The sequence below is a fragment of the Pimephales promelas genome, chromosome 5, assembly GCF_988280905.1.
Source record: "Pimephales promelas chromosome 5, fPimPro1.hap1.1, whole genome shotgun sequence".
In the NCBI taxonomy this organism is placed as follows: domain Eukaryota; kingdom Metazoa; phylum Chordata; class Actinopteri; order Cypriniformes; family Leuciscidae; genus Pimephales; species Pimephales promelas.
The window spans coordinates 6,214,651-6,286,739 of NC_142773.1; the positions used below are offsets into that span (position 1 = coordinate 6,214,651).

At 40.7% G+C, this 72,089-nt stretch overlaps 2 protein-coding genes across 10 annotated transcripts; both read right to left on the minus strand.

The window, feature by feature from the left end:
- Positions 1-256: 256 nt before the first annotated feature.
- LOC120470811 (uncharacterized) lies at positions 257-4,816 on the minus strand. The gene is made up of 5 exons (XM_089130845.1): positions 4,699-4,816; positions 1,577-1,630; positions 1,220-1,498; positions 869-1,107; positions 257-757 (listed from the first exon to the last, which is right to left on the minus strand). The coding sequence occupies exons 2-5, from the start codon at positions 1,605-1,607 to the stop codon at positions 320-322; spliced, it is 987 nt and encodes a 328-aa protein (XP_088986971.1). The 5' UTR covers positions 1,608-1,630; positions 4,699-4,816; the 3' UTR covers positions 257-319.
- Positions 4,817-31,498: 26,682 nt separating this feature from the next.
- Positions 31,499-41,169, minus strand: LOC120470053 (serine/threonine-protein kinase pim-3). Of its 9 annotated transcripts, none has more exons than XM_089130849.1 (12): positions 40,973-41,169; positions 39,288-39,382; positions 39,091-39,141; positions 38,610-38,988; positions 38,015-38,191; positions 37,706-37,794; positions 36,563-36,632; positions 36,233-36,327; positions 33,942-34,231; positions 33,621-33,690; positions 33,437-33,531; positions 32,927-33,063 (listed from the first exon to the last, which is right to left on the minus strand). In XM_089130849.1, the coding sequence occupies exons 1-9, from the start codon at positions 41,049-41,051 to the stop codon at positions 34,079-34,081; spliced, it is 1,188 nt and encodes a 395-aa protein (XP_088986975.1). In that variant the 5' UTR covers positions 41,052-41,169; the 3' UTR covers positions 32,927-33,063; positions 33,437-33,531; positions 33,621-33,690; positions 33,942-34,078. The 9 variants fall into 9 exon arrangements, with proteins under 9 accessions (XP_088986977.1, XP_088986976.1, XP_039515401.2 ...); XM_089130848.1 differs by having other exon boundaries at positions 33,621-33,769; XM_089130855.1 differs by lacking the exons at positions 38,015-38,191; positions 38,610-38,988; positions 39,091-39,141; positions 39,288-39,382; positions 40,973-41,169 and adding exons at positions 34,350-34,409; positions 34,932-35,020; positions 35,242-35,418; positions 35,555-35,933; positions 36,036-36,086 and having other exon boundaries at positions 33,621-33,769; positions 37,706-37,769.
- Positions 41,170-72,089: the final 30,920 nt, after the last annotated feature.

The following is a 72,089-nucleotide window of genomic DNA, read 5'->3' on the forward strand; positions in this document are numbered from 1 at the left end:
TTAGAGCCCAGTGATCAAGTTGCTGTGGTAGATGATGGTGTTGATGATGAACCACACCACCAGCAACCCCACAACACTAATGCATGTCATCGTAGAGACCAGATTTGTGGCCAGATCTGATGTATGTATACTGAATATACAAAAAAAAATTTTAAATGTACAAAATTCAACAAATGTTAAAAGAAACAGATTTTGTGTTGAAATAAAGACATTTATTTTATTGAACATGATTAGTTTCTCATTTGAAATTGTGTTCTTTGGGGGGGAAAGAAACATTTTGGGGAAAGCTGCAAATCAAGAGAAAAAAAAAATCTTTAAATTATTGACGTTCATGTGAGTTCTGTAATAAATGCATGATTTGCTCTTGTCTTTCCCCCATTTTCTTTAGCTCCTCAACAATTGTTCCCAAGCTGGTCAACATCTTTTTTTCAAAGGACCTTCTGCGCCTCTCCTTAAGTCGCCGCCATCTCTCCAGATCTGGCCTTACCAGGGACTCAAGCACAGCAGTCCTTCTCTCGGCATGCTCTTCATAAGCCTCCAGAAATTGTAAGGGTTGTTGTGATCGTCTTTGCCTGTTTGTATTTGGTATGGTAGAGGTTCCTGGCTGTTCATCTATACTAGCACCTGCTGGCTGGTCTTGGGAAGATGATGTGGGCCTACTTTTGGAGGAGGTCTCTTCCAAACCCAGAGGTGTGGAGTGAATGGTGCCTGGTAATGCGGTACCGATTCCCGATGACCCAAACAACTCATCCATTAGCTGGTGGGGGTGAATTTCAAATGTAAAAAAAAAAAAAAAAAAAAATCAAATGTTTCATGCAAGACTAGAAAATGTTATTTCAGAAACAAAGTAAATCAGTCTTCAACTTACTGTATAGTACTCCCAGGTGATCTTCCCCTCCCCAGTTGCACGGCGCCTGTCTTTTACCCTTTTATAAGTGGTTAACATGTTTGCTAGTTTTTTCCTAATTTTCTCACTGGATAAGTTGTAGCCCTTTTGTGAGAAGGAGTTTTGCAATTTTTTATAGAAAGCCATTTTGTTCCTAAAATAAAGTTGCTGATGGGTTTTTGTAAGGTCCAGTAGAAATAGTGTCATTTGATGTGTTATTTCTGTAAAATGGAGGGGATAAGGAGATCAATAAATTAACACTACAAAACAAAGAAAAATGTAAATTAATCACAGCATTTACATGAATCTTCCTTATATTATTTGATGCAATACCTTGAGATTCATGCCTGTCTGACTGGAAGGAGGGGGATGAAGGTTGAATGGATTCCGAAGGGTTTCCACACATTGCACCAGGTTGCAGAGTGGCAGGCGGTGGGTACTTGACAGTGGAGGTAAGTAGTACAGGGGGCCTAGTGGGGCACTGGCTGGTTGATGGTGGTACAGGGGGCCTAGTGGGGCACTGGCTGGTTGATGGTTTCACAAAACTGAGGTTTAGGGGTACCGGTGACCTAGTGAGACATGGAAAACATGGAGCTGGGCCACTGAGGAGAGCTGTTTGGAGAGAAGATGTGGTCAGTGTCACTCAAGAAATAATTCCAGTATATTCTTGTTCATTTAGTAAATGTGTACCTTTTGTTTCAAAAGCTGATACTTGCTCCATGACTGAAGATAGGAACAATTGATCTGGGGGAATAAATGATAATTAAAACACTTGCACAAATCATTGGTGACTTGTAATTATTTCACAGTTATGCAGTTTACTTACCATTTTGCATCCTTTCAGCAATGTCCTTGGAAACTGTTAGCATGACAACATTACCTTTGCTGTCTAACACATTAATGGTTACATTGTCCATTTTGTAGTGTGTTACACAGGGTAATGCAGGTTATTTATATATCCCAAGGAACCATGGGACCATAGCCAACACCTGTTGCATTCATTATTACTAATAGTTAGCAACAAATGCAATGACCCTTTTAAGTCAACCAGTTTTGGCTCAACATTAATTAGTAGTGATTTCCATTGTTTTTGTGATTTAGTGATTTTGAGTAACTTTATGTATTTACCAAGGTATTAAAACACTTTTGAGATGTGTGTTTAAGTGGTGTTTTGGACAAGATAACATATTGGATATATATAAATTAGCAGTTTGACATGGGTGTTTCTGCTAATGCAAAATGATAAAAGTTACCTTTAGAAAATATATATATATTCCCTTTTTTAAAGAAGGTTTAGCAACATGATTTACAGTACCCTCCAGCTGAGCTCTTTTTAACATTTGAGACAAAACATCATTCATTTTCGTATACAAAAAACAAAAAAAACAAAAAAAAACACATTTCATAAGTTGAATATACAGCAAGTTGTTAGCAGTTTGTTAACCACATGCAGGTGAAGTATAAACACAGCAAAATAAACTAGAGAATATGAAGAAACCATATGAACAAATGGAGGAACATGATGTATTATGCATCATTTTTATATAAGCATACATTTAGAACCACATAAGATTGTATGTTTTACATACAAAAAATTATTAACTTAAAAAGATTAAAATTTGAGTTATTAAAAAAGCTCATTTGAATAGATTATGCAGCTGAAAAATAATGCCAAATAAACATACAAAACCCCTATTGGCTTTTAACAATAAAGTGAGTACAGTAAAACAATATTTCATAAATATGATTTATAAGATGAACTGTTTTAAAAGTCCATATGAGAATTTCTTGAGCTGAATTCGTGGCAATAAACTTGAAACACACGTCACCAGTGTTGTCAGTGAATCCGGCCAATCGTGGATCAGTTGTGTCGTCATCAGAACCTGTGCAGCCGCTCTTGAGAATCTGCGCTGGCTGAATCCTGCGGCTGCTCTTGGATCGCTCTCGCGGTACTTCGATAGCATACGTCACAGTCACGTGGAGTCAGCGCTGCATCAAGTCGGACAAAATTTCTAACCGGCATGCACTGTTTCAAGTCAGCCACCGATCGGTTTGCGCAGAGCTGCATGAAGTCGAACAAGCCTATTGCAAAGACGCATTATGCGTGTAAAAAATTCCTGCGGCGCGAATGAGGCGTAGAGCGTGAATTGAGCATTAAGCGCGAATGATTTAGTTAAGTGCCATTTGTGCATTCGCGCGTCTGCCGCCCGAGTTGAAAAATCTGAACTTTGGCGTCAATTCGCGCCACGTTAACCAATCAGGAGCCTGCTGCTTGCTCACATGGTGAAGTGTCTGGATGCTTCAATAAATTATTTTGTAATATGACTAAATGCATGGTGGGATTCTTATGCACAACAAAGCAAACATTTTATCACTTAAAACATTATTTCTATATACGAGACATGTTCATTTTGTATTGAATGTTATTCATTCCATATGTAGTGGGAGGCCGCTCTTGGGAAGCGAGCTCTACATATGCACAACTACGCCACCCTGATGAACAGGGAACTATTGATACTAATGAATTTAGTATTTCCACAAAAGGACACGGGAACGTTCTTATCGAGGAAGGGCCAGAGACATGGATACAAAAATACCAAAAATATTTTATTATAGTCAACAACAATCATAAGACAACATGAAAAGACCAGGGCCCGTATCCCTAAAGATTCTGAGAATCCTCTACTAAATATTCTAATAACTAAAACTAAAAATTAAAAAAAAAAAAAAACTAAAACTAAAAATTGCCAGGATATTTACAGTGATGTGAATAAGTTTGGACACCCATGCTAAAGTTGCCTAAAAAGAGGAATAAAAAATCTAAATAGGAATAAATAAATTCCCATAGTCAGGCAGATTTTTATTTTTAAAAGCCAGTTATTTCATGGATCCAGGATAATAAGCATCCTGATAAAGTTTCCTTGGCCTTTGGAATTAAAATATCCCCACATCATCACACACCATTCACCATGCCTTGAGATTGGCATGGTTTTAATCTCAAGGCATGGTGAACCCACTTCTTCCAAGCGGGCCAGGGCCGGCTAATCGAGCCGCGGCCGGGCACGGTTCGGAGCACTCACACTAGTCAAACGAGCCGCGCTTTGGTGGTCAAACGCACTCGGGCATGGTTCAAACTGGCTAGTGTGAGTACACCCTGAGACTACTATTTACAATCATATCATGCAAAACCGTGCAAATTATAGGCTACTTTGTTCTCAAATTGTTAATGTTCAACATCAGCATTGCATGACTACATTTAATGCCCTTCCGATATGTATCCTTGTTTTCGTATGGGTCAGGTTGCAGTCTCTTTTTTTCTTTTTTTCGAACAAAGTCTTTTGCATTTTACAGCGGGTGAATCTTCAGTTTTTACTGGTGATTGTCGTTTGAACGTTCCTTCCTGGATCTGCCATCAAATCGATATGTTTAATTATATCAAGTGCTGTCAAGAGAAAACGCTATAAATCTCTACCTCTAACATCCTCACACGCAATATAGCTTTTACTAGCTGAGATTCTTCTTTATGTGTTCAAAAATGACGCAAAGGCATACTCGAATTTCCAGCAGAAATCCACCAGTACGACTTAAAGGTTCTCTGAGCGATCCTGGGTGTTGTTGACGTTCGGAATATTTTCAAACAAATCGGAGGCTAGCTAGACCCTCCCTCCTCCGCATCTCATCTCCTCCCCCTCCCTTCCGTCCTTCCTGAAATAATTGTGAACGTGCATTTCTAGCTAATTATATCCTTGGGTGGGTTTGGCGAACATAAGCGTCAATTTAGAGGGGAAAATAAACAATTTAACGTTACCCACCTGTCCAGCAAAAACAGAGGAACCTGAATGTCGGACTGGAAGCCTTTCTGCCACCGGAGTTCTCGCCATCCTTCAAAAGCTTTGCTACCGATGTAAATTCGGAACTTCGCACGTTCTTTATCCGACTCCTTCTTCTTTTTAATTTGTTCCTCAAAACGACGTCTCTTTGGTCGTGTTTCGGCCATTTTTCAAACTTCCCTCTGATGCTTCGCTGCTCTCTTTCACACTCTTTCTCTTTCTTTCTCTTGCACGCGCACTAACCCCCCAGACCCACCCTCAAATACTTCTTGCCAGTGATTGGCTGGACACTGTTTGTTAGGTTTCGTGGTCCGGGTGAGACATGATTGTTTTTGTTGCCGTTTGTGGAGCCTGTGGTGTCTACAGAGATCGTGTTTTTTTACAGTGTGTTTAGAGGACAGGCAGCTAGCCGATAGTGAGGAAACGTTTGATGTACGTGGCAAAAAATGTTTTGGCCCCCACATCGCTTAGAGAACCTTTAATTCCACTGGAATTAAAAACATTATTACAACCTTACCGTTTTGAATCGAGCTAAGGCAAGGAGATAGATTTAAACACTGGCTTCTTATGTATTTGCTCAAAAAAGCTACAGACTGCAGCCTTAACTTTAAAGGGCACCTATTATGCCCCTTTTTATAAGATGTAATATTGGTCTCGGGTGTCCCCAGAATGTATTTGTCAAGTTTCAGCACAAAATACCCCACAGTTAATGTATTATAACCATTTGAAAATGTCATTTTTGGGGCCTGTTTTAAAAAGAGCTGTTTTGGTGAGTCAAAGTTATTTTGGGTTGAATTTTCTAATTTTATTAAACGCAATATGCTTCCGGGTTTTTCCTTGCTCTTCAAGGATGTACTGTTTGGCTTCTTTAATATACAAAAAGCTAAATTTGATGAGTATTTTATTATTAATTTATTGTTATTCCTTGCAAAATTTCACATTCACCGTAGTAAATTTAAGCAGCAGAATCCCTTATTCATTGTTTTTAGAAGAGAGGTTCAGCAATACATCCAAAGCATTCCATCATCCAAGAATCTTAAAGCTCTTAAGACCACAAACTTGTTTGAACTTTTTAATTTATTTTATTAGTGCAACTTTTTAATTTATTCAAATGCGTGAATTTATCTGTTCTGTTTTTGTTTTTTGTTTTGTTTGTTTTTTTATGTATACAGGCTATGAGCATATGTGCTGTTGCTTTCATTATTTTCCCTGTGTGCAGTTTGTACATTGTTGTAATCTACTTGTATTTTTGATACCTTGGCATTAATAATTAAAAAAAAAAGCTGTTTTGGTGTGTACCACCTTGTAACAAGGTTCAGGGAAGAAGAGGCAGGAACCGGATGACAATAAAAAAATAAAACTTTATTTAAACGAAATAAACAAATTACCTACTACCCAAAATAAAACAAACACCGGCCAGCAGCCCCTCGCTGACGACTGCTGGCTTACCAAAATAAAGTATAAAACACAAACAAAAGCAGCTGTTCCTCTCTCGATCATCCACTCCGTCGCTCCCACTTTATACCTCCGCTCCTTCGTGAGAGATACGAGACCGGTGTGCTTTGCAGGTGCTGCTCATTAGCAATCGCAACACCGGCCTCGCGACTTTATGTCACGTCCCTCGGCCGTCCTGCTCACTGCTTTGCAGACGACGTTCAAGTCTACCTCCCATTGAACATAAACGACCTTACTGCGATTAAAACTTTACAGAACTGTCTTGAGGAGGTGGTATCACGGTTGGACGGAAGTCTTAATAAAAACAAAACCGAAATTATAGTCTTTGGGAAACCAAACTGTCTGCAGGGCTGGGACAGTGCTGCGGCCCTCTGGATACATTCTCTCGCTCAAGCACAAAATATTTAGGAGTGATTCTTGATTGTAGTTTTAAATTTGACAAACAGGTCAGTGCAGTGGTAAAGAGTAGCTTTTATCATTTAAGACTATTTAGTAAAATCAAGCCCTATCTCCCCAAGAAAGACCTAGAGAGAGCAGTCCATGCCTTCGTGACATCGCAGCTGGACTATTGTAATTCCTTGTACTGCGGACTCGAACAGCGCTCTCTCCACCGCCTCCAAGGGGTACAGAATGCGGCTGCTCGGTTTCTGACAGGGAAAAGAAAGAGGGACCAAATTACCCCTGTACTGGCCTCATTACACTGGCTCCCTGTATCTTTTAGAGTGCAGTTTAAAATTTTATTAATAGTTTTTAAATGTTTAACTACTACTGCACCACCTTATCTTTCCGAAATGCTGTACTCTTACACCCCCGCCAGAGCATTAAGGTCAGCGGATCAGCTCCTTTTGACTGTCCCGAAAACTAGGCTCATCACCCGAGGGGATAGAGCGTTTTCAGTGGTAGGACTACGGCTCTGGAATAGCCTACCTATCTCCGTTAGATCCGCAGAATCTGTTGAGCAATTTAAAAGCAGCCTAAAAACACACCTGTTTTCCATAGCGTTCAACACTGATTAAGCAGGTTACTTTGGCCGTTCCACTACTGTATGTTTTATTTTCTATTACGTAATGATCCATTGTATTTTATTATTTTGTGATTGTTTTTTGATTAACTGATTTTATATGTACAGCACTTTGGTCAGCGGAAGCTGTTTTTAAATGTGCTTTATAAATAAACATGATTTGACTTGACTTGACATACCCCCATCATCCCTCACAGTCCGGGGGGGTACACGGAATGGTTATTTGATACATTTATGAAATTATAGAGTTGTAATCGTGTCCCCTACAAATGTGTTTGTAGTTTAAAAAACTGTGATAACGTTTTTTTAAACGGATAACGTGTGATAATAAAACTGTGATAACGTTTGCTACGTACAAATGAAATTACATTTATGCGAGGGACCCGTTGCGTCATGTTTACGTTACTTGTCGTACAGGTACTTATATGAGAAGATGGTTACAGAACATATAATATCTTAAAGGGATACTCCACCGGGTTTTCATATTAAACTATGTTATTCCCTTAATTGAGACGAGCTGATGCATACCTCTCGTCTCAGTGCATGCACTCTATCGCTCTGTATTGCCGCAAAACTATATTAGCACTTAGCTTAGCCCAGTGCATTAAATATGGGCCAAAAAGATAAGCGACTAAACACTTCCTCGTTTTCCCTATTTAAACACAGTTACTCGATTAGTGTAACTCGACCTAGGCTGGTGACACAAAATAAAACGTTGTGTTTTTCTAAGCGTTTAAAATTGATGACTATATTGTATGGCGGAATACCATAAAAAGTGAACAGTACTCTTACCGGCTCCCACTTTGTCGCATGTCACGTTGGCTGCATTGACGGAAATAAGAGGGAGGGGGAGAGCGAGGAAGCGGGAGCCGGTAAGAGGACTTTTCACGAGAGAAGGTATTATTGCGCCAAGTTGCAGTGCTCTAAAGCACTTTTTTATGGTATTGCGCCATACAACATAGTCATCAATTTTAAACGCTTAGAAAAACACAACGTTTTATTTTGTGTCACCAGCCTAGGTCGAGTTACACTAATCGAGTAACTGTGTTTAAATAGGGAAAACGAGGAAGTGTTTAGTCGCTTCTCTTTTTGGCCCATATTTAATGCACTGGGCTAAGCTAAGTGCTAACATAGTTTTGCGGCAATACAGAGCGATAGAGTGCACGCACTGAGACGAGAGGTATGCATCAGCTCGTCTCAATTAAGAGAATAACATAGTTTAATATGAAAACCCGGTGGAGTATCCCTTTAAAACAAATTTTATAAACAAGTTTTAAATTATATACAAAGACAACCTACGACAACGACAACAACTTTAGACGCATGTTGTTGAATTGGCTGACATCGACTGAAATGACTATTTGCTCAAAAATCAAAAAATACACTTACTTCTACTGGAGTTGATGTTGGATCGCGAACAGTAGGCAATGATCCACACTTGAGGATTAACTTTGAAGCAAGACCTGCTTTGAATTGACCCTCGTTCACAAAACAGTTTGAAAATGTTTCGCGCAAACATAAACCTATTTTGGAAGTTTAAGAGGTGCCTTTCCTTCGTAAATAAAATCCACCCACTGCGTTTTCAGTGGCTTTGATGTCGGAAGAAAGTGAAAACTACTATGTACATTATTACATCCCACAACAGAACACTTATGTTTCCAAGGAGACATTTTCGACAAGGCAGCACAAATCGTCAGAACACCGGCTGTCGTTGAAACAATTGAGGATGTTGTACAGATCCCCGAGGGCCGGGTCTATGCAAAAACCACTGTGTCAATCAAACCACGTTGGTGGGGCTTGCGCAATTATACGTCACATTGCACCAAATCTCAGAATAGCTCGTTCTGAGACAGCGCTTATGATTTATTGAAATTGTAAAAAAAAAAAAAACTGCGTGGATTTTTATCATTCTAGGGTGGTTTTGCTCACACACTGCCAACACATATTTATATTAAAAAAACATGTAAAAGTGAATTTTGCATAATAGGTGCCCTTTAAATGTACGGTAGAGTGGGGGAAAACATGACAAAAAGAAAATGTGACATTACAGTGAAACAAAACATAAATGTGACTAGACTTGCCACCCCACTTTTGTGTGACTATGGCAGGAGTTATTAACCAAATATTAAAATTGCTCAGCCGTCATAATTAATTAGTATTTTGAAATGAACTGAAAATATTTTTGTGCAAAGGGGGCGTTTTTCCCCAGCGGTGGGGTAAATTGCCTGTAACATATAATTAAGCTATGCAAACAAATATTTTGTCATAAATATATAAACAAACAAACATTAATTCATTACCCATTCACTGTTCATCCATGTAAATTTCACAGATGAATTCCCCTCGAGTCTCATTTGAACAATCTACATGTGCCCACTTTTGGGACTTTCGTGGCCTCTTGTATTTTATTCTTGGCTTAGGGGACAGCTCTTCTAGAATTGAAACAGTGTACTGTCCATCCACCCTGAGTCAGTCACTCCACCAATTGATCCAGCAGGGGCACTCATTCATTCATTTTCTTGGAAAAATGAACAGTGGTGGTACAAACTGCCCAGCGGTGTTCATGGAACAGGCAGCAGTGACAGTAAAGCCTCTTTCCATGCTTGTGACTCTTGCTACCTCCCTCTTCCCTTTTGAACCAACAATTTTGTTTGGCTTCTGTACATTCTGGACACCCACATCATCCATATTCCACAGACGGGTGGGGTTACCATTTTCGCCAATCCTATGGAGTTCGTTCTCATAAATACGGAAAAACAGGTCCACATTTGGTCTGTTGAACCCGACCATCCTTGATATGCTCGTCGCCTGTGGAGTCCTGACAGACAGGGTTCTGCTGCAGTCTTGTTAGAGAAGAAAGACATTGTTAAAATCAACAATTGTAAAACTTATTTATACATATGAGGCGAAAAATCTAAGGTATGAAAGGGTTACACAGACCTGTGGTGTCTCTTGAAAACACTCGGTCTCCTCTCTGGAGTCTTAGACAAGAAAGAAACATAGTAAAACTCAATTTTTATTCATCCAAGCAAGCCACTATAGATTCTTATTTACAGGGGGTAAAGTAAATAAATAAATAAAAATGCAAGGATTCACCGGTTGCACTTCTCCAAAAGTGGAGAGGTCAGAATCTAGTTCCTCCACAGGACTCCTTCCAGTCGAAGAAAAAATTGTTATTCTCTTCAATAAATTAAAGTGCAAATACATCAAATAATTAACATTATCAATCAGCCCAACATCACAAGTCTCTACAGCTCTGCTTGAGAAACAATTTTAAAAACCAATGAAAATCAGAGGAACTTACTTTTGAGCAATAGAAGCGAGATCACTCTTCATTTGAGAGGATTTCTAGAAAGAGGTTATATAAAGAAAAAAAAAAAAAACAGCAATTACAATCACTAAAACAAAATAGCACCCGGCAACTCAGTGCCCTAATTTTCGAAAGACATTTCCTGCAGCTCTGAACGCAAGCTACAACCCTCCAAAGCCCATTGATAAGGCTCTGCAGAAGAAATCTGGTTGTGAGCGCAATTTTCTGTCTCCAATTTCTCCCAAATTCCCCAGGGATTTTTCTGGAGCCGATTGCCTTCTTGAGCCGTTGAAGGCAGAGAAGCATAATTTATTCTCATGAACTGTATGATTTCTAGGCCATGACTTTTGTTATACTTTCTATGAATTCTTGCAGATAGATATAAATAAATATAACTCTAATTTGAATCTTATCAACAGCTATATGAGCACCCACACTAATGTTACCGCACCAGCTAACAACACAACATTTAGGCTACGTCCACATTAATCCGGATACATTTGAAAACGGGGTTTTCGTTTACAAACGCCCTCCGTCCACACTAGTGTTTTCAGGCCTTTTCTGACGTTTCAGTGTGGATGAGAAACTTCTAAATTCACTTTACTGCGCATGCGTGAAACTTCACAAAAGCTCACTGAGACGTTACAGAGGGGGAAATAAATATTAAAGTTATCGCGCAATTCTTCTAACAGGATCATTTTATTTAGCAAAATATCTCACCATCACTGATGCATCCAGGTCGCATTCAGTCACCATATTTGGTCTAAAACGCAACTCCTGTTTTGCCGCAGGACAGCAAATGTGAGTACATTATCTGTCATCTTTGCAGTACTGTGCTATGAAGAATAGCACATATTAAGTAACATAGAAAGTAACATATTTTATCAACAGTGTAAAAATGAATAACACATAACACGCACAATATCGATAAACATGAATATCTATTGGTACTACATGAATCACATGACTAAACTTACATCATCGTTTTGAAATACCTTCGGTTTCCACACTACAACGCGAAAATGGCGTTTTCAAATTTATGCACTTTGGAGAGCGTTTTCCAAACGATACGTTTTTGGTGACTTAAAACGGCGTCTCAGTGTGGACGGAAGGCCAAAACGGAGAGAAAAATATACGTTTTCAAACGAAAACGTATTAATGTGGACATGGCCTTATTTTGCCAAAAACATGTTTCAGCAACGCAGTCTCATCCCAAAAAGTCATATAACTGACGTTTTTGGACGTCTTTTGACCATACGTCAATATTCGCCTTTTTAGAGCCCCCTTAAACATCGGTAGATGAGGTTATGGGATCCTAACTCTACCCCAGACCTAAACCTAACCCGTCACCTAACTGACGTTAAAGGTAAAGCGTCAGTTCTATGACGGCCCGGGATCGCCATCTACCGACGTTTAAGGTCCCAAGACGTCCCAAGACGTCAGTTATATGACTTTTTGGGATGAGACTGCGTTGGTTTCAGCCCATAAAATTTCTAAGTTTATACTTCTCTGCCACTGCAATATCCATCTCCAGAAAAAAACCCTGCTAATAAATATTAAAATTAGGAATACTTACGATTGATGATAATGTCTTTCAGACGTGCGTTTTCATTTTTAAGAGAATGGACTTCATTTCTCAACTCCTGCAAATTTCTTTGCATTTGGTTTGAGTTTCCTGCTCTCCCACATCTGCTCGTCCAAGTGTTTTCTAAATTCAGCAGCTGTCTACGTGAAGACAGAGAGAGACAGAGAGACGATCAACAGCTAATTGTTATATAACTTCTTTTGTAAATGGTTGATTCTTATTAGCTGGGAGGATTTCACGAGAGGTGAAAGATGAAGGTGGCAAGAAGTAAAGGGCAAAAATACCCTCTACTTGGTTACATGTAACTGGTTGTCCAGCCTCCTGATGTATTCCTTACTTAAAACATGAAACTTCCACATCTTGTACTTCATGTAATGTATGTAACACGCCACACACTGGCTGTCATCATTTAGGCTACTTTTTTTAGAGGGTGGCGTGGCACTATGTCCTCTTCATCCCCAATACGCTCCTCCTCTTGGCTGGACCGCTGGGAGGGAGAGAGAAATCTTTACTGTATTGTAATGTAATAACACACTGGATGCAGACTGGTAGTGTACCTTGTTCTTTGAAGGTCTGTCATGACAGACCTCATCCTCCTCCTCCTCCGCCTTCTCCTCCTCATTGTATTTAGAAGAACATCTCTTTTTTACGTCAACCTATGGAGGGAGAGGGAGAAACAGAGGACACAGTTCACTATTGTGCTGGTTTCATACCTTGTAACAGCTGCTGTAAAAAACAATTTGTTGGTCCTTGGGCAAGACACTTCACCCAATCCCTATGTGTGAATTGTTGGTGGTGGTCAGAGGGAACGCTGGCGCAGATGCGAGCAGTCAGTCTACCCCAGGGGAAATTGTGGCTACAAATGTAGCTTACCACCATCAGCTTGGAGTGAATGAACCCCCTTCCTTTTCATGTGTGAAGCGCTTTGGGTGTGACTTGTGTCTTATGAAAAGCTATACAAATAAGATTCCCTTATCCCCCTCAAAAATATTACTAATCATGAATGTATTGTAATGTAACCAGTGTTGGGTGTAACTAATTACTAAGTAATTTGTTAATGTAATTTAATTACTTTTCCCCTGAAAATGTAAAGTAAGGGATTACTCTTAATTTATCTGTAATTTAATTACAGTTACTTCTGATGTAATTGAGGTAAATACTGTGTATAGATCAATCCGATCTCACAGTGATTCATATGGCTGAAGGTGGCAGACGGCCAGCTTCCTCAGTCTCCGGAGCTCGCTAGTAGGTGCCTTCTTTGACGATGGCGGCTTCTTCCCAGGACAGCGGATGCGTGTAGCTCGCTGAATGATGAAGAATCAACTTCCGAGCCTGGGAGAGCCAGTTTTATACACTGTAGCCACGCCTCTTTCGGCGGGCTCTGACGCAATGAGCGAGCGCCGTCCGCTCATTGGCCGCGGGCTCAGCGCTGCTCGCCCATAGGTTCGTGCATTCTCTCTGAGCGAACCAATGAGCTGCTAGCTAGCCCCGCTCACGGTCTGCCTCAGAGAGACTGCGTTGACAATGATTACAAAATTATGGAATAATTTTTTGGCTTCAACTTCTCAGCAAAGATGAATCTTTCCCGAAGCTAGCTTACGCAATACGAGAGAACCTCTCGTAAGAAAACTCCCGACTCTCCCGATTGCCACTCCGCTACTGCCACCTTGCACATATATTTTGTCAACAAAGCACATGAACTCATCATACACGACACAAGTACAAACCTATACACATTAAGAAAAAAGAGATAGAGGGGGGAGATAACTTTAAGTAAAGCAACAATTGGTGGAGTCAGTGACCATTTTCTTTGTTGCCTTCTCAGTCTGCCCCTGCTGCTCACAGTACTTTGAGTTCGGGATGCGAGGACGTTTTGTTTGCCCTTGCTGTGTGCAGTCTTTCTCCATCTCGATCTCACGCAGTTTAATTTGGAGAGTTTTTTCAAATTCTGGTGCAATAAAGTTTAAATGTTATCAGGAACTGCAAACATTTGTCTAATCATGTACGATATCAAATAAACCGGAGAAGACGTGAGTGGAGTGATGATTTTGCAGATTTTTTATTTTGCACTCCTGGCATAAACTAAGAAATTAATGTCACTGCAAACCAGTTTAAATCATAAACAGTGGTGAAATATCAAAGCTGGAGTCTTAAATGTTTCTAATTATTTTGAGTTTGTCTAAATAAGGTAAGTGTGTGATGTTTAAATGAGTTATTAAGGTAGAACGGCTATAATCTGGAATTGATGAGTAACGTTAAGGGGTTAATGAACTGTGTGTCAAGATCCTGTCGGCACTTGGGTTCATCTCTGTAATTTATAAAAGGTACCCAGTAAGATCCATTTTGTCAACAAAGCCTAACTTGAATATTTACAAAGAAAAAAAAAACCTAACCCATGTAGCACTTTAACAATTCCAAAAGCTAGTTTGTAACAGCCAAAACAGCCATGAAATATATAATATTTTCATGTTGGGACAGTACTCTGACACAGGCCATGTAGATGTATTCTGATACATATCCAAATAGGTATGTATATATATATATATATATATATATATATATATATTTACCTGAGAATGTTTGCTTCTTGATGATGACTCTCATGAGACTGGCACAAGTTGGACTGGTTATGCTGCCCTCTTTCATCAATATTGTTCACATCATTAACACTCTAAAAAAAGGTACATAAATGTTCAATCTGAATGATGCTTGCTGATGGAAGTCCAAAGTGATGCATGCAAACAAAGTCTAAATTAAAAAATAACAATAACGCTTTTATGAGGGGTGTTTGATTTTAAGTCTATATTATTATTTTATTATTTATATTATACTTATTATTTAAGTCTATATATATATATATATATATATATATTAAATAAACTGATGTTAACACAACATTTTATACCTACCCATTCAACTATTTCCTGCACTTGGTCTTCCATTTTTTGCCTCTTTGCTGGTCTCGGGCACGAAGAATAATGGACACTGAAATTTTCCTTTGTTGCCTCATTATTATTGCAATTAACTGGAAGCTAAGAGACACAAAGTTGTTGTTAATATCATCACCTTACAAGATTAAGTAAAAGACAATTCAAAATTGCGGCTTCATGATTATTATTAATTAATACTTTTTCCAGTACATATTACTTCTTTATAACCATCAAATATACTGAATAACAATTTTACCAGTGTTTTCCTTCTCCTGTAATCAGTTACTCTTGGTAATTCAGAACCATTTATGCACATATAGTTTTTGTAACAAGCTCGAGCTGAATTCTGCAAAGAAAGAGATAAATATTACAAAATAAAGCAGGTTGGAATTCTAAGCTGAAATCCCATGCACATTCAATAATACATAATTAATAGTATTTGTTGCAGATCTGGCTGCAGTCTTCAAACAATGCAGGACAAAACTTAAAACAATTCTTAAAACAGCAATTAAAAATATAATTCAGTATTACCTCTTTATTTTCTGTACGTAGCTTCCTAAAGCGGCGACATACTGTCGTTTTTGGAATCTCATTATCTTGTGAGTTGAGGTAAGATTTGTACTTCTTCATTTCTGTCACTTCAGTGTCCTAGGTTAGCCAATGTTCCGGTGACGGAAATAACAAGTTTACGTAATACTTCAATAAAAAAATAAATCACATATATTTCACAGTGCATACATTTCGACCAATCAGAGAACAGCTTTTCAAAACAAACTCACAGGTAATTGTCCAATCACACACTGCCATTTGAAAGTACAAGTTGGGCGGGCAAAGGATACTGTGCTATTCCAACTATTAGGCCTACGGATATTTCAAAAGACAGACATCATGTCGTTTCCAAAATTTGCATTATATTATTTTCCTGACTCTGATCTTGTGAAGGTGGACACCACCGATATAGTAAGAAGAGAACACAGACGACCAGAATATCAGGTCAGCTCCCGCGATCAACTTAGAAGTGAAGAGGGCTACGTAGAGGTGCGACTGCCAAGTCGCTGCCGACGTGGAGAAGGCAAGATACTGGCAGCCAAAATATTACTTTTTGGTGGTAAGTTTATCATTGTTCGTGATTATAAGTGGCTTTAATCTCACTTTTGGTTCAGAAAATATTTTCACACGTTGATGCCGATGCTCTATGTGGATTACTGACATTAAACGAGCGCAGAAGTCACTCGTCGTCATCTGCATCACACATCTACATCATTCACTGGTCAAGCTTTGGCGGGACAAAAATGCGCTTGACAGAAAACAGCGCGCAAGTTCTTCTTGCACTTGATGTTTAAACTGACAGGACTTGCAAATTGATAAACTCTCACACTATGATGGTTAAACTTTGCATTTAATCTGCGAATCACAAGCCTTACGGGCCAGGGAACTGCTGGCACGTAGCCTACTGATCACGAATCACGGATTAACTACGATCCCTATAAGTGACATCGCACATCCTTGCGATGTGACTATCGTGGATTCGCACATCGCGATATCGATGTTAAAGTGATACATCGTGCAGCCCTAAATGTAACTGCAATAAAGTGAAAAATATCATAAATGTTAATTTCTTAGATGATGGAGAACCCTGCCAGGAGACCCATGTTGATCCAGTTCAGAAAGGGAATCTATTCTGCAATATATGTGAGATTCATTTCAGCAACACATCCAGTTACAAAAGACATGAGAGACAACAGCATGGCAGGGAGGAACCAATGTTGTGCATCGATTCCGTCAATGGAATTTCTGTAACAACAAAAGAATCCCATGGGGTGAGATTTCCTATACATGTGCAAAAGTCTTCAGTAATTAAATATTTTGCCTGTGAAGGGTTTCATGGGCATAGCTGCAAATAGTGGAAACCCTGGGAAAGAGTGTTTTCACTTAGAAAGGACTAGGACAGCAACATCATATAGTCCCCCAGAAGCACTGTGCAATGAGTCCTTGCAGGAGATGATAGAAAAAGGACTTATTTCTAAAACCAGACAAGAAGAATGTACATTGTTAAACCAAAAAGCTTGCTCCGAGGATGTTGACTGTGTATTTCCCATTTTCTGGGGTGAGAAAGGCCTCTCTGAACGCTATATTTACTTTTCTGTGTATACTGGCCAAAAAGACAATTGGTGTAAGCTGGGAAGAACAATCTGCACCTTTGACAGTAAAACAGGTAAATGGCACTGCTGGTGCAAAGTAGGGCAGCCCCCGACTAAAGATATTATTAGTCGACTACATTTTAGCAATTAGTCGAATAATCGTTCATTTATGATATTAATATAAAAGCTTGCGTATATACATGGGAAGGTAGTCCAAGTTGAAGTTTAACACTTCCATATGACAGAAAATACTAAAGCATGATATTAGCGTGTTCAAACTGAAAATTAAGCGCTTAAAACAGAATAGTAAAGCGTTTAAAGTATACAGCGCTTACGACACGTTATAGACGCTTTCATCAGACGCGTTGCCATGGTGATGAGCTAGCCCAAAGTTAACTTCCGTTCTGTTCGTTTATTAGTGTTTACTGGATAATATGGCATTCACTACAAATGCAGTGAAAGTTAAGGTGATGAGCAGGTTGTTGAGCTGTGGGGTGCAACCTGACCTAGGGCACAAACGCAATTTTTAAAAACAAAAATGTCAAGGTTTCCTATGAGGGAGACGGCGGTATTAAAATAGCCTATGTTTATCTGAGTGATAACCGGTACAGTGTTTCCCATACATTTATTAGTGGCAGCCCACCACATTATCAGCGCTGACCGCCACATATTGATTTCCGTGTTAACAATTTACGATGGGAAAAGTTGTAATTGCACATAGTTATAGGCATCTAAAGATTTATATGCCATAAGTTTCTCTTTACGATCGGTTTCTCTATAAGGTAGGTGTAGAAGTCAGGCCACTCACCCGAGGTAACGTGACGTTATAATCCTGTCAGATCGTCCATGCATTGAGTGAGCGTGTAGGCGGCTACGTGTCGGCCAATCTGGTTCTGTCCGTTAAAAATAACTTTTGGAAATAACAATCGCGGTCCTGGACACTGAGTGACTTTACACATTAAGATAATATCGGATTTTCTCCAGTCATTGTTAAAAAAACAAGCTAACAATCCTTGCTAACTAGCGTTAGTGAAGCAGCCAGAGGGATCTTTCTGCCTCCACCTAAGCTCCGCCCACAAAAAAACGTCACCATGTTTACTAACTGTAAAAGGGTCTATAAGTTTGCAATAACAATAGTGGTCTTTGCAGATAAAAAGGAAAGGAATGTAGACGGTAGTGTTAATTTCGTTAATGAAAACTAAACGAAAATATTTTCGTCAACGCACATTTTTCACCGAACGAAAAATAGACGAGACGAGACTAAAATCCCCACTAATAAACAATAACTGGGACTAAATCAGAAATAATTTTCATAGACTAATAAAGACGAGACGAAATGCAGTTCGGTAAATAAAGACTGGGCTAAAATCTATGGACATTTTAGTTCACGAACAAAGACGAGACGAAAATTACATATTATTATATGATATGGTTTTGTCAAATCCTGTCTCCTCCTCCGCCTCCTCCTCGTCAGCTCTTCCGCCACACACACCCACGTTCAAACCTGGAGCGGGCGGGCACAGTCAGAGTAGCCGACACAACACATGGAGCAGACGGGAGCTGGATTCACGGTGAGGCGGCGGCGACAGGTTAAAAGTAAAACATGCTTTGCACGGGGCTCGGGAGAAAGAAGAGACGTGATATATGGACACATTTTGTTACAATGATAAACTAACTAATGATGGCTAACTTTCATAGCATTTAGTATCCAGGCTGGCTATGTTGCGTTAGCTTCTTAGCACGTAGCGACCGTAGCCACTTGTTGATAGAATTGTATGTGAAGTTAAATTTATGCTAACTTAGATATGTTATACTGGCCGGGCAACTATAGTTTCAGTTAAATTTGATTAAAGCAGACAGACGCTTTAAAAAGATTAGTTAAAAAGATTTCATACGTTCTAGCAATCTATGCCTTGTTTCACCTTAAATACTGTACCTTTATATACCATGTGAACTAGCTGGCAGGAAAGCACTTTTGTTGTATCAGTTGGAGGTTTTTTTTTTTTTCACAACATTGACCTCAAATCTATTTATTTTATTATTCTATGTGAACTAGCTTTAAACAGCCAGCACTTGTGTTAAGTTCATAATACACTTTATTTTATTTATTTGTTTCCTTTGTCAGGTGTATTTTATTTGTTTTAATGCAAGCATTTGTGTTTGTGTCTTTGAACCTTAACAATGTTCAAAATAAATATGCAAATATTGTCAGAACATCTTCCATGTCTGCATGTGTTCCTTAAAATTGTGTTTTTTTATCAAAAAGATGAGTGAAAATGTTGAAATGTGAAATAATTTTAGGAAATGTTAAATATTATCTGCTGACAAAAAAGTAAAAGGTTAAAATGATGTCCTGACTAAAACTAGACTAAAATGTTGACAGTTTTTTTTTTTGACTAAAACTAAACGAATACAATTATGTTTTCTTGGACTAAAATAAAGACTAAAATGCTCGACTTATAGTCGACTAAAACTAGACTAAATAAAAATGGGATGATGTCGACTAAATGTGATAAAAACTAACAAGCGATGCTGAAACTGGACTAAAACTGAAACTAAATTTAAAAATGACTGGTAAAATTAACACTAGTAGACGGGGGCTTTTTTAACTGTTGCCGTGTGCGTAACTAGGCAACCATGTTGTCTTTCGTTGCATGACTTCTTCGTAGTATGTCCCAGAACGTGCATACTCTTTTGCTACATACTCAAAAGAGTACATACTTTTAGGTCGTAGTATAAGTAGGCGAATTGGGACGCAGCATGACAGTCAGGCGGATCTGGCGGCTTGAGGGCGGGTCCGCCACGGACTCCTTTGCTGTATGGGTACCGGGAGCAGGAGCGTCGCGGGAGCAGAAGTGAAAGCGGGGGTTACCATCATATATTCCGGGAGACACGGATGATCGTGCATGTTGTATATCCAGCAGGCTCTAAGTCGAGCTCCATCAGTGTTCAGCGTTGTAAACAAATAATGGCGACGCCCATAGCCCGTCCGTGATAACCATGGTGATAACTTACCGATCAATTATTATCTTTTTTATTTTTAAGTATTAAAACCACATTAGGAGTTCCCTTACATATATTTAACAATGTAGTTAACAATTGTGTAAATATTTTGTATAAAAAAACTGTTATGCATAGATACAGTCGGTTGGTCTGGGAACGCCCCCGGGAACGCCCCGTCACGTGGTGTGAATTTAGCCCGTGGGGGAAATCATTGCCTTGGCGCTCATTGAAATACATGGGACAATCATGCCGAAGGGTTGCGGTGTCGTTTTCTGTACCACCAATAAACTAACAAATTACAAATTGAAGTTCTACAGCCTTTCTTACATACATGCAGAACCGGATAGGAGGACAAAATGGCAAAATTAATCATATCTTATTAGATTACTGTGTGAGTAGAGGTCCCTGTGTGATATAGTAGTAGATGTTTAACTCGTATTAGGCAGTGGGCCAGATTTGTCTGACGTTACGTCCCTTACGAAAAAGAACTATAGTAATCCTATGGCTATTAGTATTCTATAGTAGTGTATAATACTTCTGTGATGTTCATTAATACCTATACTTCTAGGCTATGTCCCAAAATACTATAGTATTCCTATAGGATTAACGTTACTATAATAGTTTGTCCTAAAATACTACAAGATTCCTTTAGTTGTTTTTCATAAGGGATGTTATTAGCGTTATCAGCTGAAGGTTATCAGACTGCAGTCTGTGAGAATTCGGATAACTGTCAGCAAAGTCCCTCTGCAACTTCGTAGCGACTACTTTGATCACCGTTTTACAAAAGGATTAATAGTTTGGAGTGAAGCATACGTACAATTGGTAAGTGACATGGTTTTATGGACTTATAGTAACTTATACGCAAGTTGATTGAGTTACAGGCTTGTGTTGCCGGTAGCTTCCGCGATGTCTTACCTGAAGATTCAACCAGATATAATAGTCTGGAAACGACACCTCCGGCCATTTGGTTGGGTCATTGGCCCAGTTTTTAATTAAATAAGGGCAATCATAACCTATTACAGTTAAATTTGCAATGTATCGTTGCCGGTCGGCAGGCATAAATGACTCGCAATATGACATTTTTGTCGTTCAAATACATAGGATGGTCGCGCTGCTTTCCCCCACGCCGACCACGCCCCCCAACTATGACGCGTTGCCGACTGTATCTATTGCAAGTCTTTTTTTCCCGCTGACAAGTGATGTAGAGCTGACGTCACCGTTACCTCACACTCGCTTCTGATTTAAGACAACTTTTTATCAAGTTCACCAGTATTAAAGTTCTTCAGAGAAAATGACAGAAAATATATATAAAAGAAGACAACTGACAAACGAGGAAATTGAGATTTTTTTTAATTCTGATGAGGAGATTTTTGACAGCGAGGCAGAAAGTGACAGCGATGAAGATCTTCCCCCAAATCTTGAAGCTCTTGACGATATTGAAGAAGAAACAATACCACGTCCATGTTGTACCTATGTCAAATGAAGCAGAAGAGGTAATCTCATTTTCATGGAAGGCAACCAACCTTTTTAATCCTCCTGGCCCAGGCACTTTTGACAACTAGCAGTGTGGTGTACAAAATCCACCAGAATCGCCCAGTGAGGTCAATTGTTTTAAATTGTTCCTCACAGAAGAAGTCATCAGAGAAATTGTGGAGGAAACAAACCGCTATGCCTCTGACTTGCTAGAAAGGGAAGTTAAAGGAAAACTAGCTAAATGGGTTCCAACAAATATCCCTGAAATGTACACCTTTTTAGTGTCAGTGCTCCTAATGGGGGTGATCAAAAAAACATCACTTCGTGATTACTAGAGCACAGACCCCATGCTCTTGACACCATTTTTCGGATCTTTATTTTCTCAGGACCGCTTCCTTCTGCTCCTCCGCTGTCTACACTTCGCAAACAATGCGACAGCAGTTTTCAATGACCCACTGAAAAAAAAAAGAAACACTGCTCACTGCTCTCACGTCCTCCTTTCGTCGCATTTTTGTCCTATACAGGGATCTGTGTTTGGATGAGTCTCTGATGAAGTGGAAAGGCAGGCTGGCATTTCGTCAGTTCATTCCATCCAAACGACACAGATTTGGGGTCAAGTTCTTTTGTTTTGTGTGATGTGCTTACTGATTATGTGCAGGACATGATCATTTACACCGGATCTACCACTGACATCCAACATTACCAAGGACTTGGGATTTCTGGGTCTGTTGTGATGACACTTCTGGCACCTTACCTTGGAAAAGGTCATGCTCTTTATGTGGACAATTGGTACAGTAGTCCCACACTTTTCCAGCACCTCTTGTCACTTGCCACTGGAGCTTGTGGGACTATGCGGGCAAACAGGAAAGGGATGACAAAGTTCACCTGTAAGATGACAAAAGGTGAGGTTGAATTTAAAGAAAATGGAGCACAGTTGGCAGTAAAATGGCATGACAAGAGGGATGTTCATGTCCTTACCACAGTCCACCCAACTGGTATGGCAGCCACAGGGAAGCTCGATCACATCACTAGGCAACCAAAGATGAAGCCAGTCTGTGTGCTGGAGTATAACAAAAAGATGGGGGCAGTTGACAAAGCTGACATGATGACTAGTTTTCATGAATGCACCAGAAAATCTACCAAGTAGTACAAGAAGATCTTTTTTACTCAACAGCCACATCATCTACCGGCAAATTACTGGTAAGAAATAGATACACATAATCTAATAATAAATATAAACAAGATAAACAGGGATAGATTTTAAATGAATGTCACTATAATAAACAGACCACACCGTCACTTACTATTCTATTCTCCACTTGATGTGCTCTACTATGAGTATGAAAAGAAATCACCTCCCTGCAATTCAGGACAAACCTGATGAGAGGGCTGCTGGAGGAGTACAGCACAATGCGGTGTCCAGCCAAAGGAGGACGCCCTGCCTTAGACACTCCACTGCGCCTTACAGCCAGACATTTCCCATCTGAAGTCCTACAGACCACTTCCCAGGGCAGCAAGACCAGACGTCACTGCAAGGTCTGGCTCTCCAGCACACGCAAGAGCAAGCAGAGGCGCCTCACCAAGCACATGTGAGTGCCATGCAACACTCCCTTGTGTGCTGTCCCATGTTTTGAGGAGTACCACACACTGAAGCATTATTAAGCCAGTAAAAAGTCAAAGTATAATCATTAATTTATTATTCTATTTTAATTAATCTATTTTTATTGTTATTCATTGTAATTATATTTGTAATCTGATTTGTAATTATATTAATAAATATAAATGTATAATATAGTTTGTTTGAAACAAAAACATTTACCAAAAGTCAGAGTATATTTATTGAATTTGTTTATGATTATACTTTTTTGATTGTTATTCATTGTCAGGGGCGGAGTGGGACCAAAAAATCTACCGGGAAATTTCGTAGACCACTGGCCCTCGTCGCCGGCACGATTTTAATAGCCGATAGCATTTACAGTTTTACTGATTAAAAAGGAACTTTGTTGTACTAGTATGCTGGAGTAAAGTTCATAAATGGTCGTTCTTTCCCATAGTAATTTCTAAAACTATGTTGGGAGGACTCTGTGCCTCTAGGGGGGTTCGGGGGCATGCTCCCCTGCAAGAAAATTTTGGACATTTTAAGGTTATAATGCATCAATCTCGTGCTCTCTGAGAGATCGAAATTAAGAGCTTCAACCCATGAACTGCTCGTTGAACAAAGAAAAAACATTAATTTGTACCAGGACAATGAAGAGGGCTCAAACATCTTTTTAGTTATGAGAGTCTCAGTCTGCATTACATTATCAATGGTGTTTTAGGATGCCAAACAATTATTATAATAATGTAATAATGATTTATAATTATTTCTATGACGTACTGTAAAATTCATTTATAGCCTATAAATGTAGGCCTACTATGTAAATGAAAATGAGTAGGCTATTTCAAAACTATATTTTAACCTACATTACACTATAATATAGGAAAATTAAAATACTTTTGGCCTAATTTCTTCACTTGCAAGAAATAAACCCTTCAGATTTTATTTAGGAGAAAACACCAGCAGCCTGACCATGATGATCGCGTGAGCAAAGTAATCATGCAGCACAAACTGGATGCTATTCTAATGTCAGTTATTATAATGGCGCAACGCCATATATATTCATGGTTTCAATTTTAGTTTGTTAGCAAAATATAACGCTAGAGACCTTAATGTTAGGTTTTACATTTTACATCTTTACATATCTGTGTTGGGAAAAGGGAGAAGAGAGAGTTCGGCAAGGCGGATTCGAACTCGCATCCAGCGCATCAAAAAGCTACTTTCAAGTACTTCACGCCCTACGACCTACGCCACTGAGGATGTTTCAAGACGGGTGTCATTTTGCTGTAAAGACAGGCACTTAGTGCAAATATATGCTCCGTTATAGAAAATGTAAAAAAAAATGTTTTCTTCCCTTAGCTTGGGCCATGGCGAACTTCCAATAAATACATTTTATCAGACCGGGCCGGCCCTCGCGGCCTCGAAACACTACCGGCCCACCGGGAAAACTCCCGACTCTCCTGATTGCCACTCCGCTACTGTTCATTGTAAATATATATGTAATTGGTTTTGTAATTATATTAGTAAATACTGACATTTGTTTTACCTTACATTGAAATAGGTTCAATAAAACATGTATGAAATGTGTACATTTTGTGATTTCTTTTTAACAAAAGTCATACGTTTGAATTGCATGAATCTTGTACTCTCTCACCAGCAAAACTGAGAAAAGCTAAATGTTATTTGACATTGTTAAATTATATTTCCCTAATATTATATATCTACAAAACATTTGAGCAAGCTATTGGGAAGTGAGGTGTGACCATATACTAGATGGATACATACAATTATAATATTATAATATATGGTCATACCTCACTTACCATTAGCTTGCTCAAATGTTTTGTAGATATATAGAGAAAAATAATTTAATGATATCACACCTTGTAGCTTTTGCTCTGCTTTGCTAGTGAGAGATATAAAACTTAGTAACAATATTAATAAACTGATGTAAAACATTTAACGCCAAAAATGTGCTTTTATTCAAGTTACAACGTATCAATTCAACTGAACCCCTACTTCGCCTGCTGAATGCACGGCATTGACAGAGAAACAAAACATTAGGCATGTGAACCTCCACATTTTTGAGCACTGTCCGTTTTATAAGAGAATTTCCATGACATAATATCTTTATTCACATTTATTACATGCTTGGAAATAATTCTAGATGCTTCCGAATAATAATAATAAACTAAAATATAACTTAACTCACCGATTGTCACGAAGCTGTTGTGAGGGAGATGCAAAGCCCCGTGTCCAAACGAAATTCAAAGCAGTGGGGGGATAAACAGAAGCATAACCATATCAACCATAGTCTGTTACTGCAGCCAGTCCAGAATAGTGGTGGGAAGTTCGGATCATTTTACTGACTCAGATCTTTGAGTCTCGTTCAGTAAAATGAACGAATCTTTTATCGAGTCATTTCGTTCATTTCATAATTATATAATTAAACATGTCATGTCATTAACATGTCATGTTAAATATCCCAACACATCTAGTACTTATGAAAATCTTGATTACATTTGTAAAAATAACATAAATAATAGGGTAATGCAGCCAAAGCCAAATTATAAGCAACTGAAATAACTGTAGTTGCTGGGTCTCAAGTTCAGGCTATTGCAGTCTGACCTTGTTGTAGTTCACCTCACCTCCTGATCCGAGACGTTCTTTCCTTTGCAACTTCATATTTATCAGGTTTGTTCTCCTCCTTTCATGTCTCGAGACGTTAGCTGTTGACTCTTCAGTGTCTGACTCTGATCTGTGCTGTCTACTGGGCCGTGCCGTGCGATATAGCAGGACCGGGAAGAATAAAGATTAGTTCATCTCTCGAGTCTCGAGTTCGGCCGGGTCCGAGTCTTTCGTTCTTCCTGTCAGTCCCATAGAGTCTATGCTGTCAGTACCGGAAAGGGGAATGATTAGTTCATTTGAGTCTTCGGGTTTGAGTCCGTCGTTCTTTTCTCACGTGGCCACGGGTCTCGCATCAAATACAACATTAGATTCTATTACTGACTGCGTCTGAATGTATATTGTGTTATATAGGCATTAAAATACAAAATATGTTCAATAAACATTATAAACACAAATGTTCCCTATTTTACCAACGGAACCAGGCTCTCGAGCCTGGCCTCGGGTATTAATCGGAATTCGTTCTCGATCCCCTGAAGCGGATTTCCGGCAGGGCTGGACCGAAAACGATTCTCGATGGGCAGACGCGATTGCTGCCTGGCCGCAAGCCTGTGGGGCGGACAGTGCAGCCTGCGTTCGCTGGAAACCGATGCGTCCCGAAACGTGTTTAACGGCGGGAGAGCAACATCGATTTCCTGCGGGCTCCGCGAAAGGGACGACTTTGGTCGCTCCACCGCGGGTGGGGCTGCCCGCAGAGAACCTAAGCTGGCTAGGACCTCTTTGTGGAAGCCTTTATAGCCTGCAGGACGACCCTCAGGTTGCCCTGTTTAGGCTGAGGCTTCGCCTGAGAGTGCCGTCTATGCCCCCAAGCTCCTAGAGGAGGGGCTCTAGAAGCGGTACTCTTTCACCAAACAATACTGTTTTAATATTATTACAGTCTCGTAATCTACACGCTGCCTCGGCAAACGTGAGATTTGAGCCGTAACAATATATTTGGCTTTCATCCCTCGAGAAGAAAGTCAACAGATGTGAGGCTGAAATATCCGACAGCGCATGTACTAATTTGTAGGCCTATGCGTCAAGATATTTCTCAATGAACACTGCCAGCACCCTCAGGAGCTGACTGTGAATGCCTCACACACAACAGTATTATTTATTTTTACTATTTAAAATTGTTTTTTACAGATTATGTGTCCTTATTATTGTAGACTCATAATATACGCGCTGCCTCGGCAACGGCGAGATTCGAGTCATTCACAATATATTTGGCTTTCATCTCTCGAGAAAAAAGTCAATAGGCACGAGGCTGAAAACACCCGAACGCACGGCTGTGTGTGCATCCAGATTTTTCTCAAAGAACACAGCCAGGGCCCTCAGGAGCTGACTGTGCATGCCTCGCCCCCACACAGAATCTTTATTGCAGAGTAGACCGAATCTGCGCGCTGCCTTGACAACGCGAGATCCGAGCCAAGTATAGATTTTTTATTGCAATTCAGACCTTAAATCTACGCGCTGCCTCGGCAAAACGCGAGATCCCAGTCACAGAATCTTTTTTTTTTTTTTTTGCAGATGTAACAAGGTTCAGGGAAGAAGGAGGCAGGAACCGGATAATAATGAAAAATAAAACTTTATTTAAACAAAATAAACAAACAAAATACCTGCCAGCAGCCCCTCACGGACGACTGCTGGCTACCGAAAATAAAATATAAAATACCGGCCAGCAGCCCCTCGCGGACGACTGCTGGCTTACCAAATAAAATATAAAACACAAACAAAAGCAGGCCTGTTCCTCTCTCGATCATCCACTCCGTCACTCCCCCTTTATGGCTCCGCTCCTTCGTGAGAGATGCGAGACCGGTGTGCTTCGCAGGTGCTGCTCATTAGCAATCGCAACACCGGCCTCGCGACTTTCTCTCACGTCCCTCGGCCGTCCTGCTCACCACATACCCCCATCACCCCTCACAGGCCGGGGGGTACACCCGAGACTGTGCCTACTTCCCCCCCGGCGGCGGCGATCCCTGGGGGGTATGGATCGACGAGCCGAGGGAAACGGAGACGGAAGCCTGAGGAGCGACGGACACGAGAGAGGGGAGAGGAAAAAAAATAAAATAAAAAATAGTCCGGCTCCCACAACGCGCTGCCATCTTGTCCCTCACCAGCTGGGCGATCTCCTCCGCGGTGCCCGGCGGCGACGCTGGATGGCCCTCGGTGAACGCCTCGACGCTCCCCCGCCCCCGGTGGACGGCGACGGCTCCTCGGGTGCCTTGGGCAGACGGCAGGAGTCCCCCGCTCCCTGCTCCTCCCCTTCACTGGCAGATGGCAGCAGGCTCCGGCCCACGGCGAGCGGCGGTGACTCCTCCTCTCCCTCCCGGAAGGCAGCCGCCCCTCCATTCCCAGGCGGTCGGCGGCGAGCTCGGGCGTCCCACCGGCAACTCACCCCAGCGCCCCACCTCGGGCGTCCATGGCCGCGAGTCCCCCCGCTCCCTGCTCCTCCCCATCTGCGGCGGACGGCAGCAGGCTCCGGCCCACGGCGAGCTGCGGCGACTCGCGCACCATGCTCGATGGCACCGCGGATTCCCCACAGCGGCGAGGACCCTCGGACAGCGCGTTCCTCCCTCTTCCCGGGTTTCGGCACCAATGTAACAAGGTTCAGGGAAGAAGGAGGCAGGAACCGGATAATAATGAAAAATAAAACTTTATTTAAACAAAATAAACAAACAAAATACCTGCCAGCAGCCCCTCACGGACGACTGCTGGCTACCGAAAATAAAATATAAAATACCTGCCAGCAGCCCCTCACGGACGACTGCTGGCTACCGAAAATAAAATATAAAATACCGGCCAGCAGCCCCTCGCGGACGACTGCTGGCTTACCAAATAAAATATAAAACACAAACAAAAGCAGGCCTGTTCCTCTCTCGATCATCCACTCCGTCGCTCCCCCTTTATGGCTCCGCTCCTTCGTGAGAGATGCGAGACCACTTTCCACTTTCTCTCACGTCCCTCGGCCGTCCTGCTCACCACAGCAGAGTAAACTCGTAATCTACACGATGCCTCGGCACACGCGAGATCCGAGCCACTAGATTCTGAATTGCAATGCAGACCTTAAATCTATGTGCTGCCTCGGCAAACGCGAGATCCCAGTCACAGAATCTTCATTGCAGAGTAAACTCGTAATCTACACGCTGCCTCGGCAAACGGGAGATCCGAGCCACTCAATTCTGAATTGCAATGCAGACCTTAAATCAACGCGCTGCCTCGGCAAACGCGAGATCCCAGTCACAGAATCTTCATTGCAGAGTAAACTCGTAATCTACACGCTGCCTCGGCAAACGGGAGATCCGAGCCACTCGATTCTGAATTGCAATGCAGACCTTAAATCAACGCGCTGCCTCGGCAAACGCGAGATCCCAGTCACAGAATCTTCATTGCAGAGTAAACTCGTAATCTACACGCTGCCTCGGCAAACGGGAGATCCGAGCCACTCAATTCTGAATTGCAATGCAGACCTTAAATCAACGCGCTGCCTCGGCAAACGCGAGATCCCAGTCACAGAATCTTCATTGCAGAGTAAACTCGTAATCTACACGCTGCCTCGGCAAACGGGAGATCCGAGCCACTCGATTCTGAATTGCAATGCAGACCTTAAATCAACGCGCTGCCTCGGCAAACGCGAGATCCCAGTCACAGAATCTTTATTGCTGAGTAGACTCGTAATCGCCACGCTGCCTCGGCAAACGTGAGATCCGAGCCACTAGATTTTGAATTGCAATGCAGACTTCAAATCAACGCGCTGCCTCAGCAAACGCGAGATCCGAGCCACCAGATTTCATATTGCAATAATTCAGGACAATTCTTATGGGACAAACAACACCAAATAAGACAGACAGTTTGACACAGAGCGCTTTGCTGAAGAACAAAAAGCTGACATCTCATGTGTGCCGGGTCCTTATATAGCTTCCGCCTATGTGCCGTCACACATTACGTCTTGACGCAACACCAATCAGAGATTGGCATAGTTTCATTCATACTTCAGAGGCGCTACGCTGAGGGGCGTTCCCCCAAAGTGTCATTTGACGCAGTTTGAGTATGGAGGATTTTTTTAAAAGCCATGGATTGTCCCTGGATAAAATCAACCTGACAGTGACAGATGGTGCACCTGCCATGATTGTAATAAATAAGGGTCTGGTGAGCAGAATAAAGACTGTCGCTCCTAAAACTAACGCACTCCATTGTATCATCCATCAAAGTGTGCTGTGCGCAAAGGTAAAAAGAGCTCAAAGAGGTGATGGAAAAAACAATGAAAATTATTAACCACATCAGAGGAACTTCAAGCACGCAGCACCGCCTGTTCCGCAAATTCGTGCTGGAATGCCAGGCTTCTCATGATGACCTGTTACTCCACAATGACGTGCGCTGGCTGAGTAAGGGCAAAGCACTGGAGCGCTTCGTTGAACTCCGTGCCCAAGTAGTGGATTTTTTAAAACAAAGTCACATTTTATTTATATAGCACAAAGTAAGTCCAAAGCGGCAGCTGACCATCTCCGCATCTTGCAAGACATGGGATACATGTGCAACGTTGCATTTTTAACAGACATTTTCTCCCATTTAAATACACTTAATCTACAGCTGCAAGGAAAAGAAAAATCAGTGGTGGATTTGGTGGAAAAACTTGAAGCCTTTGGGAACAAACTTGATCTGTTCCACGCAGTTTTGTGGTCAGGGAGGCTCAAGGCTCGAAATTGCGACCATTTTGGTCACATATGCTCCTGAATTTTAACCTGTGCGACCTAAAAATATAATTAGGAGCATTTGTAGTTGTGGTGATCTTTAATTTTTGGTGGGTGCTCCTTAATTTTTGCTGGTGCTCCTAACTTTTTGAAGTTGGTAGCACCAGTGCTACCAAGTAAAAATGTTAATTTCGAGCCCTGGGCTACTGCACTTCAACACACTGAAGACGGTGGGAGAAGGCAACATAATAGACAAGATGAAGATATTTATCACACAATTAAAAGACAACTTCTCTGCTAGATTTGATGACTTTTTTTTATTTCCAGGGATGTCATTGGATTTGTGCGTGATCCATTCACCATCACCCCAAGCGGAGAATTCTCCACAAACGCGGTGAAAATGCTGCAGTTGGACGAGGCAGCCATTCAGAGCGAGCTGGCTGAAATTCAGGCCGCAGGCGACATGAAGGCTGCTCTCAGTGGTGCTGCAAGCCTGAGCGCGTTTTGGATATCTTGTCCCGAGGTCTATGGCACATTGAAGACGCTGGCTCTCTTCATTTTTTCATCAATTCTTGCACCAGACAACACCACAAGATGACATTTAATAATAGTAACATTATTTAAGCTCCTTATTATGTAGCCAAATCTGTGCTGTTTTGTATTGGCCATCTCCAGTTTTCACTTTGTTTTGCCTCCAGCTAGCGCCGTGACGTAACTGTGACGTCGGCGGAAAAGGCCCCGTTAATTTAAAACTGAATCTTGAACAGTAACCTCCATACCTCCATAAGGTGTCTTTCCGGTAAACACATTTGCACTAATTCAGATGAAGGAACAAATTAATGCAGTTATGAGAGAGAGAGAGAGAGAGAGAGACACGTTGAAATAATGAGACAGAAAAGAATGTGCGTCAATATTATTATTTATTTATAAACTTCGTTTTAATTAATTTGTTCATTATTGTTTTCTATAATTGACAGTAGATAACCCAATAAATGAAACACACAAAGCACTTTTTTACAAGTAAGCCTAGCAATAATTATTTATTTGTTATATTATCTGGAATAATTACGAAAATCCGTGCAGCAGGACTATTCATTTATTTATATAGCCTATTCAGTTTAATTTTCTATTTAGCCTATTATAGATAGGACTATACTTTATTTATTAAAATTAATCTGTATGTGTCAATTGATTGTGAAGTTAGACATCGAAAATTTCAGATCCAAGCGCATGGGGCTGCATGTCTTCTCTTGTTATGAATTGTATCCTATTTTCCGTTAACTACGTGCAGTGATATGTGCAGCAACTGTAATGCGGTTCAAACTTGCCTGAAACTACTTTAGCCGTGAAAATAATTGCACACCTTTAGAACGTTCTCAACCAATCAGAATCAAGCGTTCAACAGCCCTGTAGTATAATTGATTTGAATATCCCCAACTGAGCAAGCCAAAGGCGACAGTGGCAAGGAACTGAAAAACTCCATCAGGTGACCCGATGGAGGAAAAAAAAACCTTGGGAGAACCCAGGCTCAGTCGGGGGCCAGTTCTCCTCTGGCGTTTATGAACTAGAGGCCGAATTTACAGTAACTGTGACGTAAAAATGTATATGAATGTTTCTAAATAGACTTTAAACGCGAACCTGTGATAAATTGGTAGTAAGAGCCCTGCTGAAGACGTTCACATGCACATTAAGAATTGATTCAATAGTTATGTGCGTTTGAATATATGCGCGCAGGTTTTTAAATTCCCTCATGCCTGAACAAACTACTTGTTTCTAAATTTGATACAGATTTTCGAATCACTTCAGGGTAGGGACGCGAAACGAATTCACATCGCTTAATCTGTAGAGTGGGAATGGGATCCTCCATAGGGAGAGGCTAGTTGGCACTTTAGCACTGCATTGTCATCGTGTCCAGGCTAAGGTCATCGCCAGATCTGGATACGGCCTGGATCCGGCAGGCTGCGGGAAAACCTCGGGATAAACAAAGACACTAAAATTAGCATAGATGCCATTCTACTTATGATGTAACGATTATTGTAGCATTGATTGTAACATGATTATTGTAACAGTTGTAGTTTTTTTTAACAATTTTTAAGACATGTCTTGGAATTAAAAGGAAAAACTTAAGTTTAATTATGGTATAATGCGTGTTGGTGTGGATGGATTTGTAATGGTGATTTGATTTACCCTCAGCACTTCTCTTATTTATCGGTGCAGTGGTCTGGTCTGAGCTGCGATAATGAAGAGACGGCAGCTTCACAAAACTTCCCGTCCTTGTCCTCTTTCTCATCGGCATCTCATTTTACTCAAATGGTTGATGCTTTTCAGCCGCGTCGACTCAATCTGGATACGACCTGGACAGAGAAACAGAGTACCTGTGCGTAATCCGGTCCAGGGGTCACATTCAGTCCCGTAGCAGCCATGTATGTCCATGTTTTGATCTTCTCCACTCCATTAAATTTGGGTTTTGACAGCAACTGTTGAGAAAAAAATAGTCAAATGTTTAGGGAAAAAATAATTGCCAGTCCAGCAGTTCAATGATCTCTTTAACTTTGGGGCCCCTATTAACAACAGGCCGACCTCTAATGGGACGGGTGTAGGCTGGAAGAAAGATCATTGTTGATTTTTATAAGACTTTAGAATACAAATTTTTGTCCAGTTTTGGAAAAATGTTGTTTTCATGTTCTTTGACTTTTTGACATATTTCACTGCCACCTGATCAACAAAACATTTAGCTCATTACAATTACAACATGTAAATTGCACCACATAGTGAACATTATATACAATAAAAGGACTTGAAATGGATAGTGAGGCAAAAGAATTTGCTAAATGTAAGAAATGACTATACCTCAAGACCATCCTCCAAGCGCTTCCCTTCATAAACCTTGCCGAATCCTCCCACACCAAGCATTTTGCCGATTTTAAACCGGCTCAGAATGCCGTCTGTTAAAAGATTAATGGTTATATTTGACATGAAATGTCAAGCATGGACAGCAGTGAGAGTAATATTTGAGATATGGAAGTAAACTCACCCTGAGTTGTTACGTCCGCTCTGTGATCTGGTGCTGGACTGTGGTGGACTGGAGCTGAAGGGGTTTGAACCTGCGGATCAACAGGAGGAACGACTTCAAGACCACTGGATAGAGGTATCTGAAGACCATGATCCTCTAGAGCACAGGCACTGTCCAGTAGAGAATTTCACGTTTCAAATAAATGATGCTTTGGATAAAAAGTGTCAGCTCAATATCTAACTGTTCTGTGTGAAATACATAATAATTACACACTGCATACCCATTATGGTGATTCTTTTGTTAAAATATAACACATGGATTTGTAATGGTCATTTGATTTACCCTCAGCACTTCTCTCATTTATCGGTGCAGTGGTCTGGTCTGAGCTGCGATAATGAAGAGACGGCAGCTTCACAAAACTTCCCGTCCTTGTCCTCTTTCTCATCGGCATCTCATTTTCCTCAAATGGTTGATGCTTTTCAGCCGCGTCGGATCAATCTGGATACGACCTGGACAGAGAAACAGAGTACCTGTGCGTAATCCGGTCCAGGGGTCACATTCAGTCCCGTAGCAGCCATGTATGTCCATGTTTTGATCTTTTCCACTCCATTAAATTTGGGTTTTGACAGCAACTGTTTTGGGGAAAAAATAATTGGAGAAGAAAAATATACATTTCACCTTTCGCCATTATTCACAGTAACAGAAATACACGTTTTCACTTTCACTGATCGTCCACTTTCTGACCCTGACCTCAGCTGCTGCTCCGACCTACTCCTCCTCTTCTGTCTCTCCTGACTATCGCTTCCCTTTCTAACAGGTTGATGATAAACATACATTACACATATAAGAGATTTGACCTTGACTTTTCCTGTTTCACAATAAACTAAGAACATATCAAACAAATAGATAAAAAAAGTGTCTTCCAAATATTAATATACAGGTGAAACTCGAAAAATTAGAACATTGTGCCAAAGTTCATTTATTTACGTAATTCAACTTAAAAGGTGAAACTAATATGTTATAGAGACTCACAACACGCAAAGTGAGACATTTCAAGCCTTTATTTGTTATAATTGTGATGATTATGGATGAAACCCCAAATTCAGTTAGAATATTGTGAAAAGGTTTTCATAGCTGTACGCCATAATCATCACAATTATAACAAATAAAGGCTTGAAATATCACACTCTGCATGTTATGAGTCTCTCTATAATATATTAGTTTGACCTTTTAAGTTGAATTACTGAAATAAATTAACTTTTGCATGATTTTCTAATTTTTCGAGTTCCACCTGTAAATCCAAATTCATTTCTAGCTTATTAGGGTCATTACCTTAAACCATTTATGGGAAATGATTTCCTCCAAACCAATCCGCTCACTTGGGTTTTCCTGCAGGAGGCGTCGAATCAGGTCGCGGCAATCTGTGAAGAGACCTTAAACTTTACACCTGCTGTCTTTCTATTAAGCTGTGAGATTAGACTACGCTATACTGTACGGTTAAAAAAAAACTGGAACTGGTAACAGCCATATTTTATAAAGCTTTCTGGTTTTGGTGTTACTGTTACTTCTTTGTTTCATTTGTTCTATTTTGGTGATTTGAAATTATAATTGATCATCTTTTTCATAATGAATGCAATTTTACCTTTTGACAAGTGAAACATAGACCAGGTGTTATTCTTAATCCTCAGATGGTCTTTGGGTTCTGGTAAGCGTCCACACACCATGTGGAATAAGAGCATTCCCAGAGACCACACAGTAGCTGGTTTACCGTGGTACCTTTGCAATCTGTCGAACTCAGGTGGACAGTACCTTCTTGTGCCTAGAAAGATTTAGCTGATGGTTAAGCATGAAATCCCATAGCATGTTTTCTCTAGGTGCTGATACACGGGGCAACTTATTGAGCAATGTTGCCGTTAACAACAACATAACAACATTAACAACATGCCGATACATACCACGGAAGTCGTCATAGGCGGACTCTTTCAGGAATCTCCCGCACCTGAAGTCAATCAGTTTGACCTCACGTGTTTTTTTGTTGATCAGCAGGTTTTGTAACTTGATGTTGCCGTGGAAAACTCCTCGGTCACAGCACGTCTGAGCAGCCGTTGTTGCCTGCGCCATGATAGTCCGTGCCGTTTCCTCACAGAGAATGCGTTTGCGATTATCCCAAAAAACAAACACATCTTCGCAGTCTGGGGGACGCTCCAAGACCATGATATATTGGTCAGGCTGGTCCTGCCAGTCCAGCAGTTCAATGATCTCTTTAACTTTGGGGTCCCTATTAACATATTTTAACAGGCCGACCTCTAATGGGACGGGTGTAGGATGACCAGGCTGGAAGAAAGATCATTGTTGATTAGAGGATTTTTATAAGATTTTAGAATAAAATATATTTGTCCAGTTTTGGAAAAATGTTGTTTTCATGATCAAACTTACAATTTTGATGTATTCCATGCTCTTTAACTTTTTGACAATTTTCACTGCCACCTGATCAACAAAACAAAACATTTAGCCCATTACAATTACATTTACAAACATAGCCTAGTGAACATAACATATAATAAAAGGACTTGAAATGGATAGTCAGACGAAAAAGAATTTGCTAAATTGATAAATGTAAGAAATGACTATACCTCAAGACCATCCTCCAAGCGCTTCCCTTCATAAACCTTGCCGAATTCTCCAAAACGAAGCATTTCGCCGATTTTAAACCGGCTCAGAATGTCGTCTGTTAAAAGATTAATGGTTATAGTTGACATGAAATGTCAAGCACGGACAGCAGGGAGAGTAATATTTGAGATATGGCAGTAAACCCAATTGTATTGTACAATTGTAGTTTCTTTTTTTAACAAAACTTGTTTAGATATTTAAGACATGTCTTGGAATTCAAAGAAAAAACTTAAGTTTAATTATGGTATAATGTGTGGTGGTGTGGATGGATTTGTAATGGTCATTTGATTTACCCTCAGCACTTCTCTCATTTCTCGGTGCAGTAGCCGCGTTGGTTCTGGATGTTGAGGGGGAGTCGCACACCTGAGCGAGGGTAAAAATAATTTGTTATAGGCTGCATTTACACTGCAGGTCTTGATGCCCAAATCCGATTTTCTGACTATATCTGATTATATTGACAACCCGCTTACATCATCTTTTAAAAGTGACCCATATCCGATTTTTGCATTTACACTATACACTGCTGAAACTACCAAATGCAGACGTTCTGACCCGGGAAATTAAGCAAAACAGCACAAATTTCAATGGATGCAGATGCGAATAAAATTATCCAGTGTTTTTCTTTCCACAATATTTTGAAAAGTCATCAAAACATTGGTCTCGTACGCCGGAGAATAAGAGGAGAGGCACTGTAGCGAGCACTTAAAACGATGCCTCATTTATCTCGTGAAATGTCTTCAAATACAGATTTATTTCTGTAACAACCCTGCATTTTTGCCTGCACTCATCGCCCAAAACACTCAAAAGACATGAAACCTCCGCATTGCTCCACTGTGTGTATCCTTTCTTCCATCGCGCCTATAATCGCGCACTTTTTAATGACGTACGTCTCGCATTTACTGGGGAATATCCGATTTGTCTGCTTACATGGCACACGTGAATGCACGTATCCGATTCATATCTGATTTATTACCACATATGAATGAGGCCTGAATCTGATCTGAGAAAATTGGAATCCATGCGTTTTTTCCTGCTTACACGTTCACAGGTCATATCCGATCTGTGCCACATGAGAGGAAAAAATCGGATTTGGGTCACTTGAACCATGCAGTGTAAACGAGGCCATAGAGACTCATAACACGCAAAGTGAGACATTTCAAGCCTTTATTTGTTATAATTGTGATGATTATGGATGAAACCCCAAATTCAGTTAGAATATTGTGAAAAGGTTTTCATAGCTGTATGCCATAATCATCACAATTATAACAAATAAAGGCTTGAAATATCACACTCTGCATGTTATGAGTCTCTCTATCATATATTAGTTTGACCTTTTAAGTTGAATTACTGAAATAAATTAACTTTTGCATGATATTCTAATTTTTCGAGTTCCACCTGTAAATCCAAATTCATTTCTAGCTTATTAGGGTCATTACCTTAAACCAATTATGGGAAATGATTTCCTCCAAACCAATCCGCTCACTTGGGTTTTCCTGCAGGAGGCGTCGAATCAGGTTGCAGCAATCTGTGAAGAGACCTTAAACTTTACACCTGCTGTCTTTCTATTAAGCTGTGAGATTAGACTACGCTATACTGTATGGTTAAAAAAAACTGGAACTGGTAACAGCCATGTTTTATAAAGCTTTCTGGTTTTGGTGTTACTGTTACTTCTTTGTTTCATTTGTTCTATTTTGGTGATTTGAAATTATAATTGATCATCTTTTTTATAATGAATGCAATTTTACCTTTTGACAAGTGACACTCAGACCAGATGTCATAATTAATCATCAGATGGTCTTGGGGTTCTGGTAAGCGTCCAAACAACATTACGAATAAGAGCACTCCCAGAGACCACACAGTAGCTGGTTTAGCGTGGTAATTGCCCCTTGTGTGGAACTCAGGTGGACAGTACCTTCTTGTGCCTAGAAAGAGATTTGTCTGATGGTTAAGTTTGAAATCCCATAGCATGTTTTCTCCAGGTGACGATACATGGGGCAACTTATTGAGCAATGTTGCCGTTAACAGGAAACCAGGTGAGATACTGGGCCCATGACCGATCTAAAGTACCCAGACAGAAATTTGTTGCCCATTCTCAATGAGAAAGCGCCCAAGGAACATCGCTCTGCAACATTGCTCAAAAAAGTTGCCCCGTGTATCAACACCTTCTGTATCCATTAGAGTAAATGAATAATTTAGTTGTTTTTATTCACAATTCTGGAGTTTTAAAAGTGAGATCAATCCATGGCCAAACCAGGCGTGAGGCGACATATTTAGTGAGAACATATTCATCTAGATTTAAAAAATAAAAACTCTTTTTAAACCTTGATTCATAATACATACCACGGAAGTTGTAATAGGCGGACTCTTCCAGGAATCTCCCGCACCCGAAGTCAATCAGTTTGACCTCAAGTGTTTTTTTGTTGATCAGCAGGTTTTGTAACTTGATGTCGCTGTGGAAAACTCTTCGGTCACAGCACGTCTGAGCAGCCCTTGTTGCCTGCGCCATGATAGTCCGTGCCGTTTCCTCACTGAGTTTGCGTTTGCGATTATCCCAAAAATGAGACACATCTTCGCAGTGTGGGGGACGCTCCAAGACCATGATATATTGGTCAGGCTGGTCCTGCCAGTCCAGCAGTTCAATGATCTCTTTAACTTTGGGGTCCCTATTAACATATTTTAACAGGCCGACCTCTAATGGGACGGGTGTAGGATGACCAGGCTGGAAGAAAGATCATTGTTGGTTGGAGGATTTTGATAAGATTTTAGAATAAAATATATTTGTCCAGTTTTGGAAAAATGTTGTTTTCATGATCAAACTTACAATTCTGACGTATTCCATGCTCTTTGACTTTTTGACAATTTTCACTGCCACCTGATCAACAAAACAAAACATTTAGCCCATTACAATTACATTTACAAACATAGCCTAGTAAACATAGCATACAATAAAAGGACTTGAAATGGATAGTGAGACGAAAAAGATTTTGCTAAATTGATAAATGTAAGAAATGACTATACCTCAAGATCATCCGCCAAGCGCTTCCCTTCATAAACCTTGCCGAATCCTCCAAAACCAAGCATTTTGCCGATTTCAAACCGGCTCAGAATGTCGTCTGTTAAAAGATTAATGGTTAGTTGACATTCTGTCAAGCATGGACAGCAGTGAGAGTAATATTTGAGATATGGCAGTAAACCAAATTGTATTGTACAATTGTAGTTTCTTTTTTTTTTTTTTTTTTTTTTTTACAAAACTTGGCAACAATGTGACGATTTGATAGTCTCGCGATATTTGGGCCACAATTCAATATTATTGCGATTCTCAATATATTGTCATACAAGCAATATATTGCGATTCATGTTCCCCGTATTATTCAAAGACATCACAAAAAATGAGCAAAATAAGACTGCTCAACTCATTTCAATTAAATGTCACATTTAATTCTGTAAACATTATCTTCAACTGAAGTGCAAAAACTTGTTCTTGGTCAAACGAATTACGGATTATCCAGAGATCCCCTGACCGTTCTTGAACATCCAGGACACAGGACGTAATTATTCTCTGAATAGGAGACCTCTCACATGTTGAGCTCCAGGATTGCTAGATAGTCGGTGTTACCGGTGTTCGGGCTTGAGCACATCATTACACACAAATTATGCCAAAACGTCCGTTTTGTCAAATGTCCTCATAAGAGCTGTCTAAAATGATTTAAATAAAGTCTTACATGAACATTTGTGAGAAAATGGGACGCGTGTCAGATCGCGTCTCTGTCCTACATTGCAGTATTAATGTGTAACTTAGCCCACAACGCTCAACGGCTGTCCGGATTCACTCACTCGTTTTCATTCACTCCTTCAAGCGAATAGTATTAGTGGACTAACTTAGGGAATAATGGTGCGTTCTATTATTCATCCGTCTCGGAGATCCGAATCGGACGACAGACGTTGCCTAGCAACACACCCCCTTTCCTCGGATTTCTCCTCTCGGACGTCGGACAACCGTGAGTACACCGAGCAAGAATTCAGTTTCGGAATTCAAGATGGCTGCGCCCTGTGACTTGTAAGAATGAATTGTTTTCATTGTTTTTGAACCGCTTTGGTATTTTAAATGACGGTTATAATGACTCGTATTACTGCGTCCCCTGTATGGGAATCGGTTGTTGTGAATTACTAACGTTGCTAGCGTTGCTAACAGAAGATTAACATGAAACACTTTAAATAAAGTGAACATTTTCAAGTTCATGGCTGCGTTTTGATAAGGTGTAGTCAAAATATTTTTATTTTAATGTAAGTGCCTGGTACTCGGCCAGTGCTACCATTACAACAGCTTTCTCCGACTCGGACAAGCAAAACATAATAGAACGCTTGAAGTGTGGACGTGACGTCAAATCCGAGGTTCGAGTCGGTTCGTTGGGTATAATAGAACGCACCATAAGCCTAACTTAGTGAATGATTGTTTAGGGGGCGATTTCGGATTCAACCTATGTTCTCAAGCAGTAAAAGATAGAGAAACCAATGAAGAAAATCGGAAAGATAATTTTACAGTATTGCCTCAGAAAATATCGCGATACTATGCTTGTATCGATTTCCCCCCACCCCTAATATTTAAGACATGTCTTGGAATTAAAAGAAAAAACTTAAGTTTAATTATGGTATAATGCGTGGTCGTGTGGATGGATTTGTAATGGTCATTTGATTTAACTTACCATCAGCACTTCTCTCATTTCTCGGTGCGTCGGTTGTGGATGTTGATGGGGAGTTGCACTGAGCGAGGGGCTTTGCCATGATAACAGTTGTCCAGTTGGGTAACTTTATCAAATAAACTGCAAAACAAACAACGAAGACTGACTGTAGGCTATTTGTTTGTTTCACACGGCTGAACTAACACAAACACAACACAAAGAACCATGACAACGCTCAACTTCTTCTATGACGTCATTTTCGAATGCGCGTGAGAAGCTGAACTCTTCTCGTTGCCTACATTGTTTACAGCGGGGAAAATGTATTGTTTTCTATTCTAATGTTTCTACATAAAACATCTCACCTTGTCCTTTCACTTCATAATAAAAAAAGCAATATTTCTAGTATTATTTTATAACAATGTTTTTTTTTTTATTTAAAGTCAGAATAATTTAGGGTTTGACGGGATTAATAAGAGAACAACTATTGAAAAATGTGTTAAGATAATTTGGTGACATATCAGGAAAAGTGGAAAATTTATTTAAATCCTAGATTACACATAGATAAAATGGACCGCTTGCACTGAACTTCACGATCTTCCGTGTGGAAACATATCACTTTCGTTTATGTTTACTTTCAATGTACTGCAGTCAATGAGTTGAACAAACGCCACCTAAAATGAGTGTCTATAAAAAGATTTTATATTTTGGAATTTTTTATTGACATAAGAAGGGATATTCTGATGTTTACCGTATGCAGAATTTTCAAAATATAATATATTACCATAAATAAAACCAGAGGTGGAAAAAGTACTGAAAATTTGTACTCAAGTACAAGTACAAGTAGTTGCTAAAATAATACTCGATTACAAGCAAAAGTACTGGTGTTAAAAATGTACTTAAGTAAAAGTACAAATACCCTCTCAAAAACTACTCAAGTACTAATTACTAATTACTTTTAGCCTGTGATATTTATTTACTTTTATGGAAACCAAGTTATAAAAACGGTCTAATATGATTATTATTATTAATGAATTATAATGCAAAATAAATAAACTTATTGGGTTATTTTATTTATAAACTTCTTTTTTTCTTTTCTTTTTTTTTTACAATAAAGATTTCCAAAAGTACCCTACTAATATTTCAAAAGTTTCAAAAGTTATCAGCATTTAGCACTGACACAAATGTGCCATCTAGACAGACTGACAATCAGTGCAGTTACACTGTTATGCCAGTGGGTCATGGCCGGCAAGATACTGTTTTTATGAAAGAGTCATTATTAAACTCTTCATTGTAAGCTTAAAACACGGATTCAATATTAATAAAACATTGTGTTGACAATGACATACAATATAACTTTTTAATCTAAGTTTACAATGTTCTTTATTACGGTATATGTGCTTGTCACCTGAGTAACGCTGAAGCTCATGTTTCAAGTGATGTTTTTAGTCAAATTATCGTGAGGTCTACCAAACTTTAAAAACAAAAACAACTGAACTATCACATATCACTGCAGAAACAAAGTTTCTATAAAACATCTCATTTCCTTCCTCTGTATAAGAACAACTCCTCCATGTGGGGTCATAGGCATTCGTCATCTGGTATTTCTTCGGAATTTTCAATGAATTCAGTGTCTCGAATGTCCATGTCCATTACGGCAAAGTTCTTTGATAACACTTTAATACAAACTGAAGGACGTGTGAGGACGAATATAGCTCTCCAGGAACCGGGCTTTTTTCTCGCTCCAAATACAAGGGTTTTTATTGGCCCGCCTACGATCAGTTATTTCCATTGGATACCCAAATGCTGGTCAAAGATTTGAATAATTGTTGAATTCAAATTGTACAAGTACTTTGTAATTAATGGCATTTTTAAAGTAGTGAAGTACATTACTTAACTTAATTTGTACTCAAGTACAAGAAAAATTACAGAGTAAAAAATGTACTCATAAAAGTACAAGTACACGAAAAAACTACTTAATTACAGTAATCTGAGTAGTTGTAATTCGTTACTTCCACCTCTGAATAAAACATTTTATTTGACACACAGTGATATTTGTGTTTGGCCTCTCATTTTACGTGATTGATTATTGATGAAGCGTGATCAATGGATAGCGTAGGCACAAGCTGGGTTTCGGCGCCCCCAAGTTCACGTGCATTGCAAGTGATTGTGCAAGCGCCTTATTATTCTGCTAGATATTTGCTTCTTATTTATTAAATACAGGCAATTGGTTGATAAAACATTGATCAAAATTAAGATATTTATATTAAAGGAAAATCTTTTAAATAGAGTCTTTCTACAAAACAAAACACAATGAAGTGAGTGGTTAAAATCATCATGATGCATCTCATATGCTGCATGCTCACTTTCATAATCAACATTGATTAAATAAAAAAAAACAGTCTATAATATTTAAACAAATATGATACTAAATATATTTACTTTATTCGCTACAACACGTAACGTATACTGTACAGAGAAATTACATGTTTTCTTGTCATAATGACGTCATATTTTTCAACCCAGCCCTCAGAAATTCGGTGAGGACGTGTATAATATCAAGATGCACAAAAAAGCCTCAAGAACCCATACCCTAAACTCGACAGGAAGTCCGCCATTTTGAATTTGGCGGCCATTTTTGGAGGATTTACTCATTACGTACTTTAACAAACTCCTCCTAGGGATTTAGTCGGATCGACTTCAAATTTCTGCTGTACCTTCTAAAGGCATTGACGATGTAAAGTTGTGCTATCTGCACGTTTTCGTCGATGGGCGTGTCCGTGGCGTCGATGATTCGCCAAGAAACAGGAAGTTGTAGTAACTTGGCTGTAAATGCCCAGATCTGCACAAAATTTTAGACATTTGACAAGAGTCCCGCTCTGAGCAAATCTACATGCCGACATTCACCCACAGTCATGGCGCCACCTGCTGGCAACAGGAAGTGACCTTTAACGAAGCAGCGTAGCAAATGCACAGCCGGACTGGCTGAACTGCAGAATATGCAACACGGCCGCCTCACACCCCGACGCGCTACAGGTGCGAGGGCCCGCCCATCGCTGCTTGCAGCTTTAATTGTGCTTTTGTTTTGCCACATAAAAATTATCGAACTCTATATTGATATCGAGAATTGACGATTTTGGCTCGAACTTGATATTGTTTTATCGCGACAAATTGTATAGTGATAATGAATGAATGAGCATATCAATTTAAGACGTGGCTAAAATGTAATTTATGGCCTTGTATCTGGCCTTGGAAAATCCGGACGTTTTTATGAATTTGTATGGCCTAAAATTCTTATTATTAAAGTTAATGACTTACATAGCTACATCAAGAGTCTTTCCTCTGAAGTTTAGAAATCTAAATTGGTGAATTTAGAAATCTACAGATGCAAACAAAAACAAACTCGAAATGTGGATTTTGAAGGTTTTATTATATGATGATGCAGTTCTCCCTCAAATGTGAAGTCCATGTCACCATCAGGTGTATCAAATATGTACTTGATTGATGTTTTCCTTTGCTGCTCTATAAATGAATACTAAGGAGACCATGATTTCTGTGTGAACTGATTATTTTGTAGACATCTTTTGAAAATTAAACAATTGTATGAGTTTCTATGAGAACTTTTTAAATATTTTTAAAGAAATATTAGAGTTGTGTTAAAGGGTTAGTTCACCCAAAAATGAAAATTCTGTCAGTATTTACTCACCCTCATGTTGTTCCAACCCCGTAAGACCTTCGTTCATCTTCGGAACACAAATTAAGATATTTAAGATATTAAGATCGCTCCTGCATATAGTCCATAGGCTTCTTGAGGGACTGGCTCTTGCTGTCCTCGAAATGTCATTAAAGACATCGTTAAAATAGTCCAAGTGACTACAGGGGCTCAATCTTAAGTTTATCAAATGACGAGAACACTTTTGTGCGCAAAAAAACAACAAAAATAACGACTTTATTTCAACTATTCGTTTATTTCTCCCTCTGCGCGAGTCAGGTTACTAGTTTAATAGCGTAAGCTTCTGTTATTGTACGTCACACGCATCACACACACATGACCAGCGTCGGCCAATAGTGAGCCTACGTGTGACGTAGCTCTACGCAATCACACTACGTTAACTGACTTACAGGCTCATGGAGAAGGAAGTGAATAGTCAATCAATCAATCAATCAATCAATCAAATTTTCTTTATTCAGTCATGATGTTACTATAGACACAACAATAATCTCCACTCAACAAAATAATAACATTCATTACTGAATAGGAGCATAAGACATAGTCTTATAAATTAATGCCCCTTTTTTCAATAATCTAAGCTTATACAAAACAGATGGCTCGCCTTTTTTTTTCCGTTCCCCTTCCTTTCTATATATATATATATACATACACACATATATATACATATATATACATACATACATATTTCTTCAGTATTATTTCACATCTCAGCAATTAACAATTACCAATTTAGAAAAAAACAAAAAACAACAACAAAAAAACCAAAACAAAAATAAAACATTGTTATGCTTCATTTCCTTTGTATTTTTCAAGTACATATTTTTTGTACATTTTATTGAATTGAACAATCGTGTTACATGATTTTTGACCTCTATCCAAAGAGTTCCATAAACTAATCCCAGTTACAAGGAACCCCTTTTGTTTTTTTGAGGTACGTAGTAATAGTTGAAATAAAGTCGTTATTTTTGTTGTTTTTTGCGCACAAAAGTGTTCTCGTCGTTTGATAAACTTAAGATTGAGCCCCTGTAGTCACTTGGACTATTTTAACGATGTCTTTAATGACTTTTCAGGGACAGCAAGAGCCAGTCCCTCAAGAAGCCTATGGACTGTATGAAGGAGCGATTTTAATATCTTAAATATCTTAATTTGTGTTCCGAAGATGAACGAAGGTCTTACGGGGTTGAAACAACATGAGGGTGAGTAAATACTGACAGAATTTTCATTTTTGGGTGAACTATCCCTTTAATATATATACTTTTTTTTTTTTTTATATATATTTTTTTTTTTTGTTTAAAAAAAGTAAAATAAATAAAAATAAAAAAATTATGACAAGTGCCCTTTTTTTCACTTGAGCCCCTGCCCCTCAAAATGTCTGTGCAGGTCCCTGTATATATATGCCTACCTACTATAAAATTAAGACATTTTTTATATAGCACAGCTGTTTATTGAGGCAGCAAAATATGATCGATAGGACAGAACAAGAAAGGCAATTAATAATTTTTCACTGCGCAAAAGTATTATGATATGAATGATTATGAAAGACTACAGTGCTGCACACAGCGCTCTTGCGCATCCCGAGCGCAGAATGATGCAACGGAGTCACAGTGCGCAGCTCTTCAAGACGCATTGAAAAGTTAAAAGCACAAAGGAAAGAGAAATACATATTGATGTATAGTGTATTATACGGTATACTATCTATGCATCGTTTATTGAGCCTTTTCTTTTAACAGTTTTACATTTTTACTGTGCGCGGCTGCGTGCGTGAAGAACAAGTGGAGGCTTAGTGCTCACTGCAACATAGAACTAATGTACACACACTAGTTATAACTTCACACCTTTTTTGCAATATTCAGTAAATCATCATGTTCAACCAACTATGGAATGCCAAAGCTGACTTAATTAAAAATAAATATATACATAAATAAATATACGAAGAAATGTAAAAAAGCAAAAATACAAAAATAAATACATAAATAAATATACGAAGAAATGTAAAAAAGTTCAAATAAATGAGTATTTATACTTTTATTTCCATATTTATGTATAATTGTATTTTTTCACATTTATTTATTTATTTATACATTTATTCATTTATTTATTTCCACTTTTATTTATTTCCACATTCATTTATGTTTTTGTCTACATTTATTTATTTTCACATTTATTTATTTCCACATTTATTTATTCCATTTCTTTCTCCGTATGTTAATGAGGGGGGCGTGTTTTAACTCAGACATAAGCAATCGAGCTCAGAGTGCCAGTGCTGAAGCTTTGAAGCCACAGTGGCACCTTGTGGTGTTTGACCAAACGAAACGCAAGAGCTGTGCAGGCAATATCACATTTTAAGTCATTTGTATCACCCTAAAGGTAGCCTTTAACCCTCAGGTGCTCTTCGTTTCGGAGTCACACTTGTTATCTTCCCGGTCAAAAGTGACCGGACACCTAAAAATGAAACTTTCTCCATCCCAGTAAAACCAATGCAATTTATTTTTGTTCTATAATATTTATTCTTTTTAATTTAGTATTTTGAGACAGTTTGATTGAATTTATTAATATTTATGCAATATTTATGGTTTATTTTTGCCATGGAAAAGTATATATATATTTCTAAATATATATATATATATATATTTTTTAAATTATGAATGCAGTATTTTAGTATACTATAGAGTCTTGGCCTTCAGAAAAAAAATTTTTTTTGAAGAAAATTAGCACCATGTAGTTACAGTATATAGAAAAAGCGTAGAATCATGGTGTAATCACTAGCCTTCGTTTCGGAGTCACACTTGTTATCTTCCCGGTCAAAAGTGACCGGACACCTAAAAATGAAACTTTCTCCATCCCAGTAAAACCAATGCAATTTATTTTTGTTCAGTTATATTTTTTCTTTTTAATTTTGTATTTTGAGCCAATTTGATGTTATTCATATTTATGCAATATTTATGGTCCATTTTTGCCATTGAAAATAATACAAACTTTTTTTTATATACATTTTTTATTTTATTTTTTTTTAAGCAGTATTTTAGGTTAAAATAGAGACTAGGCCTTCCCAAAAAAATTTTTGAAGGCAGATTAGCGCCATCTGGTAAGAGTATGGAGAGAAAGCGTAGAACCATGTTGTAACCACTAGATGAAATGTACAGTTCTCTATGGAGAGGCATGTGAATTCCCCAGCTGTTCATGGACACGTTTACTTATTTTTTTTGTCATAGGTGTGTGTGTGTGTTAATTTCAGTATTGAAGTTAGTGTCACCCCTTCACTGCTGTGAGCTTTTCCTGCATTATGACTGAATTATTGAATAGATTTCACATCTTCTCACAACATTGCTCTATTACAGACACAGTGGTTCATATAGGTGTGTGTTTATTTGTGCGTGTGTGCGTCTGTTTGTGAGTGTGGGTGAGTGTCAATATCACAATCTTGATGTTTTAGAGTGTCACCCCTTCATTGTTGAGCACTTTTTTCTGCATCATGGCCAATTTGTAGATTGCAAATTGTAGTTTGAAGTTGTAGATTGTTGTTTTTGTCAATTTCCCATTCATTTCCTATGGTCGGTCATGTTTGACAGAAGAGCAGAAGTGTATCTCATTTTTTTACGACCACTTAAAGTGCTCGAATCATGACCTCAATTTTTTTGTGTGTTCACATACATATTGCTATAAAAGTCGCGAAGTTTCGGAATTTTCTGATGAAGCAGTGATTTTTTAGAAATTCAAAACAGATTTTTTAATCACAATTTATTGGTGTTTTTGTGTATAAAAGTGTGTGTGTGTGTGTGTGTAGGGGTGGGTATGTCTGTTTTGCACTCTTGATGTTTTAGAGTGTCACCCCTTCAATGCTGAGCACTTTTTTTCTGCATCGTGGCCGATTTGTAGATTGTACACAAAAGTTCTCAAAGTTTTTGTGTTTTTGTCAATTTCCCATTCATTTCCTATGGGTTGGTCATTTTTGACCGAAGAGCACAAGTGTGACTATTTTTTTTACGACCACTTAGCATGCTCGGATCATGACCTCAATTTTTTTGTGTTCACATTCCGATGAAGCTGTGATTTTTAACATTTCAAAACATAAATTTTTTCGGTCAGAAATGACCGAAGAGCACCTGAGGGTTAAGGTAGCCTTTAACTGTAGCCTATGTAGGGTAGGGTTAACTAACAGCACACATGAACAGAAACTGTCTTCAACAGGTCTGATACCAAATACTTGGACAATGGACATGAAAGCGCGTGAAAGTATATCCACTATTAATAACATGTGGTGGATTGCACTTGGGTTTATTGTCGATGAGACTCGCACACCAGCGCAGAACGCGGAGAGAAACCAGCGCACATTTCACTGACTCCTACGCTACGCTAGCCTAGAAATCTAGACGCACCCTAGCGGCAGCAAAATTTATTTTGCAGCAAAGTGTGGTCTAGCAACTCTCCATAGACGTTTGAGCTGGAAAACCCCAACTCTGGTAGGGCCAATCACATCGTGTATAGAGTCGGAGGGCGGGCTTAACATAATGATGACAGAGTTGCGACGGTCAGAGCAAGCTCGGACATATTCGGTTTGAAGTCGTTAATCCTTGGATGCGGCCGGCGCCGTTACAAAAAACGCTGTTACAAAAAAGCTGTTACAAAAAAGCTGTGGCGAAATGATCGACTTGTCATATTTGCCGCACTCGTGCTGTCACGTCGAGTATAAAGGCTTTACTCCGTGTCAGCGCGCGCTCTGATCGGTATCTATGGTCGGTATAGGTGCACGGCCTCTCTCGAATCATCTCCACCACCCCGAAGCACCACTACTCCGCCTCTGTTTCCCTCGTAAGCTGATATTAGTATTTAAACATTCTCTATGATATTATTTTGATATTAATGACGCACTGTCTCTTTCTCTCTCATACACACACAAACACACACATACTGTCTCCTTCTCTCTCACACATATGTTGACTAGTTATAAACTCTTTAGACTTTTAATGATTAGTGTTTTATTTTTAAAGTTTGTGGGTCGTGTAAAAAAAAAACTTATTTTGGGGATGGATTCCGGGAAATCTCCCTTATTTTCAATGTTCAATGTTGACAGCTGGAATGGATACGGTAAAAGTTTAATAAATCAACTTGCTCTCCTGAGTACGTCACTGTCTTTGTTGCTCTGATTGGCTTTAGCGCTATCCAATTGCGTGCAGAGAGAATTTGAAAGACAACCGTTTATCCCGCCCCTCGGATTGAGCCCTGTCAATGAAGAGTTCATCTTGATGTAGGTCTGGCATGCCAGGCTAACGCTACGCAAGCATATTGATCAGTTTTAAACGCGACTCAGCGGTTACATTCGCGTTTCCCTAATATTGTATGCATAACAGGTGACAATTCAAATGTTTAAAACGCAACCCATATAACATGGATGCTGCTCTTAGATAGCTACTGATTAATCACAAGTCATCAATTTTGAATTATTCTTAAATCAAACAAAAGGGGCTCATGTAAATGCAGTGAGCCACATCGTCACGCCATGGAGCACAGAAGAATCATATGCCCATTCAAACAGCACCGGTCGTGCCCATGGTCCTGGTGATATTTCCCCCTATAATTGATTTTATATCTTCCCAAACCTTATTAAATAGGTAGGCTTATAGATACATCATCATATATGTCAAGTTCTTAATATTAATCGATAAACTACTCGGTTATTATAATAATAAGGCACTATGGCTGTTATCAGTAAAATAAAATGAACAAAAGTCAATAAGTCATTAAAAGTCAAAATCTTAATACAGAATGCATGGCGTGGGATGCGAGGCTCACTGCGATCACATGCCCCATTGAATAATTCAAAATTGGTGCCTTGTGATTAATCAGTGTCTAAGAGCAGCATCTCGCACACAAAACGCGACTCAATGCGCGGTTTACATCCGCGTTTCCTTGCGCAGTGATGCATACGAAATGAGGAAACAAATGTAAACCACGTTTTGAGTCGCGTTTTGTGTGCGAGTCTCATCGACAATAAACCCAAGCCAAACGCAAGCTATCAGCCCTATCCACAGCGTTTACACTGTTATTAATAGTGGATACTTTCACGCGCTTTCATGTCCAAGTATCTGCTATCAGACCCGTTGAAGTGCAGTTTCTGTTCATGTGTGCTATGTGTGTTAACCCTATATAGCCTACCCTACATAGGCTACAGTAAGGGTGATACACATGATTTAAAATGTGATATTGCTGGCACAGCTCTTGCGTTTCGTTTGGTCAAACACCACAAGGTGTCACTGTGGCCTTAAAGCACTGCCACTCTGAGCTCGATTGCTGATGTCTGAGTTAAAACACGCCCCCCTCATTAGAATACGGAGGAAGAAATGTTGGAATAAATAAATGTGGAAATAATTAAATGTGGAAATAAATAAATGTAGAACTAAATAAATGTGAAAATAAATAAATGTAGACATAAAAACATAAATACATAAATGAATGTGGAAATAAATAAAATTGGAAATGAATAAATGTAGAAATAAATAAATAAATGTGTGAAAAAATAAAATTATACATAAATATGGAAATAAAAGTATAAATACTCATTTATTCGTACTTTTTTACATTTCTTTGTATATTTATTTATTTATTTTTGCTTTTTTTTTACATTTCTTCGTATATTTATTTATGTATATATTTATTTTTAATTAAGTCAGCTTTGGCATTCCATAACCAACAGAGCTCAAGGCTGGACAAACCAGTATACTATAGACAATAACCTATCTATTTTATTCAGTCAGCAGTGCAAAGACAGTTCATCCAAAAATAAATAAATCTAAAAGTAAAAAAAAAAAATAACAATAATGAAAAAACTTTCAGCAGAGCAGTTTGAAATAAATAACAACTCTGTTAAATCAACCATATACAATGCAATCAGCCTGGTGAATGTTAAGCTTTAGTGCCAAAAAAATAGCAACTAATTTAAACTAAACAATGTAGCTTAGCATACAACACACCAAGTTAAATCACTTCACGGGCAAAAAAATTAAGGAAATGAAGACCCTTTCTTATTTTCTCTCTACAAAACAAGACACAAGTGCCTGGGTTTAGTGTTGAAAACAGAAATGATCTCATCATCATAGTCCAATGAGTCACAGAGTTCTTTTTCAAAGGACAAAAGACACAGGTTGTTGAGGCGGGTAGTACTCATGGATGCTCTGAGGTTCGTTTTTATCCTACCTGCAGTGGAGAACAGTCTCTCAACACTACAAGAAGTCATGGGAAGGGTGATGATGACTTGAAGTAGTTTGTTGAGGTTTGGAAATATGTCAGGAGCACAAATGTCCAATACAGGGTTCCTACACAGTTTGGAGAAGTATGGAATTTGATTTGAGTAATTTCCAGGTCTGGAAAAGTCTGGAAAAAAGAAAGTAGAGTATGGAAAAATATTTGCATTTCCAGACTATTGACTCTTTTTAGTTTTCCATAATAGAAAATTAAGAATTTAATGAAAATGAATGTATCATACAAGAAGTGTTTTTATGACAGCTGTTGAGTGATTGTCAAAAAACGACTGAAGGAATTCAAGGTGCACTTTTTCATTAGGCAAAAATGCAGGTTATAAGTTTTTTGGGTTTCTTCTCATGATATTCTTAGCATTCTTGCAGAGCCACTTAAAGGATCTTTGCAAAATAAAACATATGCAGACTTTAGTGTGCGCATGAGAAACCTATAACGTTGAAATCGACAATGGAACATTTCACTGTGTGGTTTCTTGGCCGCCATGAGTAGCCTATGTGTTAAAGCAGACCTAAGGCCTTGAAATAGGATAATGTACTACCCTATTGAAAGCCAAATTTTGACCACTTTTTTAAGCACCAGTGTTTTTATAGACCCTTGAACTTGGCAAATTGAACAATGCACACAGCCATATTGTCCCATCAGCCCATTTCTTTTTTTCTTTGCGGCCACAAAGGATGCTTTAAATTGGACTTTACGCTTGATATTAGAGGTACTTCCCCTAGGAAAGCCAAATTTTGAGCAAGTACAGGCCCAGATTTCTATTAATTCATGTGCATATTTGCTTTTTCTTCATAGATTAGGTTAGTATATAAAACTAAATTGTAGTTTTAATTTCAAATTCAGAACCATAGAAAAACTAAATTGAAATTGTAATGCTTAATTGTAATTGACACAGGTTGTTGAGGCGGGTAGTACTGAGTCTGAAGAGCTGAGCTGGGTGGACTCAGTAGGTGAAGGCAGTGGGGTGTCTTCTTGTTCAACTCTTGCTTTTTTAAAATAGCACATTAACGAACTTTGTTTAGCCATTATTGTGGCGATGTTAAATTGGCAAAATCCCGCCGGTGCTTTTTGTTTATTTTTTTTGTTTTCTGTCAGAAACGGAACCCCTATAGCAACCAATAACGTTCCGAACTTGCTTCAACAGTTCCATTTTATTCAGAACACAAATTAAACACACACACACTAGTCAAGAATAAATCAGGTATACATTAATATATTTTCTTAAATAAATTTGAATAATAAATATAATTTTTTTTTTTGCCTGGGTGGGCCAGTGAGTAATGTGGGCGGGCCAGTGCCGTCCTGGCCCATTACTGGCTACTGTATATTACTGGCTATGCTGTATACCGAACAAAGAACAAACTTCTTTGTTGATCTGGAGAAAACAAATGTATTGGTATATTAAAAAAATACATAACAATATTAATAATAAAGTAAACAGTTGAGCAAATACAAACCTGATTCACAAACTCCCTGCCTTGGTCTGTGAGTATTCTTTTCGGCACCCTGAAACAATAAAACATTATTACAACATGCGTTGTAACCTCCTCGGCTGTTTTGGAGGCAAATGGATAAGCCTCCACCCACTTTGTAAAGTAGTCTATCAGTACTCAATGTACTTATTCCCACTTGAAGTCATCGACAACTTGCCAATTCCATGCCTGCCAACTGCCATGGTTCAGTCACCTACACAAACAAAGCAGGCAATGTATTTTTGGACAACATTTGTAGAAGAAGAAGAAGAAGAATACACACAATTATTGGAGTGTATTCTTCCTGGAGTTTGATAGGTCTATTCGCCTGGCACGCAAAACACAGTTTAATCTGAAGAGAGGAGTAAAAAACATAATTCAGTAATTATTTCATACTTTTTTTATAGGAACTGGCACTGTTTATACAATGTAACAAAATGTCACCTGACATCAACTGACATCCCAGGCCAAAAATATCTGCTAGAAATGGCATGTATTGTCTTCTCCTTGCCACTATGCCTTTGGTGAAAAATGATTTAAAGGTTGAAACATATTTACTATGTGCCTTGGAGTGGGCCGGGGATGGCAGGGGTTGGTGGCAATGTAAGTATCTGGATATTTTCCGTGGGCGACGGCTTCGATTACCTCTCTTTTTTGACCATACATACGTGTTTGCATCCCTGGTAGTGCATACATTGGAATATGTGCATAGGATATACATTTACTTACCCCTTTCCAGCCTGTTGCTCAGGGTTGACTCCCGATACATTCTTGAATCATGAACAGAGCCAGGCCAGCATCACATATGATCTTGACAGCACAAAGAATGAGAGTACTGTACTGTGATGTAGTCTTTGACCATTAGAAACAGTAGGGTGTCAGTGTACCTGCACATTAATACTGTGGATGGATCTCCTGTTGACATAGTCCGCTTCATTTTCAGAAGGTGCAATGATCGGAATATGTGTACCATCAATGCATCCAACCACATTCAGAAATCCTAAAGGGAATTCTAATTATTAAGTTACTTCCAGGGGTCGCAGCAAGATATTCTTAACTGAATGTAATTGCACATTGCACACTTTCCTTACCGCTCTGCAAACAGCTGCCTTACTACTATGTTCTGCTTCCCCGATGTTATAAAGAAAACTACCATTTGCAAAGAAACGTAAGGCAACGCAAAGAATATGCTCTGATGTAATCACGGCCGCGATGGTTGATGTTTCTGATGTAAGGATGGATGAGGTTATGGATGTATCTTATTGACTGTAAAGAAAAATGGTAGCGCTTAAAAATGCATAGGGATTTGACAAAAAAATCCACTCCGGGCCTCAAAATCCTCTCCCCATAACTCTCTGCGAATTAATACAGCCTCTTCATCAACATGATCGTCCATAAAAAGACATGGCCATGGTAACTGACTCTGAGTATAATTTACCTCTCTTTCAGCAATATACCTCCCATTCTGAAACGGAAAACCCAGTTTCCCTCACTTCAGGGTTAACATACTGTTACGTCCAAGGATGTATTCATTGTGTGTCTGTAACATACCAGGAGTGTTATGTGCATGTATTTTTTCTTCTCTCTCTCTCTCTCTCTCTCTCTCTCTCTCTCTCTCTCTTTTCTTGTGTCTTTGATAGGATTAAGGGCTACCACCTGTGCTCGTTAACCTGAGAGTTGTCAGCACACTGATTGGTGCGTGATTCCTGAGTCTAATAAAGCAGCAGAGAGAACGCTGAGGAAGGAGAGAGAGACATCGCAGCGTTTGGGGTTGTTCTGCTCTCCAAGCCCAGACAAGCGAGCGCTGGTCGCGCTCTTTGGTGTGTCCTAATGTGACTTGAGCTTATTTTTCTTTTCTTTTTGATTAGTTAAAGATTTTTTTGCGTAATGTAGGGTGGAGGATACCCAGGATTTTTTTCTCCTGTTTAAAGGTTAGTTAGGGAGTGAGGGAAGTTATCTGTTCTTTTGTTTTGTTTTCTGTTTTTGTTAGGTAAGTTAGTTAGTTCCCTTTTAGGTAGAGGTTATTTTGTTTTCTTTTTAATTGGGCCCTCCTCCCGAGGAATATGTATATATATATATATATATATATATATATATATATATATATATATATATATATATATATATATATATATATTTGTTTTGGTTTTATTTGAACTGTGTTCCCCCCCACTTAATATTAATTCTTTTCTAGCTTCGGCTAGAGGCAGAAATAAAAGGCAGACATGCCATTTCAAAGTGAATGTTGTTTGACTATTTTGTGAATCTGGGATTGGAGAGCTGGAGATCCTCAAAGTCTCTCCACTGTTTGTTAGTCGTTCCCTATTTAACCCCTAGACCAGTGTTTCCCAACCCTGTTCCTGGCGGCACACCAACACTGCGTGTTTTCTTTGTCTCCCCAATCAAACACACCCGATTCAACTCATCAGCTCATTAACCCACCTGATGATGAGCTGATGGGTTGAGTCAGGTGTGTTTGATTGGGGAGACAAAGAAAACGTCTCGGGTTATGACTATAACCCTTGTTCCCTGAGAAGGGAACGAGACACTGCGTCGATAAAATCGACTCTTTGGGGACGCTCCCTAAGCGTGCGCCTCTGAAGTATGAATGAAACTAATCCAATCCTGATTGGTGTTGCGTCGTGACGTAACATGTGACGGCATACCCGGAAGTATAAAAGTGACGCTGTCACAACACACACTAGCCTCGCGATGAAGCAAGACGCTCAAGGGTCTGAAAAGGGGGCGTGGCAACACGACGCAGTGTCTCGTTCCCTTCTCAGGGAACAAGGGTTATAGTCATAACCCGAGACGTTCCCTATCGAGGGAACTCAACACTGCGTCGATAAAATCGACTCTTTGGGGAACGAGTACCCACTAGGCCACGCACCGAACAGACCCGCCCCAGAGTGAAACTGATTAGGCACTCAGCAAGGGCCGAGTACGTGTGCACCGGGCGTACTGGGAAGGCTGAGACTGTAAAACCTGATGAAAGTATGCGGGGTAGCCCAGCCGGCTGCCTCACAAATCTCCTGCAGAGGTACTCCCGACAGAAGGGCCCTAGAGGAAGCCATGCCTCTAGTCGAGTGAGCCCTTAAGGCCAAAGGTGAAGGAACCCCACGCACCTTGTAAGCCTCAGTAATAGACTGGACAATCCAGTTACTTATAGTTTGTTTGGTCGCCGGGAGCCCCCTCTTAGGTGACCCAAAGCATACTAACAACTGGTCAGATCTTCTCCAAGAAGCAGACTTTTCCAAGTATACACTCAAAGCTCTGACGGGGCAGAGCAAGTGAAGCCTCTCTTCTCCCGCCGACACATGAGGTGGAGGATGGAATGCCTGAAGGACTACAGAGCGAGCCGTACTCGAAGGAACTTTAGGCACGTAGCCCGGACTCGGGTGCAAAAAGGCCTTTACTTTGCCAGGGGCAAACTCCAAGCAAGCTGGCGTTACCGCCAGGGCCTGGAGATCTCCCACCCTCTTAAGAGAGGTAATCGCTAAGAGAAAGACCATTTTCAGCGTTAAGTCCTTAGGCGAAGCCGACTCTAAAGGTTCGAAGGGAGCGAGGGACAACCCTTCCAGAACTATTGCCAGATCCCAGGCAGGCACCCTGGACCTGATCGCCGGCCTCATCCTCCAAGCACCACGGAGAAACCTAATGACCAATTGGTGCCTCCCCAGAGGTCCACCATCTACTGGCGCGTGGAAAGCCGAAACGGCAGCCACGTACACCTTAAGAGTGGACGGGGAGAGACCCGCAGAGAAACGATCCTGAAGGAATTCCAGAACTGAAGCCACTGGGCAGTTTACTGGATCCAACCTTCGTTCTCCACACCAAGTGTGAAACACCTTCCACTTGAGGCCATATAATCTCCTGGTAGATGGGGCCCTAGAGCTAAGTATGGTTTCAACCACCTCAGCTGATAAGCCAGCATTTAGGTACTGAACCCCCTCAGAGGCCAGACCCACAGCTTCCACAACTCTGGGCGAGGGTGGAAGATTGTGCCCTCCGCCTGAGACAATAGATCCCTCCTCAGAGGAATCGGCCATGGCGGAGCTATGAGGAGTGATATTATATCCGAGAACCATACTCGTGTCGGCCATCTCGGGGCAACCAGAAGTAGACTGATGCCCTCTTGACGGACCCTCTCCAGGACCCCAGGGAGCAGAGCGATCGGGGGGAAAGCATACAGGCGAAGCCTCGGCCAAGCCTGTACCATGGCATCCAACCCCAGCGGGGCTGGATGTGAGAGGGAGAACCAAAGTGGACAGTGGGACGTCTCTCGAGACGCAAACAGATCCACTTCCATCGGTCCGAACCTCTCCCCTATCGACTTCACCACATCCGGATGAAGTCTCCATTCCCCGGGCCTCAGCCCCTGCCTCGACAGGATGTCTGCTCCCCGATTCTGAACCCCTGGGATATACATTGCCCTTATTGACAATATCTTTCCCTGGGACCAAAGGATAATCTGATGCGCCAGTTTGCACAGAGGGCGCGATCTGAGTCCCCCCTGTCGGTTCAGATAGGCCACCACTGACGTATTGTCCGTCCGTATAAGGACGTGGCGACCCTCGATGTCTGGGAGGAAGCTCCTCAAAGCCTTGAATACCGCCATCATCTCCAGGCAATTTATATGCCAAGTGCGATGATGGTCCTGCCACAGACCCCTGGTAAAGCGGCCGTCCATGACCGCGCCCCAGCCCGTAAGGGAGGCGTCTGTCGAAACGGTTTCCCGGCGACATGACACCCCCAACACTGGCCCTTGGGATAGGAACCAAGGCTTCTTCCATATTTGCAGAGACTGAAGGCACTTGCGCGTTACTCTGATCATACGGAACGGATTTCCTTTGGGTGAGAACCCCTTGGTCTTCAACCACCACTGGAGGGGCCTCATGTGAAGGAGGCCCAGAGGAATAATGTTGGATGCCGCTGCCATGAGGCCCAGCATCCTTTGAAAGTGTTTCACAGTGACGGCCTGACCTAGCCTCACCCTGGACACCATCGCCAGAATTGACTCGATACGTGCGGGAGACATACGTGCCTGCATTGTAATCGAGTTCCACACGACTCCCAAAAAGGTCGTGCCCTGGGACGGTTCTAGCACACTCTTCTTCAAATTGAGTCTTAACCCCAATTTTTGAATATGGCCAAGAACGACATCTCGATGCCGAACTGCCATCTCCCGAGACTGGGCCAAAATAAGCCAGTCGTCGAGATAATTCAATACGCGAATCCCCTGAAGTCTCAGTGGAGCAAGGGCCACGTCCATACACTTGGTAAATGTGCGGGGAGAGAGTGCTAGGCCGAACGGAAGAACCCGATATTGGTATGCTTCGCCCCCGAAAGCGAACCTCAGGTACCTCCTGTGACAAGGAAGGATGGAGATGTGAAAATAGGCGTCTTTCAGATCTATCGTGACAAACCAGTCCTCGGATCTGATTTGACTCACGATTGTTGGAATGGTCAACATTCTGAATTTGAACTTTCTCAGAGACCGGTTCAACACCCTGAGATCCAAAATTGGCCTTAACCCCCCATCCTTCTTTGGAACTATAAAGTACCGGCTGTAAAACCCGGACTCCCTGTCTACCGGAAGAACACGTTCTATGGCTCCTTTCGACAGCAGAGTCTGTACTTCTTGTTCCAGCACCTGAGCCTGCTCTGGGACCACCGCAGTGAGCACCACCCCAGAGAACTTGGGGGGGCGGTGCGCGAACTGCAGTCTGTACCCAACTCGTATTATCTGCAGGACCCATGGAGATATGTTGGGAAGATGATACCATCCCTCTACAAAATCTGCTAAGGGTACCAGCCTCTCGAGGCTGGCCTCTGGTGTCTTTTCGCTGGAAATTGATGCGGCCCGAAGCGCTGTTAACGGCGGACCTGCATCTTTTCCTAGAGGGCCCCGTTGTGAGAACAACCTCGGTTGTCTCACTGCGGAGGGGGCAGCCCTCTGAAGTCCTGCCTTGGCTAGGACGTCTTTTCCGAAGTCCTCTTAGCTTGAATGACGTCCCTCAGGTCGCCCCTCTGGCTGGAGGACTTCGGTTTTTGGGAGCGTTTCCTCTGTTGCCAAGACCCAGGAGGGGGGGCTCTAGAGGAAACGCTCTCCTTCTGCTCTGCCCTGTGGGAGGAGCTGGCTGATGGCTGGGGCTGCTTGCTTTGCCCCCCCCTACTAGATTTGGCCTTCGCTTTCCGGGGGAGGTACTGCTGGAACGCCGCAGATTGTTTTCTCGACTCCTGAAACCTGTCGACAACCGAATTAACGGCGTCGCCGAACAGGCCAGAAGCCGAAAGCGGCGCATCCAGCAGGAAGGACCTATCCTTTTCTTTAATACCGGATAAGTTCAGCCACAGATGCCTCTCCGTGGCCACCATGGCCGCCATAGAGCGGCCAATAGCGCTGGCCGCTTCCCTAGTGGCCCGGAGAGACAAATCTGCGGCCTTCCTCAACTCCGCGACATCTTCAGGAGTAGGCCCCTCCCCCTCATCCAAATCTTTCAGGAGGTCGGCCTGGTATGCCTGCAAAATCGCCATTGAGTGCAGACACGAACCAGCCCGACCCGCCGCCATGTAAGCCCTGCCCACCAATGCAGATGTCTCTCTGCAGGGCTTACTAGGCAACACCGGGGTCTTTAGGGAAGACGCCGATTCGGGAGAGAGATAGCTCGCTAAAGCCTCCTCCACCTTCGGCATCTTCCCATATCCCATATCTCGAGCCCCCATAACATTGCTGTAATCTATTACATTGGGACTCGAAATACGGGACGAATGCGGTCTTTCCCACGTTCTCGAGATCTCTTTATGGAGATCAGGGAAAAACGGCAGACCCCGGCGGTGAGGCTGTGACCTGCGCTGCAGGTAACGCTCGTCCATTTTACTGGTGACTTGCGTTTCCTGCTCATGTTGTGGCCAGCTGATGTTTAGTCTGGCCACAGCGCGTGTCACAACCTCCACCAGCTCCTCATAACCCAGGCCGCGTGATGGCGTGCTGAGATCACGGTCGTCCGCATCGATGCTGAGCACGTCCCCTTCCTCAGAAGTAGACAGCTCAAGCACCGGGACCTGATCGCGGGTAGGAGAAACCGCAGCGCGGGCTCCCACACCACTCTCAGAGGCTGCGGGATCAGCCGATGGCGAGCGAGAAAATGCCTCAGCATTCTCACTCTCCTCCGCCAGATCCCGCTGCGAACCCCAGGATCTCAGTCGCCGCATCGCCTCGACATATGCGGGACCGGAACCCTGGGGAACGCGAGCCTGACCGTGCTCGTCAAAGCACGCCAGCCGGGAGCGCAGCACTCTAATAGGCAAAGCCTCACACATTTCACAAGCAGCCCCCTCGAGAGCTGCCCGTGCGTGCTGCACTCCCAAACAATACACACAGAGAGAGTGTGCGTCCCCACCCGTGATGTAACGAGGACAGGGATGCACACACCTCTTGAATTGTTCACTGGCCATACTTTCTTTCAATAATAAGACAAACAACACCAAATAAGACAGACAGTTTCAACATAAAGCGCTTGCTGAAGAGCGAAAGCTAGTGTGTGTTGTGACAGCGTCACTTTTATACTTCCGGGTATGCCGTCACATGTTACGTCACGACGCAACACCAATCAGGATTGGATTAGTTTCATTCATACTTCAGAGGCGCACGCTTAGGGAGCGTCCCCAAAGAGTCGATTTTATCGACGCAGTGTTGAGTTCCCTCGATAGGGAACACGCAGTGTTGGTGTGCCGCCAGGAACAGGGTTGGGAAACACTGCCCTAGACAACCTCCTTTCTGAAACGGCTCCTTGAGTCTGAGGACTAATTATTTGATTGTTTAATCATGATCATCTGAAGATCTGGAGTGTGCTTTCTATATAGTCATTGAGAATAAGTGAACCTGTCACTCTGATATAGGCAAAGAGCTGAAACGGTTGTCTACAATAAAAGATTTTTAGAGTGCAGACCTATTTTTGCATTTTTGATTTGATAGCAGGTCTCAGCATCTAATTAGCTGGGAGCGTGCGGTTAATTGAATCATAAAATAACTAAAGTCATCAGCATACCATAAATTATTAATTATTTATATATTTTTGGTTTGTTTTTTATTCAACAATTCAAATTAGTTTAAAATTGATTCAACAGATCGCTGATCTACTGCGAGTGTTTTTTTGACTATTGTTCACATTTATTTGTACATTGGCGTTTATCGCACATCCAGTGAAATAGCACTTTGCTTTTCTCGTATGGTTTCCTTTTCATCTGCGGTTAGTAGTACTGCATTCCAGCATTTAGTAGTAGTAGATAACTTCATGACAGGACATCAGACATATGATACAAACAAATACAATACACTATACACCCTTGGGGCTGACCAGACCAGGGGCCCGTTCTTCGTAACTCACTTAGCTGGATTTGATTGTTGGCGATTTGGCATGATCTTGGATTGTTTGGTTTCTCGACGCTCATCCTGGACTTGCTGTCATAGCAACAGGTGCGCTAGCTTGAACCTGCTCGCGAGCAGGCTTGTTCATGTTAACAGGATTAGATCCTGGCTTTATAAGGGGAGCTGATATGGGAAGTCTTTCGCAGCCATGTCTTGTCCGTTTTTACGAGAAGAACCTGTTGCTGAAGGTGGCAGAATAATTCGAAAAGCTTTTTTAGCGCAGCGCGATAATACACTTATTGAGAGATATCGTTTTTCTCGTGAGGGTGTCATATACATCATTAATTTGTTGGAACCACACGTTCAAAGTTCGACTCGTCGGAGTCGGGCTTTAACAACGGCACAAACTGTGTGCATTGCCCTGAGATTCTTTGCGAGTGGCACGTTCCTTTACACTATTGGAGATGCGGAAAACTTGGGGAAAAGTGCTGTCTGTCGTGCCATTCGCAAAGTGTATCTTGCACTCAAGCAGTTTTTAGGGGGGTTTGTGGTATTTCCAAGCCACTTCAGACCACATGTTGTAAAGCAGAATTTTTTTGCCATTGCTGGTACATTACAATTGTTAATGAAGATCATGCAACCATGATCATGCCAAAAAGTAGGACTTACAGTGTTTGTTCCTCAGGCTTCCCTAACGTGATTGGTGCCGTTGACTGCACACATGTCCCCATCAAGGCCCCACCAGGCCCCAATGAAGGTGATTTTGTGAACAGAAAGGGATTTCACAGTGTAAATGTGCAGGTACCTCCTGCTTAGAGAAAGGGGCTATGCCTGCAGGCAGTATTTTATGACGCCATTCCCTGACCCAAACCCCTGACCACAAACCTGTTACAATGCACCTCTAGCCAGGACAAAGGCACACAATGAAATGACCTTTGGGCATCTAAAGGAAAGATTTCAGTGTCTGAAGGGTCTGAGGGTTGCACCTGACAGGGCCTGTGACATTATTGTTGCATGTGCCATTCTCCACAACACTGCCACCATCAGAAAGGGGAGGACCCCTGTGGTGGAGGTGCAGCCTGATGATGACCTCCAGCCAGTGCACTTGGATCAACCTAGTGGCAGAGCTGCACGGGACAGAATTGTGGAACACCATTTTTGATTTGAATTTTTTTTATTATATATATATATGTATATATATATATATATATGTATATGGCACTTCGCTCTCTGGAGCTCAATACAATACCAATTATGGCACATACAATACCAATTATGGCACAAAGATAGACTACGCCACCCCAGAAACCACCACCACACCAGAGAACGTTGGCGCTGAGCTGGCACCCCAATTCTGAATGAAGAAAAAGAGAACAATATAAGACATAAGCAACCATACACATACAGTTTTCACGTTTTACTCCGCTAGTTGACCCCTTATCACATGGGAACAGATTAAATCAATTGAGGATACAAAAGAGTAAAAGCCCACCACCCGCTGGCTGACGCTCATTAATAGCTTTGCAACACTGCGTCGTCCAGCGATTACACTTTTGTGGCCGTAATCTCTGGTCGAATCATAGAAGCACATGAAGAACATTCAAAACATACAACAAAACAGTTTTACAAACGTAGACACTTAAGAATGACATTATTTCGGCTAAAAGAGCAAGTAGAAATGACAACACATGTTTATTCGCCGCTGCACTGAAGAAGATCACTGAAGTTAACTAAATTTCGAAATGCGTCACCACGACCGTGAACGCGCTATTGTTCAGGCCGTCTCAGGACTCCTTGTCACAGGAATGAGAGATAAAATATTAGTCAAGTGATCACAACTAGTGTGCCGTTCCAGTAATAGGCACTGAGAAATGGTCGAGGAGTTGCTTGCAAAGGGAAACACAATCGGGAAAAACGGTCCAGCAAAGGGTCGTCGCCACACCCAACTCACGAAGCGTTTACTTCCACCAAGCCTGTTGCAACACTTTCCCCATATAATATCACTATCAAAAATACAACACAAAACGTTTATAAATTACGAATCTATAATCTCGCTAACTTAATATTGAAATAAGCATGACTTACCGATCGACGGGAAATCACACCGCCCAGGACACTTAATAGAGTGCGAAGTACAGGCTCGCAATCATGGCCAGCTATGAGGTCACCGAGGTCCGGACCCCGGCCATTTTTTTACATTCAAATGTAAATTTTCATGCTCTATGAATGATTAATTAGCCGTGTTTAAACTAGGGGTTGAACGACTTAAGATTTTTTGAAGTCGACTGTTATGACATCAAAGTCGAGTCGACGTCGACTAGTCGCTGACGTCATTCATAAAAACACAAGAGATGTGACAGATTTGCAACATGCCACAATTTGCAATTACTTAACAGAAAGTGGTCACATAAATATGTTTTCGCAAAATGGATATAAATCCGATTGTGCTGGAGTAGTTTTCTTCCCCTCCTGCAGGAGGCGCTGTAGTTGTTCCTAGTGTTATGTTGAACCATTAGTAGCAGGAGAATAAGAAATACAGCACATGTTGAAGTATGACTGACATCCACTTCTGACGTGATCTACATTCATCCTTCTTTGTTGTCTTACAGAAAGCATTGCTTGTGAGTATTTTATGGTTAATATTAGTCTTTAAAGTAATATTTGTGAACATTTTTGTTAATCAAGATTATATTTGATAGTTTAGTTTTGATGAATGTCAGCTCCACTTTGCACAAATACACGTGAACATACATTAAAATACATGCTGTTTATTTGTTTCCTTTTGTAGTTTCACTCTGTCGATTATTGAAGGATATGTCAATAAAAGGACATGACAACTGTCAATTGTCGAGGAGTTTATCTATCTGCATAGCTGTGTCTGAGTCTTAACAGTGAGGGCAGAATACCGATTTTCAAACAACGCGCTATATGCACATTTAACGGAGTTCACATCACAACGGAGTAAGCAACGCGGCCATATACTATCAAAATTAGCGCAATCATACAGTGCCACCTGATCAACGCGACTAGTCGACGTCAAGCTTAAAGCGTCATGGCATTGCATTATTTATTTAATTATTTATAAACATTTATTAGAGGATCAGCCCCATGAGATGAAACATCTCGTTTTCATGGGGGTCCTCACGTTAAGGTCGACTAGTCGACTAATCGACTAGTCGGTTCAACCCCTAGTTTAAACCACCTCATATGAGTGTTTGCAATTCATGTTGCTGCGAGAAGCTAGCGCAGTGAACGGGGCTTGAGAGTGAATGAAGGCGCAAGTGCAGCCTCCGTGTTGCCAGATCCACCTAATGGAAAGTGCAGTAATCTCCTGGAGCTGTTTTTCTGACTTAATGTGACACTTTAGGAAGTTATTTAAGTGGAAAGTTGCATGTTAGGGTTAGTGATATATTAATCTTATTTCCAAAACACAAGCTTTGAACTAATTTTGGATTATTCTTATTCTTACTATTTTTTGTTTTGCTAGTTTTTCGTAGCAATATCTGGCAACATTTTACTGTTGGCGTTAATAAAAAAATAAAAAAAGCTTATAGAGAAACTGAAATTGCATAACGGTACCACATTCCACAAATTATAGCCCCCACCAAGCAGGGGAAATGGCAAAAGGTCCATGACCGAAGCGTAACTGAGACCATGGCCTGTGGTGTCCACACTCTTGCCAGCGTACACAAAAAAATTCCATGTGAATGCAGTTGACGCATCAGCCAGCACAAAGAGTTTGTAACCCCACTTTGTTGGTTTGTCCTTCATGTACTGTTTCATGCTGCTGCGGGCCTTGGATGCGACCATCCTCTCATCAATGCAAATGTTTTTATACGGATGGAAGTTGGCCATCTCAGTGTAGAGAGGCTTGATCTTGAAAAGCCTGTCATACTGATCCGTGTTCCTCTTCCACTCATTATCCTCGTCTTCTTCTGGGTTACTCAAATGCAGGGACCACAAGATGGCTTCAAAGCGGCCCATGACATCTTTTCACCTGGGAAGTGGAAGTTGTATGGCCATGCCTTCCGCCAGTAGTCAGTTCTGAGATGCACCTGAATGAGGCCTGTATAAATTATGATGGCCATGAAAATGTAAAATTCCTGTGCTATTAGCGCCTTCCATACAAACTTCATCCCAGCCTGGAGTCGCTTCGCAGCATTGTAATTTGAATTGTCATTAATTGTCCTGACCACAGATGCACTGAAAAAAAGCTGGAACAGTGTGAGGGGAGACCATGATGCTGTCGTATCAAAGGTGGGGCCTGGGATCCTGGCTAGCATGAATCTGGGCGAGTCAGGTTTGTTGTCCTTCTCCTCTCTATTGTGCCACGACTGCTCTTGGTCTCTTGAAGTGGCAGACCTACTCCGACCGCGCTTAGGTCTTGTAGACTTCTGTAGTGCTTTCCCCTTTCTTTTTGGAAGGCTTTCTTGAGGCACATCAGAATCAGATGAGGTGGGGGATGTGCTTGATGGCTGTGGTTGAAGTGCAGAAGCTCGTCGGGTGGTGCGGCGTGGTCCTGATAGCTGCGGCAAAGGTGTTGATCCAAAACCTTTAGGCATAATCTTGTTAAAAATGACCTACCATTGCAAATTCATTGCAAGGAAAATGCTTGATTACAGTGGAATTTTCTTCTTCTCTTCACTAAGAATGAATTCAAGACAAACAATCAGTAGCAAAGAGAAGGTGCAGAGGCAGCAGAAGATGAAGGCCCCTCATAATCTTCATCATCAATGTGAAACAAAGGAGGAAGAAAAACTATAAAGATATATTCATGGACTGACACTGAATTTGAACAGAAATGATTCACTGTAACCGAAAACTCTAGTAACATAACCCACTGTAACTGAAAACCTAGACTAGACATTTTTAGAGAAATAATCTACAGTAACTGTAAACACTAGTACATTTTGTTTGTACTGGGAAAGTAAACAAACAAACAATCCACTTTGAGTGTGTGGTAAACATGTTTGCACTAGGAAAAACAAGCCAGTTTGAGTTTGTGTATTCATTCATTCATTGAATAGGCTAGCTAGAAAAATGGGAATTTTAAACTAATAACAGTGAAACAGCTCCGTAATTTGATACCAACACGATAAGTAAATTATAACAAAACGTATTTCACATACCTTTCCGATGTTGGAAGTTTATAATCGGGGTCACTGTCATCCGAAATGCCCTCAGCAACAAAGATATCTTCATCCTCAGATCAGATGAAGAGTCAACAGCACTGACCGGAGCTTCGTCGTCCGCCTGGATCATTTCCAGTGCTTCGGCGGCCGACATCTTCTTCTGCCATTTCCTCTGTGCCATTATTTCTCTGTGAAACAAAAAGAATGGCTCGATAATCAATATAATAATCCACGAGTGCGTTCAGGTGTGCGATCAGCTGCGCGCTCCGCTGTGTGTGCTACTATGCTTCCGCAGAGCGTCGAGAGCGATCCTTTGTATTGGCTGCGTCATGAAGGGGTTTCCTCTCTCTCTTCCCTCTCCTCCATCTCCTGGATCAGGTCCTCCAGGTCTTTCACCCTTTTCTTGGCTTTTGCTGGCTCTGGCCTCACTGAGGATCAAGAGGATGAAGTGGCCACAGCAACATCCGGCCCACATGAGGCAACGAGGGCAGGAGGAGAGATGAAGGGGGTCTTCCCCCAATTGCATCATCCATGGCAGCGTACCACTTCCAAGATGCTGCTGTGACCCCTCCATCCTCAGTGCTCACCCCTGTCTGCAGCCATTTCAGATCCTGCAAAAATCACAAGCATGAGACAAAAGCAGTCATTTTAACACCACAATATTTATTCATTTCTGTATTAGAAGTAACAAAATGATCTTACTTTGTATTTTTGTTTAAGGTTTTCCCATTTTTTTTTTTACAAATGCTGCCGTCACCCGTTGTAGGTCCTGCTCCGCCATAAAAGATCTGCAGCAAATGCAGAGAAATCAAGGATCAAAAAAGTGCTGTAATATTTCTATACATTTTTAATCATTTCTGTATACTCACTCAAAGCCTTTGATGGTAGCATTCATGAGCCACTCTCCACCGGATAAGCAGGCGCGTGTGCTCAACCGTCCCTGTAACATCCAGACAAGACTCATGTTACTTCTGTGATTTATAAGCTCAATACTACATTTACATGTTGATCATAAATGTTCCACCATTTTTCAACAGTATTAATGGACAAATTAAATATATTACTTAGGTTTAGTTACTTTATGTCAATTTATTAAACATTCGTCTAATGAAATCAGTGTTGACATGAATTATCTTAAAGGGGGGGGGGGGGGGGGGTGACTGCTTTTTTTCTTTGCATGATTGTGTTTATGGGGTGCAATATAACATGTATTCGTGGTTTTTCTTTTTTAAAAAGTCTTATTTTTCATAAACTGCACCTTGTAAGCCGTGCTCTCCTCTGTCCCCTGAATGAGCGGTTGACTTCCTGAGTCTATGAAACCACTCCCTCAGAAACACGCTATGGGCTCAGAACGTTTGGGCGGGTGTGATTGTGATTGGCTAAACTGTCGCTCACGTTGTCCGGAAGGTTAACGCCCATCACCTTTACAGGCGAAACGGGCATGCCAAAGGTGAATACCATAGACGGTGGATACACGTAAATAATGATGTCGAGACTGCAGTATCAGTGAGGCAGAATCAGACCGAGAAAGCCGTGATGAATCGAGTCAAGCAGAACCTCACCACACACGGCTCTAGCTCTAACTAAATGTTTCTGAATGATAATTTGCTACATTTTTTAACCATATACACGTTTGTTTTACACAATAGCATCTGACTGGCAATGATAGCAACTGACTGGCTACTACTAATGTTAAACACAAACACCGTTGGCAAGTTTACGTTTTTGATCAAATCGAAAATAATAAATCATATACACATGAAAAATACATTTACAAAATTAGTACATTTACAACAAAATTCAGGTCCATAATGTTTGTGCGCCTTTGTCGTAGACACAAAATACTAGCATAACTAGTAGCCTTGTGGCTATAAAGCCAGCACTGGCATTTGAAAAAAAAAAATAAAACACAAGGCTAACGTTACGTCTGGAATTATACATGCAAATACATTTAAAATGATTAAGTCTTAGCCTACTTACAGATTGTGGCCCAACAACTGCTGCCTCTTGTTTTAAAGTTGGATCTGCTTCATGCTTTAGTAACAGTTTCTTGTTGAATCCGGTGTTGAATTCGTGGAGATTCTGGAAGCTGTCTTCCGTAAAATGCGCAGCACAGAGAGCTAGATTACGATCGTCACTTTCAGGATTATAATCAAACATAAATTGTATCCATTGTTGACGAAGTAGCATCCGTGGGAAGCTCGAACACAGAAGACCTGTCAGCTGGGTGAACATAACTCACTCGACGTGCTGCAGAAATATGCGCATGCCCTTTCCTGCATATTCCGAAGGGAGTGGTTGATGCAAATGTGTGGGTTAGTGACGTACCATAACCCAGCTGTAGTCCCAATCGAGTCGTTTTTGTAGGCATTTACACTTCCTGGTTTTTAAAAGACGACATCTCTGCTTACATTGAACTTTGAGCGCTGCAACTTTGCAGATACTGTTCATGCACCAACAGCAACATTACACACTATTTAAAATGAAAAAAGTGAAATCGCAATCAACCCCCCCTTTAAACAATAGTACACATACATAACTTAGAAGATGACTCGTATCTATTAGACGTAGAAATATGCAATTCTTATATTAGATTTTTTTGCCAGATATTAAATAGACATTGAGTAATTGTATTTAAGATGCATACGGTTTAAAATGTATGCAAATACAGTTTAAAGACGTATGTGTTCTTACTGGAGCTCCTCTGTTAGCTATACAATAAAATGTGATTTACAGAAAAATCACTAATTTACCATGCCATATAGCGTCTTTACACCTCAACAGTTTACTGTACAGTAGTTCAACACATGTGATCATCTGATTTGTAATCTAATACTCACATTTGAAAACACTCTCGTCCGTCATCATGTTCGAGTATGACCTATCCTTCTTCTTCTTTTTCATGACGTATCTTCTCGCGTAGCCTCCTGGGATAGAAGAGTACCCATCGGACAAGCACTCAAAAATCGGGCCGGAAGCAGTAAGCCATCCGGGAACTTCTCGCCTACTCTTTTTTGAATACTGATGTTTCGAACGTACTGCTTCTTTCACGTACTGTTCTCACCTACTATATAGTAGGAAAGTAGGCATATTCGAACGCACTTAAGTCCGAATCTCGCGATGATTAGTACGTCACCCAGGTAATTCTCGCCTATCCTTTTGGATTCATACATACTTTTCTCTCGCCTACTCTTTTTCCCATACTAAATAGTAGGGAAGTATGCGGTTTGGAACGCAGCAACTGTTGTAACTTTTCTAACCCTACAGTACATTAGCTATTTCTCGCCACAAATTATTTATCATCTGGGAGATGAAAAAAAAATAAAGGAAGATGTGTTGTACAGACGGGCATATCTTAGGACATCCTCTGCCAGTCGCTCTTCATCTTGTTCCATCTTTGTTTTCACTGTAGTTATGTTGCAAGCAGAAATGCATAAGAGGAAATTAGATGCTATCAAAGATTTTTTATTTCTTTGACCTGAGAGAGGGGTTGTAGTAGACCAGTCACAGCACTTGGGGTCCATGTAGAATTGACAGGTTTGTCACAATTTCGGAGAGGTGCACGTCAGGCTATGTGTGCTACAGAGCCTACGGCTTAGATACGGCATAGGTTCGACGCAGAAGTATAAATCAGGATAAATATTAAAGAGCACCTATCATGGATTTTTGAAAATAACTGTTCATGTAGTGTGGAATATAGCTCTAAGGGAATGAAAACATCCTGCAAAGATTTATATCTGAAAGTCATTAGCTGAGTCATTAGCTGTTTCGTAGTGACGTATACAAAACATTAGCTCATTGGCCACTCCCAACAACTGCGCACGCAGACGGAAGTGTAAACTCAGAACACATTCAAAAAATACTTCAGCTGAATGTTGAGAAGACACTGTGTTCTACATTGCAAATACAGTTCAGCCACTTGTTTTCATTGCCCAGGGACGAGCATGTGAAGAATCAGTGGTTAGAGTTCATTTTTGCAACAATACCACAACAGTATAGCCCGAACCTTGTGTTCTCATCATTTTAATGACGAATCATTCAAAAACATAATGAATTCAAATGTGGATTCGCAAGCCAGTTGTTCCCGAAGGAGGGCTCAGTATCCAGTGTATATGGATCAGGTTCGTCCTCCTCCGAATCACAATCTGTAAGTATTATTAATGTTGTTATGCTTTCTGTAGCATGCACAATAGTTATATTGTGTTGTGTGTGTTGTGTACACTCCGCGCAGCTTCTAAGTGGGGTAAAGTTAGTTTTGTTTTTGATATTCACCTGATACTCACTGAAAAATGGCAATTACCTCCTAAACGACTTAGCCAAATATGACTTCGCTCTATATAATAAGCACTGCCCCTCAAAAGCCGCCGCAATGTGAGTTTCGCCGGGAAAGCTCGCTCTTGACGGAGACGCGAGTAAGGGACCGTGTGGAAAGTGCACGTTTGTTCATGCACTGTATACAATTTTCCACACTTGACAAGCTATAATCCATTAATGGTGATTGCGTTCCGTTTCTGACAATCTCTGCCTGCGGTTTACCAATAACAACTGACTGGGTCATTTGAACAATCGCCGCAGATTCGCGTCACTCAAAGGAGGTGTTTGGGAAAATGAGTCGTCAAATGAATCATTTGGGAGTCGTTGAGCAAATCAGTTAAAAATAAATGCATATTATAAGACAAACAAAGTGTTTTTTTTTATCCTTGCATGCACGTTAAACTGTTTTTGGGAACTCCCAAAACAAAAAAAGGAACATTTCAAATGCTATGATAGGGGCTCTTTAATGGGCGATGGGCGGCGCTACGATAAGACTTCCTACACTTAAAGAGTAACTAAACCCCTGGTCAGAGCCTGACTCCACCCACTAGCAATATTTGAAAAATGCTGAAAAAATGGGCAGACCCCAGCGGGGCCAGGGGGCGTGCACCTGAGACCCGCTGTGAGTGACAGCTGCTGTCAGACTCTAAAATAGAGAGAGACTGGAGTGACGCAAGTAGCTGCCTTTGCAACAGAGCGGCCATTTGAAGTCGAAGACTTTTCTCCCTCACCTCTGTGCGCACGCTCTGTGGGCATGTATTCATATTTATATTCTGCCGCTATGTGAAAAAATCCAGCAAAATGCACCGGCTCGTTTGTCGACCCCAGAGGATTAACTTTATCCTAACCATAAATTGTGATTAAAATA

Coding starts and splice junctions, on each gene's coding strand:
- LOC120470811 (XM_089130845.1), bottom strand. CDS start 1,607: ATGGAGCAAGTATCAGCTTTTGAAACAAAAG. Junction 1,108..1,219: donor AGACAGGCATGAATCTCAAG/GTATTGCATCAA, acceptor TCCATTTTACAG/AAATAACACATCAAATGACA. Junction 758..868: donor TCACCTGGGAGTACTATACA/GTAAGTTGAAGA, acceptor CACCCCCACCAG/CTAATGGATGAGTTGTTTGG.
- LOC120470053 (XM_089130851.1), bottom strand. CDS start 41,051: ATGGCAAAGCCCCTCGCTCAGTGCAACTCCCCATCAACATCCACAACC. Junction 37,795..38,014: donor TGAGTGTCACTTGTCAAAAG/GTAAAATTGCAT, acceptor GTCTCTTCACAG/ATTGCTGCAACCTGATTCGA. Junction 34,232..36,232: donor GCTTGGAGGATGGTCTTGAG/GTATAGTCATTT, acceptor TCCCCAAAACAG/TTGCTGTCAAAACCCAAATT.